The following is a 72089-nucleotide window of genomic DNA, read 5'->3' as shown; positions in this document are numbered from 1 at the left end:
GTTGTTGATTTCTATATTGCTGATTCCTACTGGGTTTTCTTGGGCTACATCTTATAGTTGTTTATTTACGTTGAGTTGTGTGGTTCTTGGCTGCAAATAAATATGATGATCAAGGGGCCGAATACAAGGCCTCTTCGAATCCCTTTTCCTAGGGGTCGACAGTTAAGCTTGATGGCTCTAATTATGAAATATGGTGTCGTACTTTCATGATGTTTGTGGTGGGGCATGGGAAAGATCATATTATTGAAGAAGATGAACCTGCACATAAAACTGGGAAGTATACCACATGGAAGGAAGATAACAATATAGTCATGACTTGGATTATGAATAGTGTCTAGCCCCATATTGGTAGTGGACTTTGTTATTACAGGACTGCTAAGCACATTCTAGTCTCTATTAAAAACATACTCCCAAGATAAGAATGTGAGCCGAATCTTATTGGTGGAACAAAAAATCTTCAAACTTGAACAGGATGATCAGGACTTAGTATTTTTCTACAGTTGAGTAATCATATGAGAAGTTGAACGCTCTGCAACCCTCATGTTAGACCTGCAAGTCCAATCAAGAGCATACCATGGTTGCACGATTTCTTTTAGGGATATCTCTAGATTACTCTGTGGCGAAGGCATAGATGGTGACTGGCTCAGAGATACCTGATTTGGATAAAAGCTTATAACCAGTTGAGTCGCCTCGCGGTGTCCTTGTCTTAGAGCCTTATTGATTCCTCCACTTTTGCTTTGGCAGTCTCAGGAGGTTGTGGACGTGGATCATTCTTCTCTGCCCATGGAAGAGGAAGTAGTAGAGGTTTGGAGGTCAAGGCCGACCCCAGTGCACTTATTGTGGCAAATCAGAGCACCTGAAAGACAGGTGTTGGAACAAGCACGGTCGACCTCCTACTTCGACTCCATCCCCTTCCTCTGCTACACAATCAAATAAGCCTATGGCCAAGGTTGTTCAGTCCATTCGTGAGAGCTTAGTTGAAACAATTACGATGAGCCATGTTGAGTATGAGCAACTCCTTGCACAAAAGACTGCTTCCACGTCAAGTTCTGCATCTACTGTGGTCTCCAACTCTGCCTTCTCAACAGGTAGTATGATGGATAAAGTTTGGATTGTTGATTCTAGTGCATTTAGACATTTTGTGGTGATCCTTCTCGACATCTATCATTTCTCAGAAGGAAAATATGGGGTGTGTAACACCCTCTCAAGGATGGGAGGTTGTCTCTGATTGAGGGACAAGGATAGATGCCCGAGCCATTACATATATCATCATCGATACAGAAATGCATCGACTCATCTGTTCCTCCTAACCTACACATTCAGAGGGTGTTACACGCCCCATATTTTCCTAAGAACCTTTTGTCCGTGAGCCAACTTATCCTGGCTCTTGTGTCTTTCAGGACTTGCTAACTGGGAAGAAGATTGGTGGAGGCCATGAAAAGGGAGGCATTTACTATCTTGATACTCTAGATGGAGTAGCTTCCTCATCTGTTGAGTCTGATTCACGTTGGTTTCAATTACACCTTAGGTTGGGTCCCCCATCCTTCAATAAACTTTGTCAATTGTGTCCACAAATTCCTTCTTGGACTACCTTCCAGTGCGAAGCTTGTCAATTGGGAAAGCATCGTCATAGTTCTTTTCCTTCGAGTCAGAGTCTATCAAGTCAAAGGGCTTTTGAGCTCATTCATGTAGATGTTTGGAGGCCTAATCGGGTCTCAAGTTGGTCTTTATTCAAACACTGTCTCGTCACTGGTGATGGTTTATCTAGAGTGTCTTGGGTATTTGTCTTAAAAGAGAGGTCAGCAGTGTCATGTATTCTCAAATCTTTCATTATTGAATTTGAAATAAAGAATTTGAGTTTTTAATCAAAATTGTTCGCATTGATAATGCTCTTGAGTTCAAATCTGCACAATTACTTAAATTCTACAAGGGTCATGGCATTTGTCCTCAGTATACATGCCCGCCTACCTCACATCAAAAGAGAGTCACCAAACGAAAGCATCGGCATCTTCTAGATGTTGCCCGTACCACTATGCTCCAAATGAACTTGCCTTCTATGTTTTGGGGGGATGCTATACTGATAGCTTGTTAACTCATTAACTGAATGCCCTCGTCGTCTATTGAGAATTAAATTCCCTATACAAGTCCCATATCCACAAAAACCTCTTTGCTTTACCCTTTAAACTTTAAAGTATTTGGGTGCTCCTGCTTTGTCCATATTCTTGGTTCAGGAAGAGACAAACTTTTAGCCCAGCCTATCAAATGTGTCTTTCTAGGATACCCAATAAATAAAAAAGGGTGCTGGTGCTATGATCCCCTCACCAAGAAAGAGTATTAGTGCAGACGTTACCTTTTTTGAGTCTCAACCATACTTCCCTAGTCGTGCTCCTTCTCAAAATATTGAGGTTTCGTCTCCTCTTTTGCCCGTTCCTCCAGTTCCTTTAGAATCTATTCCCATTCTGTCCTTTCATATTTACAATGATATCTCTCGATTCCATGATCCACCTCTTGTATATTCTCGTCGTGACACCACCTCTCATGATTCTGCGTCGTCTCCTTCTCAAGAGGTAAGTATACCTATTAACCTTGAGACTCTTGAGGATGTTCCTTCTACAGTTGGTGATCGTTCCTTCTACAGTTGGTGATCCTATGATTAATGATGATTTACCCATTGCTTTGAGGAAAGGGAAACGACAGTGCACCATTTACCTGATTTCTAAGTTTGTTACTACTGATAGACTCGACAAACATGTGCAACAGTTTATTACAGCCTTGTCAATTTCTTCCATTCTTGTTAGCCACCAGCAAGCTCTTCTTGATCCTAAGTGGCAGAAGGCTATGGAAGAAGAAATGGAGGTGTTGGTATCCTGAGGAACTTGGGATCTTGTTCATCCTCCTTTAGATGCAGATATAGTCGGGTCCAAGTGAGTATTCACCATTAAATATCACTCAGATGAATCAACGGAGCGGTACAAGGCATGACTAGTTGCCAAAGGGTACACTCAGACATATGGTATTGACTTTGAGACCTCCTATGTTGCTTGATTGAGAACTATTCGTTTGGTTATCTCTGCAGTTGTTTATTCTGAATGGAACTTATATTAGCTTGATGTTAAAAATGCTTTCTCTGTGGGGATCTTTTTGAGATAGTATATATGCAACAGCCTCCTAGCTTTGAGCGACAAAGGGGAGTGTTCCAAAGTATGCTTACTGAAGAAGGCGATCTATGGTCTCAAGCAAAGTCCGCGAGCCTAGTTTCACAAGCTCTCGGAGGTGATGACTAGTTTTGGTTTTCAGCGATCTCCCTCTTATCACTCTTTGTTCATTAAGAAGAGTGAAAGAGGTATTATAGCGATGGTTGTGTATGTGGATGATATCATTTTGATAGGTGATAATGAACAAAAGAATACAGAAACCAAGAAGTATCTACTAAAACACTTTGTTACCAAAGGCCTTGGTCCTCTTAGATACTTCTTGAGAATTGAACTGTCGAGGAACAAAAAAAGAGTTGTTCTCTCTTAGAGAAAGTATGTACTTGATTTATTGCATGAGACAAGCATGCTTGGAGCAAAACCCGCAAGCATCCCAAATTCCCAATGAATTCCAAAATTCACCTTCATGATGATGAATCGGAGCCTATAGACAATACATCTTAGAAGTCATCGATTAGAAACTTCTATATGTGACTGTAACTAGACCGGATATATCCTTGGCCGTTGGGAAGCTTAGCCAGTTTATGGACAAGCCTAGGAGAGTTCACAGAGAAGCAACCTTGATGGTGTTGAGGTTTCTAAAGTCAACTCCACAGAAGGGCGTCTTATTCCAAAAGGGATCTTTCTTTAGATGTAAAGGCATACTTTGATGCTGACTATGCAGGTTCAGTTGATGATAGGAAATCCACTACTAGATTCTGTGTATTTGTTGGGAGCAATCTTCTATCATGGAGGAGTAAGAAGCAAACAGTAGTGGCCAGGTCTAGTGTAGAGTTAGAATATCAAGCTATGGTTCAAACTGCTGCATAAATGACGTGGATAAGATCTGTGTTCGTCTTGTTGTTCAAGTAAAATTACCAATGGAGATGGTGTGTGATAATAGGGCAGCTACACATGTTGCTAACAATCCAGTTTTCTATGTTGCTAACAATCCAGTTTTCTATGAAAGGACAAAGCATATTGAAGTAAATTGTCATTATATTTGTGATCTTGTGCAGGCAGGAGCTATATCCACCATTCATGTTGCTTTAGAAGGGCAAATTGCAGATATGTTTACGAAACCTCTCCCAATTGGAGATTTTACTAGATGTTGTACCAAGTTAAGCATGATAGATATTTATGCTCCAGCTTGAGGGGGAGTTTTGTAAGATAACTTTAGGTGGTTATTAGCAATTTCTAAAAGTTAATAATGTCCTTATTCTTTTATCATAGTTAGTCCAGGCCTTCTTTAATAATTTTTTATTTTGTGTTGGACTGTTTTGTTTTCTCTACCATAACCTCTTTTAACATGGGCTTAGGGTTATCGTGAATAGAATTTTTACTCTCTTCCTCATGTTCTCTATTATGAAGAATTAGAATTGGCTTCAACTGGGGTCATTTTTATGTGCGAATATTTCTGACCTTTTTTTTTTTCTTTAAAGGCGAAAAGATTTCTTGAATCCCTCTTGCTGTGCTAGGTTTTGCTGTTTGAGAATTCTCTCCTGGAATTTCTGTATTTTTTCTCTGTGTGAAATTTTATATTCTACATAGATGATATTCTCTGTCACATAATAAAGCTCTGATGACAGGATAATGGTTATAGTTCTTTGAAATTGCTGACCTGGCTGCTGCAAAAGTAGGCATAGGCAAGTCAAAATAGATTACCACTGTGACCTGGTGGCTATATGTGCTCGTTCAACTCCTAATGCATGCAAAGCCAAATTGAGTTGTGCAATCCCTTAGCACAGATTAAATGGATAAAATACACAAAAGCGAATTTATTTGAACACTTTTGTAAATTATTTTTTATGAGGAAAGGGATTCTGTTTTTTACTTAATTCTTTAATAAGATTATAATATTAATGACATTTAGCATGACCTTTTGACGCCTGACAGATTGGCTTCTAAATGGAGGCTTCTGCAGAAATGTCTTGTCAGCGGCAACTGTTGGATATTTCTTTCTGATTAATTGAATAGCATTTGGTAGGGAACACAATGAATGAAACAAATTGTTTATTTTTTACTAGGTACATGGGTATACCTCCTGAAGGACTAGGTTAAGGGAAAAGTTATGGTGCTTTTCACTGTGTAAATGTGAATGTATTTTAATATGACCAGTGCAAGTTACTGTTTGATGATTCTTTGTGCCATTGCAGACTTTGGTTAATTATATGATTATAAGCTTTATCTGCTTGTCTACCAGTTTTCTGTTTCTCTTCATTTGGACTACATTCTTGATCATAGTTCTTATTAATTGTTTCAGGTGCCAGTTCATGAACTTTGCCAGGAACGCAAGATGCCGGCAATGTGCTGAGAGTCGGCCAAGGAGACAGCTAACTGGAAGAGAGTGGGAATGCCCTCAGTATGCTATTTTCACCTGCTTGAATCAAATACTTTGCTGCAGTAGCCACCCTGTCAACTATTTTTGTTGGCTATTAATACATGTTAAGACACTTTTCTTTTCAGGTGCGATTTTTACAACTATGGAAGAAATTCTGTCTGCCTGAGGTGTGACTGCAAGCGGCCAGTAGACCCTTTATTGAGTACCACACCCAAGTGTGATCTGGATTCTGAACATTCTGAGAAGTCTGAGTTGGAATCTAGGATTTCTGAGAATGATGTGAAAGCACAGAGGTGGTTTAGTAAGGTTTCACAACTGAATGATGCTTCAGATTTTAGTAGTGCAGTTGCTGATGATGATTTCCCTGAGATCATGCCTTTGAGGAAAGGGGTGAACAGGTTTGTGGTTAGCACTAGAAAAACACCACTTGAAAGAAGGCTGGCAGATGCTCAATACAGGAGGAACCTGGGTAATGGTGGCTTTGCTGAAGAAAACAGACATCAGAATGATGGGTCTGTGGGGAAAATCCTGGACAAAATTCTTGGACCATCCTCTCCATCGCCATCACCATTTGAATCCAGGAGTAGGTTGGCTGAGGTGGGAAATGATTCTGGGCATATTCCCTTTACACCTCTTCCTAACGAACCAATGAATGCTTCTCCTAAGTCTAACTTGGAAGTAGCTGATCAAAACAGAGCTGACATTCCAGTTGGTGGGATAGATGATGTTTCTGCCCGTGGAAATGTGGGAGCTAGAGGTCACTCTGATGCATCATCTGGATCAGGGGAACTGTCTGGAAAGGTTGAGTCTGAGTCATCTGATCCATCGGAGAGGTGGTTCAAGAAAGTTGCCGAGCTGCATGATGTTACCGACTTGGCCAGTGCAATTCCAGATGATGAATTTCCAGAGATAATGCCACTTAGGAAAGGGGAGAACCGTTTTGTTATTAGTAAGAAAAAGGATCGTTCATTGACATCCCCACAGTACAAACGGCGGATTGCAATGGAGCAAGCCAACAACTCTAACTTTGTTCCATTTGTTCCATTTCCACCAGACTATTTTGCTAAGAAGGACAAGGCTGTAAGTGAAGCATCAAATAGCAGCAGCACAGATGTGGGTGGAAATTCTTCCAGTTCTAGTATGTCTGTCAATATCGAGAAAGTTATGCCAAAAGACCAACGAGGCCTAACAACGCAGGGCAATGTCTCTGAGACTAATGGATCCACAGAGACAATTTTGGACGGTTCATCTATGAATCAAGTACAACGTGGGCAAAATGGAAGTTCACAGATCAAGCAAACTCAGAATTCAATTGGCAATGCTCATGAAAATGGGAAGAAAGGTTTGTTCGCAGGAAAGAGTTTGGAAGGTTCTGCAGTGAAGGAACCTGATCCGTTGGACATGTCTGAGGAAGCCAAGGCTGAGAGGTGGTTCAGAAGAGTTGCTCAGATTAAAGATATTTCTGAACTGAGTAAGATACCTGATGAAGACTTTCCTGAAATCATGCCAATGAGGAAAGGTGTGAACAGATTTGTCGTGAGCAAGAGGAAGACTCCACTGGAAAGACGGCTGACATCACCTCAGTACCGGCGGAATTTACCTGTGGTTAGCTCCGACCCTGAGAAAGGCACAAGCTGAGAACAGTTGATATCGTTGTGGTTGTTATTATTTGTTGATGATAGATTTTGTACTGAAGCTGCTAAGGAACTAATTAAAGTGAGACCTCTATTATTCTGGTTGAGCTCCCTCATTATAAAAAGGAATATAAATAAAACTGTCTGTGCAGTTGAAAGGATTGTTAGATATTTCCAAGGAAGTGCATTACATGTTGCCAAAAAATACTCGTGTTGGTTCCTTTAGATGTTGTTTGGTTGCAAGGCAACTGTTCTTAGGATACTTGTCCTTAGAACAAGTGTCTTGAGGATTAGGAGTCCTTGTTCATGTGGCCAAGTTGTAATTTTGTCTAGTATTTGTTTATAAAGACAAAATTTTCAACTTGTCTTGTTTGACGTTTGTTTAAATAACTATTGTTTGACGTTTGTTTAAATAACTAGACGGGCAAGTTGAACACATGTTTTGCATTATGTATATATATATATATATATATATAACACATGATAAAAGAGATGAAAAATATATGAACTAATAAAAATACTTTTTTCTCTCAAAGAAAAAAAAGTCACATATGACAAAATAATTCAAAGAACATATTAAAGATACAAACAAATAAAAAAAATCACTTTATCTTTCTTTTTCTCTTTCTACACATGAGAGGCTTAAAAATCAACATATAATAAAAAAACTAATAAATATGGAAAAAAAAATCTAAGCTAACAAAAATTACTCCCTCTCGCTCTTTCTATGTTTTCAAATGCAAGCAACTTACAATATACTAACCAACAAAATACTTTTTTTGTCTTCTTTCATTCTTTCTCTTTCTCTACAAATATAAATGACATAAAAGTCATATATTATAAAGGAAACCATCCTCCAATTATAAACAACACAAAAACATAACTGAAGAATAAACTTGTTAGATACAAATCGTATGAAACTGTTTAGATACAAGTTTCAATAAACAATTAAATGTATATTATGATAGTTATGTAACTAAAAAGAAACTTTCATATTTTTCATTGAAGTTCATGACTTGAAGATGATGACGATCACATGTAATCAAGCAGCCACCAGCAACCATAAAATGATGCTCATCCATTGCATCTTCACCTTTGTCCTTGCATTTCAACAAAAATTTGTGTGAATATTGGTGATAGTATAGTATACACTAATAAAGAAAGAACATATAAAAATAAGCTTCACTATGACAATAAACAAACATCAGAATCAATTGTTATTTCACTATAATATATTAATAAAAATGTCAATAACAATTTATTAACAAAACCACCATCATTATACAGTGATGATTTATGATTTCTCCTTTTGGTGATTTATTATGGAAAACCAAAAGACGGCGCATTGTCAAATTTATATTAACATTGTTGATAAAAAGTTCCAGTTCACAGTCAAAGCAAACAACAGAAGAAGGTAGTAACATTTGAATGTGCTGATAGAATACCATCAGCGACTTCCATTTCCAGGCAGCTGGGATTTGAAAAAGAAGTTTCTGAACTTTTTTTGGAAGTTTGCTCCTTCAAAAATTTGCGAATTTTCTTAGTTTCTCCTCGGCATTTTTTTTCCCGTTCAGTAGCACTTTAATTCATATAGTTGAAAAAAAAACGTGCTTAAAACATACAAAAGGGAAAAGTGGGAAAAACTGAACCACCAAACATTATTCACAATAAATTTGCATATCATCCAAATCGATAAAATGGATAAAAACAGATGGGATATAACAGGAGAAATTTGTAACCCTCATGAAGCAAAGCTAAATAGAAACCAATGTTTATGAGAGCTCACGTCACTTCCCAACACTCTACAAAATCCTAGATCTCACAAAGAAGGAAGATCTTGGATGAATAAACTCTTGAACCACAAGAAAAAAAAAAGGATAAACATAAAAGGGAAAAAAAAGCTCAAAGAAAAATCCAGCAATAAAATTCATTAAATTCAAGAAAAAGAACATGAAACAATTTCATGTCAATTGAATCAAACTGAACAAAAGGCACTTGAATTCGAAATCGAGAAATTCATCGATACCATGTTACAAGTCAAACCTCAGCCATAAGTTGCGAAAAACACACACACACAAAACTACACGAGACCTCAATGAAGTTCACTTGAGAGTGATTGCTAGAAACTCTGAATCAACCCATAACCTGATAAGAAAGAAGCAAGCAATAACACAATGAGAGACAAAAGAAAGAAAAAATAAGCAAACCGTTGTAGAAAAACCGGAACTTGGAGAAAAAAACACAGAAAGAGAGAGAGAGAGAGAGAGAAAGAGAGAGAGAGAGAAAGAGAGAGAGAGAGAAAGAGAGAGAGAGAGGTACTTGAATTTCCTTTTACTTGAAGAAGCATAACAGAGGTGCAATGTGCAACAATTTTAGAAATACAAAGAAAAGGAAAAATAAGAAACGAGACAGAGAGAATGATCGGTCAACAACACATGAACGGGACAGATGAAGACTGCACATGCTCATAATTCTAGCCCTCCTCCTCAATTGATTATTGAAATGGCGTACACTTTCTACCATTGATTTTGAGATACTCTTTCTCTGAAATTCATTATTAGTCTCAACAAAGGGTTCCACAGAAAGATTCAAAGGCCAAATTAAATGGAATAAAAATGTGATGTGATCAACAAACCGTTTGCTTGCGGCCCTGCCTCATCCCACAAAGTCGTCTTTCTCCTTCCTTTGAACTCACCAGTAGCAGCATCTCAATCCCTCAATTGACCAACGGGTTTTCATAAGTTGAGGGGCAAACAGCCAAACACCAAGTTTTGTTCCCTCACCTTTGTGAAACCTCCTCTCAACCAATTTCCTTCTTGTCAGCCCTTTTGATGGATTCCATTGTTTCCAAAGTCTTCAACGGCCTCGACACTCTTGCCCAAGAGGAGCTCAGATTGCTGTGTGGAGCCAAAGAGCATGTGAAGAAGCTGTCCAACATGCTAGCTCTGATCTAAAAGAGAAGGCACAAGGAAACCCAAATAATGTGGTTCAACTTAGGTTTGAGTCTACATCCACGACCAACCAATTTCTCTCTCACACATCAATTGTTTGTGTGAGAGGTTCTATTGATTTTTAAAGGATTACACACTTTGGAAGGTTCAGCCATTTCCTTATTTTTAGGCCATTGCTGTCAATATCTTGATGATTTTCTTGGTTACACATTTGATCTCCCTTCCTAATTTTTTGATCAACCATATTGGCAACTGTTTTGGCCACCACAGTTACCTTGTGTTGATTCTTATCCACTGCAGCTACCTTGTCTTGATCGTTATCTTCAATCGCCCCCCCTCAAGCTGAATGGCCTGGGAAGAACGTTAAGCTTGACACGAATAGTTTCAAATGGTGCACATGCAAGGGGCTTGGTCATTGTATCAGCAAGCTGGTCAGTAGGTGGAACATGATGAACTGCAAGGCGATGATGCTGCACATGGTCCCGAATGAAATGAATAACGACTTTAATATGCTTTGTTGGTTGGTGAAAAAATGGATTCACAATTTGTTGAACAATGCTCATATTGTATATTGTCACATAAGATCCTGGGAAGAATAGGAATAGGTTGATGAAGTTCTTGTAAGAAATAAGAAATGGAGAGAACTTCCACTGTAATGGAGGCCAAAGCCCTACATTCTGCCTCAGTACTTGATCTTGCAATAGTATTTTGCTTCTTTGCAGTCCACGATTCGATCATCGAGATTACCGGCCCAATCAGCATCAGAATATGCTGTGAGAGACAAGCGCAAAGATGGCCTAATGAGAAACCCAAGATGGATAGTATGCTTAATGTAACGAAGGATTCGTTTGACTACGACCCAATGAGCGGTGGTAGGAGATTGCATAAATTGGCAGACCTTGTTGGTAGCATAAGCAAGATTGGGTCTAGTAAGGGTGGCATACTGGAGAGCTCCGACAATTTGGCAAAAGGGAGTAGGATCAAGTAGCGGCTGGCCATCATACTTAGACAACTTTTCTCCAATGGCTAAAGGTGAAGAAAGGGACTTGGCATCAACCATGTTGCTTTGCTTGAGGAGGTCTTGCATGTACTGATGTTGAGAAAGAAAGAGCACAATGAAACCCAAATAACATGGTTCAACTCAAGTTTGAGTCTACATCCACAACCAACCAATTTCTCTCTCACACCTCAATCGTTTGTGCGAGAGGTTCTATTGATTTTTAAAGGAATACACACTTTGGAAGGTTCAGCCGTTTCCTTATTTTTAGGATCACAATTGCTGTCAATATCTTGACGATTTTCTTGGTTACACATTTGATCTTTCCTAATTTTCTGATCAACCATATCGGCAACTGTATTGGCCACCATAACTAGCTTGTGTTGATCCTTATCCACTGCTGCTAGCTTGTGTTGATTGTTATCTTCAGTATGATCAAGCCAATACTTAGACACTGCTGAACAGCAGTAAGACAGAGAGAAGAGCATAAGGATTGAGCAAAAGAATCAATCTTTTCCTTTTCTTCTCTTCATTTTCTTAGGTTGAATCTCCACCAAACCACCAAAAACTCTATCAAGCATATAAATTTCACTAATTTGAAAGGAAAATGATCAAAACTTATTTGTCTAGTCACAGCAATCCCTTGAGACAGAAAACAGGGAACAGCCCCAAAATTTCACTTCCTCTAGAACCAAATCCCAACTCACTCTGGTACAGAAAGGAGAGGAAAATGATGGAATCAAGAAATGGGAAAGGCCAACAAGCTGATTACAGAGTACAAGCACAAAATGAAGTAATTGGAATTTAGTGGTTACCTAAAACTGACAATGACGAGCGAAGAGGACTGCCCCTCCATCTCTTATAGGCCTGAACAAAAAGCTTTCACTACTCCAACGTCACTCCTTGCTTTCACATATCTGCACAAAAAATGGCTGCTCTTCAGAGCTGCTCTTCACGATAAATGAACAACGACGAGAGAGAGAGATAGAAAGAGATGACTACCTGTGGTGGAGCGGTGGAGATACACATATTTGAGGAGGAGAGGAACTATGGTGCGAGCAAAATGCTGGGGTTGAAAGAGAGTGTCGTAGGGTGTCACGAGCTGACTCCTTCAGACCGTGTGGCACGGCAAGAACCTAGTTGCTGTCAGCCTTCAAACCACTGAAAGGGGCGCAAAGATCGTTTTAGGAAAACAAGTGCATAAAGAAAGCTTTGTGAATAAAGAAATCTCGCAATGTATTCAATTTTGAAAACTTGTACATCACGAGAGAGGTAAGAAAGAAGATTGATCTCAACTTGCTTACATAGGACGGCCAAAGCAGCTTACGGGATTCCCATGCCAACCACCCAAAACAAAGAATACCATGACATGACACTTAGACCAGTGGGAGGGTACTCCATTACAAGTAAACAAGCATAAGAAAAGGCTCAACATAAGCAAAGGAAGTATAGACTCTTAGACACAGGGGTAAAGACTCCCCCCTTCAAATCAAGCGTCGTCCTCGGCGCCAGCGGCTTCATTATAAGATTTGACTTCCATCAGGTAGCGTTGTTTTATACGGAATGCATACTCCCAAGTTGGATTTTGTTCACCTATCCACTTCACTTGATACTTCTTCAGCTCGCCTAGATAGTTTGTTTTGTGCCAAAGAATTTCTTTCATCTGTCAGTCCGCCGCTCGCTTGATTGGCAGGGCTCGCTGCATGATCAGGTCTCATTCTGGGATGCTTATGTCAGGGTCTTCCTCATCAAAGTAGAAGGGCTTCAGGTTACAGACATGAAACACTGAATGCACCTTAAAGTCTGGCGGCAAGTCTAGTTTGTAAGCTGGCTTCCTTATTCTCCTTAGCATTGTAAAGGGGCCTTCATACTTGCGGATTAATGACATGTGTTGTCCACGGAAGATGCCCGTGCGATCAAAATAAAGCTTCACGAGGACTTGATCACCCACTCGAAATTCCATTGGCCTTTGATTCTGATCTGCAAACTTCTTCATATTTTTGGTGGCCTTATGTAAGAATGCCTTAGCCATCTCTGTCTGTTCCTACCAGCCGCAGACAAACTGGTAGGCAAAAGTGGGTCATCCCTTTTCTTGGGCTGCAAGGGTATGAGGCATCAGCGGCTGCTGCCCAGTGGCTATCTCGAACGGACTATGCCCAAAAGACTTGCTCTTATGTAAATTGTAGCAAAATTGAGCTACATCCAACAATTTCACCCAATTCTTCTGATTCGTGTTGACATAGTGCCGAAGGTATTGTTCCAGCAATCTGTTGATCCGTTCAGTTAGGCCATCAATTTGCGGGTGGAAACTGGTTGAGAATAACAAATCCGAACCTAGCAAATGAAATACTTCACGCCAAAACTTTCCTGTGAAGCAGGCATCACGATCACTTACAATGCTTTTCGGCACGCCCCAGTGCTTGAATATATGCTTCACAAATAACTCCACTGTCTTCTCCGCAAGACATTCTTTAGAGGCTGGGATGAAGGTGACATACTTCAAGAATCTATCTACAACCACAAGGATTGAGCTGAAGCCGTCAACTTTGGGTAAGCTGATGATGAAGTCCATAGAGAGGCATTCCCATGGACGTTCTGGAATAGGAAGAAGCTCTAGGAGTCCGGTAGTCTTCTGATTCTGTCCTGCTGGCAAATCAAGCATGTTTTCTCATATGCTTCAACATCATTGCACATCTATGGCCAGTAGTAGCCACGTTCGAGGAGCGCCAATGCCCTCTCCTGGCCAGGATGGCCAGCTCACAACGAATCATGACATTCCTTCAGCAACTCTCGCCGAAGGTTGCCCCATCTAGGTACGAAAACCCGTCCGCCTTTTGCCATTAGAAGTCCATCACGCAACTAGAATCATCGTGTTTTTCCTGCTTCAGCTATCTCGACCAAGTGCTTAGCCACAGGGTCCTGCTTCATGCCTTCTCGAATCCGTTCGAGAAGAGCACTTTCGAGTTGTGCTTCGGATGATGTCGTCCGAGTAGCTACCAACTCTGCCTTCCGACTTAGTGCATCGGCTACGACATTCGTCATCCCTGCCTTGTACTCCAAAATGAAATCAAATTCCTCAAAGAATTCTTGCCATCGGGCCTGCTTCGAGCTTAATTTTTTTTAGTTTGGAAATAGCTTGTGGCTACATTATCTGTCTTTACCACAAATTGAGCTCCCAACAAATAATGCCTCCATGTACGAAGACAGTGGATAATGACTGTCATCTCCCTTTCATGCACAGAGTATCGACGCTCCACGTCCTTAAACTTTCTACTTTCGTAGGCAACCGGGTGACCTTCCTGTATCAACACTCCGCCAATAGCAAAATCTGATGCATCCGTGTGAACTTCAAACTTCTTCGTGTGATCGGGTAACCAGAGCACAAGCTCCTGCGTCACGGCCCTTTTCAATTTCTCAAAGGTATCTTCTTCAAGTCCTTCCCTAGCCCAAGCTCGGTTCTTCTTCAGCAAATCAGTGAGAGGCGCAACTATCAAAGAATACCACTTAATGAATCGCCGATAATAGTTCGCCAAACCGAGAAAGGAACGCAACTCTAGTACATTGGTTGGTGGTTTCCATTCTTGAATATCCATCACCTTTTCCATGTCCATCCGCAGTTGACCTTTGCCCATAATGTGACCGAGAAAGCTGATTTCTTGTTGACCGAATATGCATTTCTCATGCTTCACATATAGTTCATTTTCTTTCAACACCTTGAACATTATCCGTAGGTATCCCACATGGTCATCCATTAAGCTGCTTTACACGAAGATATCATCAAGGTAGACCACCACGAACATATTTAAGTACATGTAGAATATCTTGTTCATTAGAGTCGAAAAAGTTATTGGGACATTCGTCAACCCGAACGACATTACCAAGAATTCAAAGGCACCGTAGCGAATGACACAAGTTGTCTTCGGCTTGTCACAATCAACAATCCAAACTTGCCAATATCCTGATCTAAGGTCCAACTTGGAAAATACTCGAGCTCCACCAAGCTGATCAAAAAGATCTGCAATCAAAGGTAAATGGTATTTGTTCTTTATCGTTACCTTGTTCAGCGCTCGATAATCCACACAGCCTTTTGGAGCCATCATATTTTGCTTGGAATAACACTGGTGCACCAAAATGAGCTTTGGAGGGTTTGATTATACCTCCAGCTAGCATCTCGTCCAACTGTTACTGATGTTCTTTCAATTCTGCAGGAGCCATCCAATAAGGTGCCATTTTCAGGGGTTTGGCACCAGGAATGAGTTCTATGGCATGATCCACCTCACGTCGATGAGGCAGCCGTCTAGGGAGCTCCACAAGCATTGTTCCTGTGAATTTCGCTTAGACAGGCGCAAGCACTTCTAGGACCAAACTAGGGGAGTCTTTAGACACCCCAAATTTTTCCACATCAAAATTGAAGCAATATGAAAATTTCACAAAAGAATTGTGAAAATTTGCAATTTCAAAGCCAATTTCGAATCTAAAGAACAATTAGATTCAAAATCGTGAATTTAACTCGGGACAAGAATCCCCATGCAGGATTACGAGTCCAAATCCAATTACAAAATTTAAATTTTGACTTAGATCCAAGAATTGAGTCTAGAATGCTTCACGGGACCCACGTGTGGGCCCCACCTAGCCCGTGTGGTCAAGAGCCTCCCAGGGGCCACGCCCCCCTCCATTAAAAAAAATAAATAAAATAAATATTTTCTCTCAAATTAATTGAAGAAAAGTCATTTTCAACGAGAAATGAATGAAAAACCTAGGAAAAGTGAGACATTTATGTCTCTCTCTCTTCTTTAACCAGGTCCTCTTTAAAGAGGAGTCAATTTTCAAGGAGCAATAACTAAACTGGTCAAACTCACCTAACCTACTTAATCCAAGTAGGTTTGACCCGGGTGCACCCAAAAGTGGTGCCAATTCCAGCTAGGTTCGGTCAGCACGGACTCAACGCAGTCAAAACGTAAGTCTGTCTCATGATCCAATTAATGGACGAAAATAGACTTTGATCGAACCAAACCCACTTTGACAAAACTCAGTCAAAGTACAATTTAGCTCAATTAAGAGTTTTCTTGACCCAAATTTATCAAAAACAAAGTCAAACTACTCGCAAATGAGCTTTGACTTTGGTCAATTGGTCGAAATTGATCAATTTGGACAATTTTGCCTTTCTGTGGTCAAATCGAGATTAAAAAGCCTAAATTGGTTTACGAAAGACAAATAAACATTTGGATTTGTCAAATACATGAATCAAATACCAAATTTAAATTGAATATTTCAAACGAAAGTTTGATCCAGTTGAAATCCAGTTTCAATCAAGTTTTGGACAAAAATACCCTTTTCAGACCAAATTTCATAAAATTTTCGAATTTTATTAAAATTTAAATTGAATTATCATAATTCAATGACATTTGGAGCTTAGTAACTAGGTTTTAACCTTACAAGCTTGATTTCAAAAAAAAAATAAATAAATAGTACAAAATAAGGGCAAAACCCTATGCAAGGGCATTTTCATCCAAAATTTTGGTCAAGTTGGTCACCTAGGTCTGAACCCATGTTGACCAAACCTATCCTAGCCCACCTAGCTCGTGAAAATGGGCTGAGAAATGGTCAATTAGAGCCTTTAAAGCCTATTTAACTCATTTTACAAGTCCTCAAGGTCTTAAGCAAGTTCCCTAGGTGAGTTAAGAAGGTGGTTGAACCCACCTCCTCCTCTATATAAACCTCCCCTTGGCCACCAAGGAGGGGGACGAATTTTTAGAATATTCCATCAAGTGTTGCAGCCAAGGAGCTTGGAGAGAGAAGCAAAGGAGGAGCAAGAAGATTCATCCAAGCTTTCTTCTCCCCTTTCTCTCATTTTCTTCTTCATCCTCTCTATCGAGTTTGCTAAGTTAGGGTGCTTAAGTGAACCCTTACTTAGGATTTTCGTGGAGAGAAGCTCTCTCATTCTCCATTCCAAATTCCAGCAAGCAAGCTATTTCTTATTCTAGCTTTGCTAAGCTTGAATCCACGGTTGGGTTCTTGTTTATGATTGCTCGATTTAGAAAACAAGTGAAGAGGAAGGACAAACATCAAGACCGACTGCAAGGTAGGTGATTTTAACTCACTTCTCTTCTACTTTAGCTTATTGCTGATTTATTTTAATTCCAGCAATTCGTGGGAGGAATTATTTTTATTTGCTTATGGCTGGGAATGATATCCAGCTATGGGAAACCGACACTTCAATGTACATGTTAATGCATAATGCATGCATATGTCGGTTTTCTTAAATATGAACCCACATATCAAATTTTGAAATAGGCCCCAAGGCCACGTCCCTTTCAAAGGAATCAACTTAATACCATTTTGAACTCCCTACCATGAGAGAATCCCATGGTGAGAGAGTGATTTTGCTGCATCATGTATGATGAAAATGCCCATAAGGGATGGATACGTTCTTATGAATGTGATCCACCCTTGCATGACGAAATGATGGACGAATAAGCTTGAGCATTGTTTTATTTTCTTTCTTATTCACAGTCATTTTGATTCATGTCTTTCAATTTAATTAATCAAGGGTAGTAAGGGAGATGTGAAACAAGTTTTCAATCTTCCTACATGAAAGAACCCAACCATGAATCCTCATGATTCATGAATCATGCGGTCCCTTGATAAAATTTCATTTTGAAATGTAAGGTACGAATATGTATACATTGTTATATATGTACATATATGTATCTGATTTCTTGTCAAAAATTACATTCCTCTCTTAAAATCAGGTTGGAATATGTTTCCAAGCCGGTTTTTAAGGAAATGGGCCATTGTTATTGATTTTCCTAGTGCAAGGCTATGAATAATTTTCATTTCCTTTTTACTTAATTTCAGTAAATCCATACGTAAGATGTATGTATGTTGTTGAAATCAGACCATGTTTCATAGGAATTGGTTAAAGAATGTCAAAGTTTACATATTTAAAATAGCAACTATCTTAGAATCATCCAAAAGAGTTGACGATCTCATTACTATCAAATTTGGAATTTGAATCTATTTGAAAGACTTCTTATTTCTATCTAAGAAACAAACCCTTCATTGGAATCAATGTCTACAATTTTCAGCTATTTAAATCAACACAAGGTCTGATTTTTAGCTATTTTGAGACAAAAGTGGATGTCATCCACGTCTCCCATCCATTTCAAAGATTGAACTTGGCATCATTTATATATTTCATCACTTTGATAATTTTATGTCAAGTCTCAAGCTTATGGACTACATCTCTAATTTACGTGCTTAATCATATAATAAGCACATATAGAGAAAGTCCTACATTATAATCAATCTTCATACATAGATTGTATGACGTGCAATATGAACTTTGATAGATTATGAGAGAGTGAAAAATGTATGTTTCATATGAATGAATTTTGAGAGATTATGAGAGAGTGAAGAATGTATGTTTCATATAGTTTCTATTCCCGTTTCATGCATTCACCTTCACTCAAACTCAATAGCACCACATGCACATTCTCAAGACATTAAGTGATTCAAATTTGAGTTACAAAAAGTGACCAAGTCATATTGCAATGAGAATTTGTAAGCCTCACTTAACTTCAAAAGAAAACACAAACAATGCATTCATAATCTTTTGGCCAAAGTGCATTTGAAAAACAACATGTTTTCTAACAATTTGGAATTTATGTTCTTTCAAAAGAATGAATTCTACAAATCACATGATTTGACAAAAGAAGACTTCAAAATCAATTTTGGTCATAAGATGATCATCATCATCTAGAGTTCACAACAAAGGACTCAATTCCAAATCTTCAAGAATTATGTGTTTCAAATAACACCAAAACAAAGGCTTTTAAACCAACTTGAAAACTCCCCAATATTCAAATTCATTTATTCATAAAATGAATTTCGGTTCTTGAATCCAAAACCTCAATGCATAAGCATATAGGATTTGCATCAATAACTCGTATATGATCCAAATGATCCTTAGTCCTTGGTCTAATTACCCCTGTTAAAGGCGGCAGGAACGGTTGGACCTCGTACCGACGGGCGGATCCCTTTCTCTTGAAAATTTTTTCAAAACCTCAATTTTAAAAGAATTTTGCTGACTCTCATTTCGACCTCCTTGAAAAAAGGGTGGGGTGCGAACAGATGGCACGCCCGGTGGGACCCATCATTGTTTGTCTAAGGACTTGTTTGGATCATATATGAGACATCAATTGCATAAAAAAAAATCGCAAAAATGCATACCGACATCATGTAGTGTACATTGAGGAGATTTCATGAACCTCTTTCATTTCAATTTATCCTACCCCTCCTCAAATTAGGGATTGTATGCAGCCCATGTATGCTCTCAATTTTTCAAATCTATCTCTTAGGAATATATGCAATAGAGCCATCTATTTCGCATCTTCTCATGAATTTTGAAAAACAAATCCTTACCTATATCATATCCTGGTCATCATGTTGTCGGGCTATTTCTAGGACATTAGTCCAAGATATAGCCTTACAACTGGACCACCCAATTGGACTGAGAAGTCCCCCATTAGTACCGAAACGGACAATAGTCCCGGTATATCGATGGGTGAACAAGGAGAATTGGAGTGCCCAAATCTAGAAAACCCTTGGAGGAGTCTATGCCAGTACCATAAACTTGGTATATAGGCATACCATAAATGTTGGATAAATAAAGAACCATTTACCCATTTATTCTCCATAGGTTCCAAGACCAATTTTCAAAACAATGCATATAGGCAAAAGTCCTAGGGATTGCATTATCAATTTTTCATTAATTGCTTGGATGCATATGATGTTTTACTTTGCCTCTAAACCCATGTCCAAACCCAATGTCAAAGCCTTTCTTGAGTCTCTATTGGGTCAATCTATGTCAAAGTCTAATACTTTCTCTTGTCTAGATGGACTCAGAAAGCATTTTCCCATATGACCACATCATATTCGGGTCATGTCAAGGCCGATCCGGGCTTCGCATCATCACAAGTGGAGTCTACCTACCTCAGTGGTATCTTTCATGGTACCCAACTTTTCGGTGTATGTTCCCGGACCACTTAGAGGATTGCGGTCTTGAAGAAGCAGTCAGTCTTGCCATACAACCTATCAATGGCAATCTAATCCATGCAATTGCTGAAAGATGGAACCCAAAAACCAACACTTTCTGGTTTTCATGGGGTGAGATGACAATCACTTTAGATGAATTTTCAAACTTATGGGTTTGCCAGAGCCAAAAGGAGACCCAAGAGGACCAATTGAAGACCAGTTCCTTGTAAACCAAGGTCAAGTCAAAACTCTAGAAGTGATTCAAAAACTCACAGGAAAACGAAGCTGGCCTTTTCTAGAGAAAGATGGACATTAATATTTTCAACTACAAGAACTTGGTGAAACATATTCTCAATTTGTCAACCCTGCGTCACTATCTAGAAGTGTTGCAGACAAGTACAAAAACTCCATGGTGACTTGTACCGCGGGTCTTATCTTCTTCAACAATGAAGAATACATAATGGATTTCCGCATAGCTCGCCTCTTCAGAAAATGGGGGCATGTCAAAGTCCGTCACATTTCCATAGCAATGGCAGCCTTGGCATTCCTTTACAGAGGGTTGAACAAATTTTCAATTGGAGATGCAGACTCGATAGAAGGATGTGTCTTTGCGCTGCAAGCATGGTTCTACAAACATGTGGGGCCACAATCATGCCATTTTCAAAACACTGATAGCTAGTTATCCAGTATGGAGTACTACCGTAGGAAGATGGAGGAAGTGGATGATTCCGTCATCATTTGGGACTTCTTTGATCGGGAAGTCATCAAGTCAATATTCACCTACAACCCAGTCAGAGGAAGTCTTCTATTGGGGCCATTCTTCATAGTCGAATATCATCCAGAGCGTTGCCTTAGGAAATTCTCACTGCGTCAAAGGAAGGCATATCCAATTGAGTCGGAAGGAGCCATCGTGGAGTGTGAACTAGACACTGAAGAGTGGTCCGGGATATACACCTATGCCCAGCAACGTTGAGAATCATTTGTTCACTTGTATCTTGTCTTTGGTCCAGGAATGGGTCCCGAATATGTAAAATGGTGGGATGAAGTCCTCTCATCTATCCTTCTGTCCTAGATTGTCATGTCTAGTTCATTGTCATTAAGCCAAAATTTATCAAGTTTTGTCAAGTTATGTTGAACTTTGTCAAGTTTTGTCATCATATTTCTTTCAATATGCAATCAAAATTTGTCATCTCTCATCAATTAACATCCTAACATTTTCAATTTTTCTTCTTGCAAGGTGAACATCTGTTTTATGGTCGAAACCAGAAGCCAACAAAGAAGAAGGATTGAAATGGAGCTAGAGCAAACTTTTATGGGAGACAAGGGAGAAGAATCCTCCTCAGAAACACCTCCCAAGCTGGAAATAAATGACCCAGAATTTGAGGAATACAGAAGATTCTGGAAATATATGATTATGTTCAATGAAGAACAAGCCCAGGCAGAAAAAGCAAAAAAGAAGGGAAAGAAAACAAGGAAATACTCATCAAGCAGTTCAGACTCTTCTGAAGACGCTACAACAGAATCTAGTAGTGGGGAAGAACCAAAAACTCCTAAGAAAAAGAAGAAGGGAGAATCCTAGAAAACAAAAATTCAGGAAGTTGAAAAGAAGTTGAACGTAGTTCAACTCAAAGGCAAGAATAAAAGGAATTTTACGTGCGAAGATTTCTATGAAAGCTTCAAAAACGACAAGCACATAAAAAACTTGCCCAAGAAATTTATCAAATTTGATGGTCATGGAGACCCAAAGGCACATTTGGCTATGTTCTTTGCTGAATGCTACAAATTCCGCCACAATCACAGGGACCTCTTTCGATGTTTCCCCAAAAGCCTAGAAGGAATTGCAACACAATGGTATCGGGAACACATCAACCCAGTGGAATTGAAGAATTTTGACAAGTTAATCAACATTTTCATTGAAAGGTTCATTCAAAACGTCAAAACTGCACCAACGATCACCACACTATGCTATCTGAAGCAGAGGCTAAGTGAAAAGGTGAGAGATTTTATTCAAAGATGGAGGTCTTCTTGCAACAAGATGAGGGACCCAATCTCTCAATCCCATGCATTGGGACTCATCGTAAACAATTTGACACAACCATTAAGGAGCCTCATTTCCAATGCTCCAATAAAGTCTTTCATCGATCTCACCGAGAGGGCAGAATGCATTGAAGCATGAATTGAAAATGGAGCTTTTGATGCTGTCATCCCGGTAAAGGTTAGGGAAGATACAAAGAAGAATAGCAAGAGTCAAAATGCTCCAGCCAACATTGTAGCCAACGCCGCCACCTTCAAGAAAGAGAAGCCAGAATATCCCAAGAATAAAGGGCTAATGGACAGAGCTAATGGTAGTAGCAGTGGCACTAAAAATAAACATCCTGGATGGGGATACAATAGGAAATTCACCCCATTACAATAGAGTTATGAAGAGGTCATGCACATGTTGATCGAAAGAGGTACTCTGTTTCTCCCAAAAGTCTCCAACCCCCCCCGATGATGGGGAAAAACAAAGAGCAATTTTGTAAATTTCATCGTGCTCCAAGACACGACACAGAAGACTGCCTTGTACTTAAAAATATTGTACAAGATGCAGTAGATAAAGAAATCATCAAAGAGGTCAGTGAATAACCAGACATTCTCAACCCTTTTCCTAAACATGAGAAAGGAATAGTCTCGATGGTCAGATTTTCAACAGGTCGTCAAATTATGGTGACAAACAAAAGGGATACGGCGTCCCTGGATTTCTTTGGATTACATTTCAAACATGATAAAGGATCCATCAATGCACAAACCGGACTGGTTAAACAAGACCATCTGACGGAGATTGATCAGAAATCACAAGTGTGTGACCCTGAACTATTGAAATCCATTTTCAAGGAATTAGACCCCTTACCCGAAGTCAAGAAGGGAGGATTTAGCCCTAATCAAGGAAATGGATGGGCATTTGAATTATGTGAAAATGGTCTGATCATGTTCTCTGATAAAGATCTACCAATTGGAGGTGCATTGCATAATGATGTCTTGCACATAGTGGTAGAAACAAGGGGAACCAGAGTTTCTCATGTTTTAATTGATGGTGAAGCAAGCCTGAACATCTGTCCACAACAAACAGCTCGTGAGTTAGGCATAAGATAGGCTGACTATACACCATCCTCGATTTTCATCCATGGATATGATGGAACAGGACAACCATGCCTAGGATGTATATGTCTGGATTTGAATATTTCATGTGGTGGATATAGAACCCTCCTTCAACTTGTTGCTTGGCAGGCCATGGATCCATGCTACCAATGCAGTTCCCTCCACTCTACATCAGTGTGTCAAATGGACTCACAACAGGAATACTATAACCATCTATGCAGAGGATAGGGAGAGTCGGCTTGTGCACCCAATGATTCTGGTACCAACATATACAATTGAGGTACCTAGTATTCGAATATGCAAAGAGGAAGAAATATCTCAAAGTCTTAGCAGATTGACCATTCAGAAACCAAAGAAACAGGTATGGGTGAAAAAGGGTACCAAACCTGAAACAAGTTACAAAAGTCATCCGTTATTCAAGAAATTCTGCCAGAATGAGAAAGGATTGGATTTACTCATACGCCATGGCTACCAGCCATTTACTGGCATTGGCAAACATGAAAATGGAATCTTGGAACCAGTTACCTTGACAGGACAACGAGGCACTCAAGCCTTGGGGTGCCAAAGCTATGAAAAAGTGGATGTTGAGGAAGAATTCAAGCCAGTACCTTTCGTCAAGAGCAATACCATAGGCGGATGTTCACCATCAATTTGAATCAACAAATCCGCCATCATTTTGTCATCATTTTGTCATTTTGTCGTCATTGTACTCAAATAGACCAAGTGTCTTCATTTTATAATACCTTCAAAGATGCAATGGCATATGCAATTTACTTCCATGTACAATGTCTCAAATCTCATTTAACTTCTTTATAATCTTTAGGATGACATCTGAGGATCAAACATCAAGAGCTTTTAAGGAGATAAATACAGAACTCGCTGAGGCAGAATGTCCAGAGTTCATCCAAATGAGAAAGCAAGATCAACCGTCACCTTTGATTAATGATCCGATTGAGGAAATTAATATTGGCACGGAAGAGAACCCAAAGATTTTGCAAATCGGAACAAGTCTTTCAGCAGGTAAAAGAAAAGAGTTGATAGACTTCCTCAAAGAGCATCAAGAAGCCTTTGCATGGACTTATGAGGACATGTCAGGACTCGATACAAAATTAGTCGAGCATCGACTACCATTGAAACCAGAGTGCAAGCCAATCAAACAAAAGTTGAGAAAACTAGACCCTCGTCTTGAGGGGCAAGTTAAGGAAAGCCTAGAAGACCTACTAAAAGCAGGGTTCATCCGAGTAATCGACTATCCTGAATGGTTAGCAAACATTGTGGTAGTCCCAAAGAAAAATGGCAAAATTTGGCTCTGCATCGATTTCAGAGATTTGAATAAGGCTACACCAAAGGATGACTACCCACTTCCAAACATCGACTTGTTGGTCGACAGTACCGCAGGTCACGCTATGTTCTCCTTTATGGATGGATATTCTGACTATAACTAAATTAAGCTGGCTGCTCAAGATCAAGCCAAAACATCATTTACAACCCCATGGGGTACCTTCTGCTATACAGTAATGCCGTTTGGTTTGAAGAACGCTGGGGCAACATATCAAAGAGTCATGGCAGCTATTTTTCATGATAAAATGCATCAGATCATGGATGCATAAGTAGATGATCTACTAATTAAGTCAAAAACAAGGGAAAATCACATCAATATTCTTTCTCAAGTTTTTGATAGTTACAGTACAAACTTAGATTGAATCCACAAAAATGTGTATTTGGTGTGGAATCCGATAAGCTTTTGGGATTTATGGTCAGCACGAAAGGAATCGAGATGGATCCTTCCAAAGCAAAGGCAATCATCGAAATATCACCACCAACAAATCTTAACGAGCTACGCAGCTTGCAAGGCAAAATTCAATCAATTAGAAGGTTTATATCTAATCTTGCCATGAGATGTGAACCCTTCAACCATTTACTGCGGAAAGGAGTCAAGTTTGAATGGGGACATGAATGTCAAGTCTCATTTGAAAAGATCAAGCGGTATCTTCTTTGTCCACCAATTTTAAAACCACCAATTCTGGGGAAACCTCTACTTCTTTACGTCACAATCAACAATTCAGCTTGTGGCGGATTTTTGGCTCAATATGAAGAAGGATGTCGAATAGAACATGCCATTTATTACATCAGTAAGACATTTGTGCAGTATGAAAAGAACTACTCGCACATGAAAAAAACTTGCTTGGCCTTGGTATGGATGTGTCAAAAATTAAGACATTACCTATTGGCATGCGAAGTTAAAATTTTATCCAAACTTAATCCACTCAAATATATCCTTGAACAGCCATTTCTGAATGGAAGGATAGCAAAGTGGCAGGTTTTGCTAATGCAATATGATTTAGAATATGTGTCACAAAAATCAATCAAGGGGCAAGCCATTGCAGACCAGTTGGCAGATTTTCCTCTATATGAAGAAATTAGAACAAATGATGATTTTCCAGATGAGCAAATCCTAACGACTGAACTAGAGCCGATTTGGGAGATGTACTTTGATTGATCTAAGAGCACAGCTGGGGCAGGCATTGGGATACTTTTCATTACACCAGAAAGGGAAATGATTCCTTACTCTCTCAAATTGAATTTTTCCTGCACGTATAATATGGTAGAGTACGAGGCCCTAACCCAAGGACTCAAAATGTTGCTCAAATTTAAAGTGTAGAGAGTTCGCATTTTTGGAGATTCTCTCTTAGCTGTCAGTCAGGTCAATGAAGATTGGCAAGTCAAAGATCAGAAATTGATCTCATATCAAGAGTTAGCAGCTTCCCCCTTAAGACAGTTCGAGGAATATCAACTCTTACATGTCAAAAGAGAATTTAACCCAATAGCAAACGGTTTAGCCAGTTTAGGCTCTACCATTGCCTTCAAACCTGGAGAATCTATCAGATCTTTTGAAGTTGGAAGACTCGAACAACCATCTTTTGTCATACCAGAACAGGTGTTGCAAGCAGAAAGTAGAGAAACACTATGGTATCAGAACATCAAGGATTTTCTCCAAACTGGAACACTTCCACCAGAAATGTCTCGAAAAGAGCAAAGAGTTTTGAGACACATGTCTTCAAGATATTTCATTTTAGCCAACATCCTATACAGAAGAGGATTCAGCACAGAATATGCTAGATGTATCGATGCAAATGAGGCACTAGAAGTCATTCAAGAAGCCCATGAAGGAATTTGTGGGGGACATGTAGGGTATCAGACCTTCGTCAAGCAGATAGTCAGAGCAGGGTACTATTGGCCCACAATGCAAAGAGACTGTCACCAATTTGTCAAGAAATGTATCAAATGACAATTGCATGCACCCTCAATTCATGCTCCAGCAGCGTACCTTCATTCGGTCAGCTCACCATGTCCATTCTCTATGTGGGCCTTCGACGTGGTCGGACCAATCAATCCGCCTGCCTCAAATGGACATAGGTGTTTTTTTGCAGCTACAGATTATTTCACCAAATGGGTCGAAGCAATCACCTTAAAAACAGTCGAATGACGACATGTAGTGTCCTTCATCCACAAAAATCTTTTGTGTAGATTTGGCATCCCACAGGATATTGTTTCTGACAACGGTACTCATTTTAAAAATGAGAAAGTGCGCAATCTTTGTCACAAACACAAAATACAACATCACTTCTCTGCCTCATATTACCCTCAAGGTAATGGTCAGGCAGATGCAACCAACAAGATCTTGATTCATGTCTTAGAAAGGACTGTTGAAACAGGCCGAGATTGGCACGAGAAAATGCACAATGCACTTTGGGCGTATCAAACCACAATTCGAACACCTACCAATGCTACACCAGCAGAGTTAGTATATGGAACGGAAATTTTCCTTCCATTACATGTCCAAAAACCAGCAATGAAATTTTCTGCTCTCATTGAACTCCCAATTAACAAGTATAAAAAAAAGAGACTTGCTCAATTAAACCTCTTAGATAAGAAAAGACTACAAGCGGCAAAGCATGCCGAAGTCTATCGTAAGAGAGTCGCTCGACATTATGCCAAATCAGTCATTGAAAGAAAAATTTCAGGTAAATGATCTTGTTTTAAGATCCATAGTTCCACTCAGGAGTAGACCTAAGGAAAAATGGGCACCGAACTGGGAAGGACCTTATGTCGTTAAGGAGGTTCTACGTCACAATTCTTATCGGCTGATTGACGCCGATGGAATCGAAATCCCTGATCCGATTAATGCTTTGCATCTCAAGAAATTTTATACTTGAATTTGCAAATCAATGATTGCGAAACAATTGTGCTTTAAACACATTTTTGCCAATTTTCAAACCAACTAAGGGGCATAGTATCCCTTAGTTTCAAAAAAAAAAGGCATCAAAATTTTCAAACTCAGCCCATGTCTTGAGGACAACGGCAAAGGCATTGGCTTGAAATATGCAAGAAATTTCAATGAAATTGAGGGATTAATGTAGAAAAATTAATGTTGGTCTCGACAATTGGCACTTGTAAGGGTCTAGCATGAGATGCCACAAGAAAAAGTCATTGTGAGCTAAAAGACCTTGGCAAGATGCAAGAAAAAGCTATCAAGCAAAATGAATTGAACGATGAGCTCGGGGTGAGTGTAGTTGTTCCTCTGGTTCAAAGCTCTGCAGGCACGGGTGGGCATACGACCTATGCTTACCCCATGAAGCTAAAAAGCAATCCATGAACATTTTGCTTATATTAAGTCTCCTAAAGCCTTTTGAATTCGAGCAAGTAAGTCCGAGGAGTGTTTACACTTGGTACCCTAAGGCCAACTGGTCTAGGAATTACCGGCCCAAAGCTTGTTACAAGGGTTCAGAAGAAAGCCCGATAGACTTGATATTACACAAAGTAAACTACACAAAACCATCAAAGCGGTGGAACTCCGTAGTAGCTTTTGGGGTGGTGAGGAATTTCTCCCAAGAGTGAAAGGTGGCTCAAAAAGAAAATCAAAATTCAAAAGCAAAAGTGAGTATGTGAAAAACTAAGTAAAAGGGGAGAAAAAACACTTGCCAATGGTCTAGAAGGCATCAAGAGCTAAGTTCTCCAAGCATCAAATGCAAAAACTTTCACAATTGCAAAATTTTTCAACCAACATTAATTCCTCTACAGAGTCTCCAATGAGATGGAGAAAAATCTTCTTATTTCAGGTCTATGCTTAGCATTTCCCCTCGAGCGAGGATGGTTCAACATCATTTGAAAAATGGATTTTCCAAACGATTTGCAAAAATTTGGTGCGTGAATCTTTGCTATTAAGCAAATTATTCAACTTGCTTAACAACAAGGAGGGGCATCTGTTAACACCCCAAATTTTTCCACATCAAAATTGAAGCAATATGAAAATTTCACAAAAGAATTGTGAAAATTTGTAATTTCAAAGCCAATTTCGAATCTAAAGAACAATTAGATTCAAAATCATGAATTTAACTCGGGACACGAATCCCCATGCAGGATTACGAGTCCAAATCCAATTACAAAATTTAAATTTTGACTTAGATCCAAGAATTGAGTCTAGAATGCTTCACGGGACCCACGTGTGGGCCCCACCTAGCCTGTGTGGTCAAGAGCCTCCCAGGGGCCACGCCCCCCTCCATTAAAAAAAATAAATAAAATAAATATTTTCTCTCAAATTAATTGAAGAAAAGTCATTTTCAATGAGAAATGAATGAAAAACCTAGGAAAAGTGAGACATTTATGTCTCTCTCTCTTCTTTAACCAGGTCCTCTTTAAAGAGGAGTCAATTTTCAAGGAGCAATAACTAAACTGGTCAAACTCACCTAACCTACTTAATCCAAGTGGGTTTGACCCGGGTGCACCCAAAAGTGGTGCCAATTCCAGCTAGGTTCGGTCAGCACTGACTCAACGCAGTCAAAACGTAAGTCTGTCTCATGATCCAATTAATGGACGAAAATAGACTTTGACCGAACCAAACTCACTTTGACTAAACTCAGTCAAAGTACAATTTAGCTCAATTAAGAGTTTTCTTGACCCAAATTTATCAAAAAACAAAGTCAAACTACTCGCAAATGAGCTTTGACTTTGGTCAATTGGTCGAAATTGATCAATTTGGACAATTTTACCCTTCTGCGGTCAAATCGAGATTAAAAAGCCTAAATTGGTTTATGAAAGGCAAATAAACATTTGGATTTGTCAAATACATGAATCAAATACCAAATTTAAATTGAATATTTCAAACGAAAGTTTGATCCAGTTGAAATCCAGTTTCAATAAAGTTTTGGATGAAAATACCCTTTTCGAACCAAATTTGATAAAATTTTCGAATTTTATTAAAATTTCAATTGAATTATCATAATTCAATGACATTTGGAGCTTAGTAACTAGGTTTTAACCTTACAAGCTCGATTTCAAACAAAAAATAAATAAATAGTACAAAATAAGGGCGAAACCCTGTGCAATGGCATTTTCGTCCAAAATTTTGGTCAAGTTGGTCACCTAGGTCTGAACCCATGTTGACCAAACCTAGCCTAGCCCACCTAGCTCATGGAAATGGGCTGAAAAATGGTCAATTAGAGCCTTTAAAGCCTATTTAACTCATTTTACAAGTCCTCAAGGTCTTAAGCAAGTTCTCAAGGTGAGTTAAGAAGGTGGTTGAACCCACCTCCTCCTCTATATAAACCTTCCCTTGGCCACCAAGGAGGGGGACGAATTTTTAGAGTATTCCATCAAGTGTTGCAGCCAAGGAGCTTGGAGAGAGAAGCCAAGGAGGAGCAAGAAGATTCATCCAAGCTTTCTTCTCCCCTTTCTTTCATTTTCTTCTTCATCCTCTCTATCGAGTTTGCTGCTTAAGTGAACCCTTACTTAGGATTTTTGTGGAGAGAAGCTCTCTCATTCTCCATTCCAAATTCCAGCAAGCAAGCTATTTCTTATTCTAGCTTTGCTAAGCTTGAATCCACGGTTGGGTTCTTGTTTAGGATTGCTCAATTTAGAAAACAAGTGAAGACGAAGGACAAGCATCAAGACTGACCGCAAGGTATGTGATTTTAACTCACTTCTCTTCTACTTTAGCTTATTGTTGATTTATTTTAATTCCAGCAATTCGTGGGAGGGTTTATTTTCATTTCCTTATGGCTGGAAATGATGTCCAGCTAAGAAAAACCTATGCTTCAATGTACATGTTAATGCATAATGCATGCATATGTCGGTTTTTCTTAAATATGAACCCACATATCAAATTTTGAAATGGGCCCCAAGGCCACGTCCCTTTCAAAGGAATCAACTTAATACCATTTTGAACTCCCTACCATGAGAGAATCCCATGGTGAGAGAGTGATTTTGCTGCATCATGTATGATGAAAATGCCTATAAGGGATGGATACGTTCTTATGAATGTGATCCACCCTTGCATGGCGAAATGATGGACGAATAAGCTTGAGCATTGTTTTATTTTCTTTCTTATTCTTATTCACAGTCATTTTGATTCATGTCTTTCAATTTAATTAATCAAGGGTAGTAGGGGAGATGTGAAACAAGTTTTCAATCTTCCTACATGAAAGAATCCAACCATGAATCCTCATGATTCATGAATCATGCGATCCCTTGATAAAATTTCATTTTGAAAAGTAAGGTACGTATATGTATACATTGTTATATATGTACATATATGTATCTGATTTCTTGTCAAAAATTACATTCCTCTTTTAAAATCAGGTTGGAACATGTTTCCAAACCGGTTTTTAAGGAAATGAGCCATTTTTATTGATTTTCCTAGTGCAAGGCTATGAATCATTTTCATTTCATTTTTACTTAATTTCAGCAAATCCATACGTAAGATGTATGTATGTTGTTGAAATCAGACCATGTTTCATAAGAATTGGTTTAAGAATGTCAAAGTTTACGTATTTGAAATACCAACTATCCTAGAATCATCCAAAAGAGTTAACGATCTCATTACTATCAAATCTAGAATTTGAATCTATTTGAAAGACTCCTTATTTCTATCTAAGAAACAAGCCCTTCATTGGAATCAAGGTCTACAATTTTCAGCTATTTAAATCAACACAAGGTCTGATTTTTAGCTATTTTGAGAGAAAAGTGGATGTCATCCACGTCTCCCATCCATTTCAAAGATTAAACTTGACATCATTTATATATTTCATCATTTTGATAATTTTATGTCAAGTCTCAAGCTTATGGACTACATCTCTAATTTATGTGCTTAATCATATAATAAGCACATATAGAGAAAGTCCTACATTATAATCAATCTTCATACATAGATTGTATGACGTGCAATATGAACTTTGAGAGTTTATGAGAGAGTGAAGAATGTATGTTTCATATGAATGAATCTTGAGAGATTATGAGAGAGTGAAGAATGTATGTTTCATATAGTTTTCCTTCCCGTTTCATGCATTCACCTTCACTCAAACTCAATAGCACCACATGCACATTCTCAAGACATTAAGTGATTCAAATTTGAGTTACAAAAAGTGACCAAGTCATATTGCAATGAGAATTTGTAAACCTCACTTAACTTCAAAAGAAAACACAAGCAATGCATTCATAATCTTTTGGCCAAAGTACATTTGAAAAACAACATGTTTTCTAACAATTTGGAACCTATGTTCTTTCAAAAGAATGAATCCTACAAATCACATGATTTGACAAAAGAAGGCTTCAAAATCAATTTTGATCATAAGATGATCATCATCATCTAGAGTTCACAACAAAGAACTCAATTCCAAATCTTCAAAATCTTCAAGAATTATGTGTTTCAAATAACACCAAAACAAAGGTTTTTAAACCAACATGAAAAACCCCCAATATTCAAATTCATTTATTTAAAAATGAATTTCGGTTCTTGAATTCAAAACCTCAATGCATAAGCATATAGGATTTGCATCAATAACTCGTATATGATCCAAATGATCCTTAGTCCTTAAAGTATGTGTCTTCACCGTGCTTTAGGTCTTTCTTCAACTGAATGGTGGATATCATCGTTACCTTGCCCTTATCCTTTTTCATCGCTACTACATGGACCATGCAAGGGGACTTCTCATCCATAATACTGATACTGCGCAAGTGCGGCATCAGGACCATCTTTGTTGTACTAAGGAGCTCCATGCCTAGAATCATCCGGAAATCATCCATCGGGACCACCGAGAAGTTGGCTCTTCTCGATCAACTCTCAATCTTCACAACCGCATCTCGGACTACTCCATGGATGAGTTTTGCCTCTGAGTTCACCGCCTTCATGCGTAACTCTCCCTTCTCAAGGGTGAAGCCCAGTCTCCTCACCTCCTCATCTGAGACGAAGTTGTGTGTGGCACCCGTGTATACCATAACCATTGTAGACTTTCCATTTACCAGAATCTCTAGGTACATGAGGTCATTGGAAGGTGTCACTGTCACCTTCGCTTTCTCCTCCCTTTTTAAAGTGTTCAGAAGTTGAAGTGCACCCATCTTTGGTCCTTCCCCTTCTTCACCTTGTGTCGCATTAGCAGATTGCCTTGAAGAGCTTGCTTAGTTGTCTTTGTTTAGACGTTTCGGACATTGCTTGGTAAGTGGTTACCTTCACAAAACCAACATTTCAGCATTCTATTTTGAGAGTTGTCATTTTTACGAAAGAAAGTTCTCTTCTCAACTTGACGCTGAGTCGATGATTCATCTTTACGTTCCTGTCAACCTTCTTTCTTTCCCCCATGGTCAGGCTTCTTCAAAGGCTTGAAGGTGTTAGTGTAGCTCTTGCGCTGGGTATCGGCCAGACGTTCTACTACCACATAAGCATCCTCCAAGGTCTCTGAATTATACCTTTCCACTTCGGATTGTGCCTACAGCTGAAGTCCCAAAATAAACCAGTTTAATTTATCTTGTTGTTGCATATCTGGTACATCTAACATGAGCTTATGATAGGTCCTCACATAGTCCCGCAAGGATCCTGTATGTTTTAATTCACCAACCATTCGATAGGCATGGTGTGTCGCATTCGAGGGCAAGAAGTAAGTCTTCAACTCTGGCTGAAAATCACCGAAAGTGTCTATTGTGTAGATCTTCTTTTGAATGTCGAGTTGCTTGTGTCTCCATCACGCCATAGCATTGCCCTCAAGCAACATAGCTGCTGTTTTGACCTGAAGGTCGTCCCCCACTAGACCTTGAAGGTCGAGATATATTCCAATTGGAATAAAAAGTTGTCGATCACTCGACTATCTCGATTTCTGTTGTATTTTGCTGGCCTCTGAACGTCGATCCTTGTTGGTCGATCGTCACCTCCACCTATAAAGACTTGTCGCTATAGTGTGCGGTTATTCACCCGAAGTTCCTTAACTTCAGCTTCTAATGCGGTCACTGTGTCAGTAAGTGACCGATTCATGACCATAAGATCAGTCATTTGTTCCTGCATGGTCTTGATCTCATCCTTCATTTCACCGAAGGACTTGGCTGCATTGTCCAACGCCTCTTTATGAGTAGCTATGTTGGCAACCAGCTTGTTCACCACCTCGGCCAGGTCTTCCTAACCATAGGATGTGCCCATCTCGTCAAATAGGGAAACTCCCTTGCCATTGGTGCTTCGCAAATTATCTTCGATCAACGATCACCGGCGTGTTGTTCTACACCGACTATCCAACCGCTTCCCCAGATTGAGTTGAACCTGGGGCTCTGATTCCAGTTGTCACGGGCTAACGCCTTCAGCCCGTGCGGCACGGTAAGAACCAAGTTGTCGTCAGCCTTCAAACCACCGAAAGGGGCGCAAAGTTCATTTTAGGAAAACAAGTGCATAAAGAAAGCTTTGTAAATAAAGAAATCTTGTAATGTGTTCAACTTGAAAAACTTATACATAACGAAAGAGGTGAGAAAGGAGAATGATCTCAACTTGCTTACATAGGATGGCTGAAGCCGCTTACAGGATTCCCATGCCGACCACCCAAAACAAAGAATCCCAAGACATGACACTTAGACTGGAGGGAGGGTACTCCCTTACAAGTAAACAAGCATAAGCAAAAGACTCAACATAAGCAATGGAAGTATAGACTCTTAGACACAGGGGATCACAGGGAGTGCTTTATTTTTTTTTCGGGCAAGGTATCAAGGGCTTGCATTCCAGGCATTGGGGCGGTATTAAAATATGGCACTTTTTTTGTTCTTTGGGACAATCGAACCCTTTGTTCTAAGCAATCATTTGTCCAGTTTTTGGTAAGTAGCACATGTTTTCAAGGACAAAATGTCTTTGGAACAATGTGCTTTGTAAGTAGCACATGTTTTCAAGGACAGAATGTCTTTGGAACAATGTGTAACCAAACACCCTCTTAGGGGAAGTTTGATTGAACATTGCATTCCCTCAATTAGCGGGTCCAGCATGCCGATGCAGACAAGGGAATGCGGCAAACGTGTCCCTTTTGCATGTAGAATGCATTCTATGCAAATTGTGAACCTGGATAAGAGAAGTGTACTGAATTTTAGCACATATTTGATCCTCATCATTTCAGATTTTCTTTTTTGAGGTTTTAGAAAACCGGGAAGTTTAATTTTCTTGGTGTTTGCATAGAAATTTTAACAAAAAACTAGATTTTGTCTAAGAACATGAGTAAAAAGTAACGTTGGCAGGTCCTTTAAAAGTCAAAGTCTTGAAAACCTTATAATATACTACATGAGTTGAGGGCTGCATGCTTTGGCTTGGAGGAAGTGTAGTCCTATGAAATCCTTTATTGGGGGGTGGATTGTATTGTAACAGCAAAAATGTAGAGATTTCGGTCTCGTGTGTGCATGTTATGGTGGTTAGTACAATTGGTGTAAACTTTGAATTTTTAGCATTCCTTTGATGGATTAAGGATTCACTCTCTATCAACATTCTACAAACAATTTTGTGGTCTATAACGCTGTTATAGAGGACATGATCTTCTTTGATGTCGGTATGGATAAGATAACCCAACTAAAGGCCATCAATCTGCTGAAAAAGTACATAGGAATTTGATGATGATGACATGATAGTATCTTTTAATGACATCAGTTTTTGGAAGAGGAGAATCGTGGTAGTACGTGGCCCAAGGAACTGTTGAAGAGCTAGTATTGGAGGAGTGGATCGGAAGGAGAAAAGGTTCTCTATGGGGGAGCAATGGCAGCGGAATCAGTTGTCTTAAGAGGTTTGTTGGAGGTGTAAGTACTCCTGAAAGTGAGGGTGGAGGAAGAGGAGTTCTTGGCCGGGCCTCTTTGGCAGACGAAGAAGATATCGTCGTGGCAGTCGAAGCAGAAGTGGCTGCCAAGTAAGGCTGAAAGTGAGCTGAGTCTAACTCAAGCTCCGGCTCAACTCCTGCTTCGTCCGGCTCGAGTTCGAGTCGAGATTGGCAACTTCTGCTCAAGGTTGACTCAATAAACCAAGTCAAAGCTTGAGCTCGTTTGGTTTAAGCTTGAGAGACTGAGAGACTCACGCTGGCAGATGGCTGTGGGGCAAAACTTTGAAAAATTGTCCTAATTTTCCTAAACTTCTTAACTCAGTAAATCTGTTATATGGTCAAGCTGAGTCAAGTTCCTGCAACTCGAATTTGACTTCTTTAACAGATCCAGTTTAAGTTGAGCCCAATTTTGAGTCGAGCTTATATGGGCGAGTTCAACTCGAGCCAATTTGACTTGGCTCATGCTGAACTTTACTGCCAAGGGGAGAGCATTATTCATGGTAGTGTTCACGTTGTATTTGCACGTCTCAAACTTCGCAATTGCATGGTGCCTGTGAGCTTAATGTTTGCTATGTCGTGAGCTTCTAACGGCTCCTCTTAACTACCTACAATATGCTCGTTTTGTGATACCATTCCCCTACAATTTTACTTCTTAATTGTCCTACTAACCACTCTAGGGAATTTATTATTTTCGATGCCTATTTACTAAATTTCAGGCTTGGACATCAATTCCATTGGCACTCTCTTGGCTTGTCTATGCAGTCCTCTTTGTTCACTGCAGTTTCTGGTGGAAGTAGAAGACCACATTTGAAATTATATAAATAAGGAACAATGTGTTATTGAAACTAATATTCGTAGTCTCATGCGAACAATCAAGAGGTTGTTAACACCCCAAATTTTTCCACCCTAGTTGATTGAAGCAATATCAAAATTTTACAAAAAGAATTGTGAAAAATTACAATTTGAAAGCCAATTTCGAATCTAAAGAACAATGTAGATTCAAATCATAAATTTGACTTGTGACACGAATTCTAAAGTAGGATTACAAGTCCAAACTGGATCCAAATTAGGATTTGAAATCCAAATCCAATTACAAATGTCATTTGAAATCTATATCTGATTGCAAAATTCAAATTTTGATTTAAATCCGAGAATTGGATCTAATTCGGTCTAGAATGCTATGTGGGACCCACATGTGGGACCCACCTAGCTCTGTTAAAAGTATATTTTCAATTAATTTTTACTCGTTGTGATCCCGTCCAGACTCCGAATTCAATTCCACACAAAGCCATGCGTGCATGGAGAAGTGTTGATTGATTCTTGATAAGGATTTAGATTGACATTGAGTGTAGAGGACGAACATCATGAAAATATGAAGAGAAAAACACACACTTTTTAATCATTATTCTAATGTTAGAAAAATGTTTGTTTCAGCCACATACAAATGCCGATTTTGATTTCGTTTGCACCAGAGTGCTCAACAAATAATTTCATGCATTTCAATTGCTTAGTGTGAATTGACATTAAGCATGGAGTGAGAAAATCATGATGCATTTTTGAGATATAGTGCATTAAGCTTACATGTGGATCCTAAATCTGGGTTTGATGTTGAGACCCAAATCCAAGTGTAGATCTGAGGAAAATTCTTGAAGATGGACCTACATATGATATTAAAATTTGGATTAGGATTTGATATCTATGATATGAAATGAGAGTTACCGATCTGGATCAATAAAGATAAATCATATTTAAAACTTGGATATGAAATCCAGACATAATAATAAGACTTGGATATATGATCTAGATCAAAAATATGAAATGGAGTTCTGAAAATAGCATATACCTGGTCGTAGCTCAAGCTGGGCTAGATGGGTTCAAGTTGCATGACATGGACTGGACCTAGGTTAGCATCAATTTTTGAAAACTAGGTTCAGACCTAGGCCGAGTGTAGGCTCAGCCTAGTGCTATCTTTGAAAAATTCAGTTTTAATGGAAAATTGAAGTAAGCTGAGCTAACTTAGGTTCATGTTGTTCGTAAGTTAGGTTTTACAAAAAATATGTGGATGGTAAAACATGACCAAAATACGCTTATGTGATTTTAAGCTGAAATGAGTTGAAATAAGGGGATTGGCTTGATCTGAGGTTCTAGGAATTAATGAAAATTATAGACCAAGGTATATGTGACATATATCCTATATGATTAAAAAAAAAATAGTTATTTTCTCAATCTGACTCGAGGGTAGAATCATAAACCTAATTTTATACTCCCTTACTAGAAAAATAGCCTATCCCAAGAATCGTCATCATTTTCAGAAACCAAGCTAGCCAACATGACCAATTTTAGCTCTGATACCACTTACCATGGATTTAGTTTTGCAACTCATAACGTATGAAGAGTTGTACCAAGCCCTCGGCCTGCCTTCGAAGGTAGAGGAAGTTTATATTTGGTTTAGACAAGGAGTGCATTCCTTGCACTTCCCTAGCCATCATTTGGACCCTTCGTTCTTCAATCGTGGTAGGCAAATGGCTATCGAACTCTATTATATAGGAATTGCTTTGAACATCCCTGCAAGTAGTCAAAAGAATTGTGAATAATAGTCTTTTATGGGGAAGTCTTCATTAATCAAAGCCAGTTGTTACATATCTTATATGCAACATAGTCAACTATCACTTTACTGGACGCTGAGCATTTACTTTGTTTGGTACTATATCATCATGCACAGTTTTGAAACAAAACTATACATTGATTGACATTATTAGCCGAGCAATCAACATTATTGTCTCTATGCCATGTCAATGCTCATGTTAAGTGCAAACCTTTTTGCATTAAGTTAACTCTGATTGTTCTCATTTGCTTTCCCAGCAATGCCTAGCTTTGTCGAATGAATGTCCCATACTCTTTGCTTAACGAAACCAAACAAGGATAGTCGGCAACAATCTTAGCAAGTAAGAAAAGTGAGACTGTGAAAAGCTTAGAGCTGACAATCCTGAAGCCCTTTAACTTAGCGACTCTCGGTTTTGTTAAAGCCTTTTCTGAAGCAAGATGGCCTACGGGCATATCTAAACCTTTTCATCTCTTTAGAAAGTAGACACGAGTTGATTGCTCGGCTTTTTCTTTGACTCCAGGGTGCAGGGATTTGATAGACTTAGCGGCTTGAAGCTTGTTAGTCGCTGGCTTGACTAGCCACTCGAAAACCTTGGGGCAATCGGTAATGGGAGGGTAATTCCTTGTGACAGATACTAAATTGAATAGAAAAAACATGGAAGAAAAGCATGCCAGATTTATCTTGGCAGTACAGCAGGGGTCTGGTGCAAGCAAGCCGAACTGGGGAGACTGCAGAAATGGCCCCTCTGATGCTAAAGAGGGGGCTCTGGTCCAGCTTCATTGGTCATAGTCTAGTCTTTAGACAGCTTTTACCAACACGAGCAGCGCTTGTTGTGAGGGGTTGATTTTGTGACTCGCACGCAGGAGAGGACGACTAGTTTCACCGCTCTCCAATTTAGGCAAAGAGCCGTGAGGAGGGCGTGACTTCGGGGGGATATTAGGGGTGAGGGGGAGAATACTACAGAGAAGGGGAGAGAGAGAAACCCAGGTGTGGAGATCCCCAAATATCCCCCCTTTCAACCCCATCGATCGCTACCAACAACCTCTCTCTCTCTCTCTAAACCAATAGTGCTAACCAACCTTGGCCGCGAGGGACGTGGTGCGTCTCTCTTCTCTTTTATTTTCTCTGCTGGGCTTCTGCTGCCGTGGCTGCTGTACCTCATCCGTCTGTACCTGGTTCGAAGTTTTTTCTTTGAATTCGTCTTTTCCTGGTCTTGGGTAGAGGATGATCTTGTAGGTGGTTTGGTAAGGGTGGGGGAGTTGAGATTCGATGGAGAGTTCGGGTGGGAACGATGTGGAGCTTTTGTCAAAGACGCTGCAGGTGGAGCACAAGCTTTTCTACTTCGATCTCAAGGAGAACCCTCGCGGTCGTTACCTTAAAATCTCGGAGAAGACTTCCGCTACCAGGTCCACCATCATCGTCCCCGTCAACGGCATTGTCTACTTCCTAGATCTCTTCAATTACTACGTCAATTCCGACGAGCAGGAGGTCTTTAGCAAGGAGTTGCACCTGGACACCAAAGTCCTCCTCCTATCCTTCTTATTTGTGTCTCTCAATCTTTAGGGGTTGAAAATAATTCTAGATTTGATTTGCTGAACAAAAAGAACGATGCGTGCTGATGAAATTTTTCATTGATTACCTGTAGGTTTTCTACTTTGACATCGGAGAGAACAAAAGAGGTCGATTTTTGAAGGTAAGGTCACGATCTTTTATTTGCATTTGTGCTCCCTCTGTTCGGTAGATTCCGTTTTCCTGAACACGTTTGTGGCAGTCCTCCTTGGTTGTTGGTTGCTCTTGAATATTTCTGCAGATCCTCTGTGCATGTTTGTTGGTGTTGATCTTTAAATCTCTTCCGTTTCTTTTGGATCGCTCTTATTGACATGCGTCTTCAATACCTATTTTAACTTTGTCGAAAACAATAGGTAGAGCATGATATTTGTAGCTTTGGATGTCTTCTTTTACTTGTTTATATTTAAAGACAAATCTAAAATGTCTGCATATTTGCAGTAGTTTCATCACGACAAGCTACAAGAACGAAAAACTTTTTCTTCTCATTTCAATAATATTTTGAGCTATAGAGATGCCTCTTAGCCTGAAGCTTGCGGATGAGCATTTTCAATTGTTGTCCTAGCGATGCTTATATGCGCCTACTTATCCAAATGAGAGGGATGAGCAGTGGTATTGATTCCCGTACTTGGTTCATCCTAAGGTTATCTCAAGTTCCAAGATAGTCATTGTATCCAGAAAAGATGCCAACCTAAGTACTGCTAGAGCTACGAAACGGTACTTTTTTTCGTAATGCAGCCAAAACTTGAAGAGATGTTATGTTAGTGAGCATCTAAAAGTATGCTAACATGTTAAAGTGATGGATTTAGTTGATATAACAGCGAGAGAAACAACTATAGGTTATTAAACATGAATTGTGATAGTTGTGACCTACTATTTTCAGAAACTCCTTGTATGTATATCTTCTCATTTCCTTGCCCCCTTCCACTTTCCTATTTAATTTATCATGTCAGTCAGTGGGACTTCTACAACTTATGGTATCCTTGATTTTCCAAAATGGGAAGCCACACAAGTGAGTCAAGGACCTAAAACCTAAGAAAAGCGTTAGTTGAGAATAATTGGTCTAAGTTGGTCCAAGCCAGTTGATTAAAATAAAATTAAGGAGACATGGAAGCGGACTGTTTCAAGTGTTAAAAGTGATAAAAGACATAAAACATTATTATGTGGCAATGATGGTGGATCCTTCTCTTCTTCAATGTTGGAGATTTATTATGTCTTTCCAATTTTCCATAACCCGACCATTTTGTTCCTTAGAATTGGGTCTTATTTTGTTGCTGTTGTCTAAACTTACAATAAGTTATTGTCATACATTTGATGGTACATAAGGACAGACACAGAAGACATTATGGAAAATTAATCAAATAGATCTTCAGTCCATCAAGAACTGTGCCTAGTCAAATAGGTGTGAGCATGAAACATACAACACGATAATTTCAAAAGCCAAGGGTACAAGGGGCACCTAGGTACACACACACACACACACACACACACACACATATATATATATATTTATATGTTGCAATTAGAGATTGGAAAGCTATTCATATGCATAATAAAAGTATCATGGTGATCCTAGCTCCTCCATGTACTCATTCTCGTCATTCAGAGAGATAAACATGACTGCCAGGAAACAGTAAAACCAGCAGAGCAGCAAACTGTTGTCGTGCAATTTGAAATTATTTAACAAAGCATTTAGCAGTTAACCTTTAAAAGAGCGCCAAACAGAAGAAAAGGTCCAAACAGAATCGAGCACTCTGCAATCAAATAAAAATAATATGACAGAGTTAAGAGCAGGAAAAGAAAAAAAAAAAGAAGGCTGAACAAAAAACTTAAGTTCACACCTGAATGGAAAACATGGTAGATTTTTTTTTTTTATAAAAATCAAATTGTGCTAAAGGCAAATATCATGAATGATATATTATTATATAAAATAATGAATAACCCATTATGCAAAAGAGTAAGGAGGGAAAAATGGCAAAACTGAATGACAATGAAGAAAAGAGGGTGTTGAAACAACAAAGGAGGAAAGCCAAACTATTTCTTGTAACTTCTAGAAAATAACAAAATATCTATGTTGTTAAGGCCTTGCCTAAGCACGGACTAAGCGTGAGTCCACACCCGTTGCCTAAGTCCACTACTTAGGCAATGGGATAGGTGTTGGCACCTAGGCTGGCATCTAAGCTCGCCTAGGCTGGCTTAAGCTTCAACATGCCTAGTCCATGGTAAAGTGAAAAGCTACTTTTCTTTCAATTAAAGTTTCTTAATTGAGTATATATTGTTATGTATTTTATGTTGTATTGATTACATATTTTGATGTATTGTTATGTTGAATATGCTGTTACATATATACTGTAATATGTATATACTGTTAGTCACTTAGTCTATTATACAGTATTGGGATACCTCACATTAGTATGGTTATGTGATGTACTTATATTAAATAGTTTTATGTATTGTTAATTTGTTATGCCTGTTATAAACTTATATGTATATATTATTATGTTAAATTGTATTGTAATACAATTTGTTAATTCCTGTTATACGTATTGTAATACGTGTTATATGTATATACTGTTATTTACAGTCTGTTATACCTGATATATAGTCTTCTTCAACCTATTATATGTATATACTTTTAGCCTGTTATATAATATGTTGTATTGTGATACCTATTATATATTTATATGTATACGTTAGTATGGTTATATACTTATATATATTGTTACTGTTGTGTACTCATATGTATACTATTATTTATTGTTAGTCTTTTTTATTATATTCCTTCTTCTAGGGATTAGATTTAGTTTTCTTATATTAGATTACATTTAATGAGTGATGTTAAACTTCTTCTATTGATTTTAAATATTCAATGAAGTAAACAATTAATTTTTTATTGTTTAAGTTGATTATGCTTGTTATATTATTAGTCTCTACATTACAAATATTAGTAATAGTTAATCAAAATAACTTGACATATATTAACATAACTAAAAAAATTAAAAACAAAAAGATTGGTCACCTTTCTTGCCTAGGCCTCACCTAGGCCTGCCTAGGTGGTAGGCGTTCCCTGGCTGCCTGGGCACCTTGAAAACGTAGCAAAATACTTAATTATTGTTGAAGAAAAAACTGAAATCAAGCATTGAAGTGAAACAATAAAGAAAAATAAAAGAACGACAACCATTAGGTACCTTGCTAAAAGACAATTTTCTGACAGGGGAGTTAGTTGTTGATTGTTTGACACTTGTGCAGTTTGTTGTATTCTGCTGCAGGTGAAGGAAGAAGAGGGGAAGAACAAGATTTTGGGCTTTTATGATTTACCATAGCAGAACCTTTAAAGTTTTGCATAAATAAGATGAGTTGGATGTGGATTTACTGCATCCAGATCTAGGTGTACCTAGGCTGTGAAAGATACCGGTGTTTGAGTTTTGCTGTGCAGGCATGGGTATGTGAGCAAAAGTAATGTACTTAGGAGCTATGAGACTACGACAACATGTCAGTGCTTATGATCCTTATGTAATACTGTAATGTGAGGTCATTTGAACTATCCATTCTAATACATGAGTTGAAAGAAAGTATATTGGCGCAAATTGGGACGATAAGTAAAACCATTATGACATTTGAAAAAGAAAATTAAATGAGACTCAATGTTTAACATGTTAAAAAGTAAGGCACATATCTACAAGTTATCACATAAAAAAGCAAAACTAATCCCTAGATAGTGATGCAAGTTCTTGTCATTAAGGTCATTTCCTTATTCAATACATGACCTTCTGTTTCTTTTGAGCCAATCTGCTTTCTCTTCATCCTCATCAAGTTTCAACAGTTGTCATGAATATCATTCTCAAGTTTTTATAGCTGAGGTATTTTCAGGTACTTTTTGATAGAGTTGGTTTTCTTTAAAAAGCTCTGGATTTTTCAAAAACATAAAAGATTCTAAGGTTAGATAAAAATAAAATAGCAAAAAGCTAAAATTGGTCAGCAAAAGATAATGTGTGGATAAGTTAAAGACATGCTAAATGGCTTGTAAAACATATACAACGAAAATATATACTATAGAATTACCAAAAATGTGCACATATTGTATTGCATAATTTCATAGACTGTAGTTTGTGAGGTTGTATGCACTATGAATTTTGAATTTGTAAAATGTTTCTAAGTTAGACTACACACTGATTACCGAACATATTCTCAACAAGATATTTCTTCTAAGGCAAATACTGAGAGAATAAATTGGACTAGAATCTAATACATGAAAAATAAAAAACTGCCAATGGTGGACGATGAAGGAACATATATGTTGGCCAAATACATTTGTTTTGAGGGGAAGAACATCAACCAGTTAGCGAAATAACAAACCAACTAATGGAATAGAAGAACCTTTGATGGCAATACAAGGACAGAGAATTATTGAACTGAAAAAATGTCAGTTGCCTGCTTCCTTCCTCATCGTTCTTGTTTTTTCCTTTGATGTTACACCTTGTTCACTTTCATAAAACAAGTGCTAGGGCCTCATCCTTTGGAGGTTCAATTGCCTAGGTCACTTATCTATCCCACTTCTCTTATAACTAACAGGCTGATGGCACCATGACTCTTTCTTTCTTCATATCATTGTCTCGACTTTTGATTGTATTGAATAAACACTAAATTATTTTATTTTTGTGATATAATCAATTTCTCTTCTTTATATAAGTTTATAATTATTCCTCACATGGACACACTTACAAGGGCGCTGCACCCATGTCGACACAGCTAGAACTAGTTTGCCTGTATGGGACACAGTTTGGGCACTCATACTTTGTATTTTTTATATAATTTACTATTTTTTGTTTAGAAATTTATATTTGATGATTATAAATAATGAACATATGTGCATGTTTGTTTGCTTATATATATATAAAGGAAAAGTCAATGATGCCTGATGCCAGGTAGCTGCTAGATGGCTAAAATTTAAAACTTAGTCATAAAAAGGACCATAAATCATGCTAAAGCCACCATAAACCATCATTATACCATAAGCCATTGCTAATGTCAATGTAGTGATTGTTTTTTAGTGACAAATATTTAAATCCTAGCCATCCAGCAGGACTGAATCGTCCATATATATGTTTTTTGGTGACAAATATTTAAATCCTAGCCATCCAGCAGGATTGAATCGTCCACACACACACACACACACACACACACACACACACACACACATATATATATATATATATATATATATATATATATAATCCTGAATGCTAACATTGAGTATACATTCAAGGACATCAAATCCATGCCATCCATCTTAGATGGGTGGCCCAGATTTTTCCATTTTCTCTCTCCTTCCCTCTCCCTCTCTCTCCCTGATTCCTCTATTGCTCCTTCTCTCTGTCTCTTTGTACTGTACACATTTAGTCTGCAAACCCCAATACAATCAAGCATAAATGCCATCTCAAGCGCAAGCTCTTGGATGGGTCAATTATCATACTTGAACACCTCATGATACTAATGTGATTAGACATAATCATTAAAGAATAAGGAGACACATGATTAAAACATGTGTAAATATTAAAGAAGATCATAAGGTATCAGAGCAGACGATTTCTCGGACTGAACTTGAAAGATGAGAACACTGCAAAGATAATCAACAAGTGGTTTTGAAAAACGTTGGCTTGTTTGGTGCCCCATGGTTTAGGCATGTTCGTTGGACACTAGTTCAAGTGACCGCGTTGGTGTTGGCCAGATGGAGATCACACGTTTCGAAGATGGTATCTGGGTGTTAGGAGCAGAAAAGCCGGGAGAGCTGCTCGCTGAGGCAGATAGGGTGAGAGACCCGACGTGAAAAAAGATTGTCCAGGAGGGCAAGGGCCCTTGGTGTTGACATGACTTGAGGAAAGGAGTATGTTAAGCACAGGTTGACAACACATCTTGAAAATTTGATACTTAGTGGTCGTCGGATATGTTCCAGACTTTACTAAGGAAAAGTGCAAACAGTGATAAAAAAGAGGAAAGAATAGACAATACCTCTAAAGCAGTGTAGAAAACATCAAATTCTAACCCCAATCCACTCAAAGCCTGTTGTACCTTGTCCTTGTCGCTGACTGGATGCCCTATGATGGCAAGCTGATCGTTGACATTTTTGATCTCATGTATATATTCCAAGACTGAACGTGTGTCTCGCTTGATATCTTGAAATTGCCTCTTGAGTTGTAGAAATCTCGCTTCTGATACTTGAGAATACGTGGTTGCAAGTACATTCCACAACTCAAATGCTGAAAGATCATCATCAACACCCACCAAATCTTCCTCTGATAGTGTGGAGGTGATATAAGCAACGAGAGGTTGATCATGAGTCATCCACATCTCATATTCAGGATTGATTTCTGCAATGGTCTCTTGAACTTGCCCTGCAGCATTCTTCACCTCTCACATAATCCATTCAGGTGGCGCAGGTGTGGTGCCATTGAGATGTCCATAGAGACGGTGACTTTTGATGAACAAGACTATTTGACGTTTCCATGTCAAATAATTGGTATGATTTGGCTTTTGTGAGATAAGTTGGGAGAAGAAATTGGACGATAAGATGCGGGAATTGCGGTGGGGATCCATAGATGCAATAATAAAAAAATAGGGGGAAAATAGAAATTTTGAGATTAGGGTTAGGTGGCCGACGGTAGGGTTAGGGCAGAAAATTTGGGGATTAGGGTTAGGGCAAAAATTTGGGGATTAGGGCAGAAAAGAAACAAAGATTAGGGCAGAAATTAGAGATTCTTGCCGGACATTCTCAGTAACAAAACCCTGCTCTGATACCATGTAAGATTTTGATATCTAATACCAAATCACCGAATGAAGTTAGATGCAAGAGGAGGAAGAGAGAAGTGGGTTGCACGTCCAAGCAAGAGAGAGATGAAAGAGAGCAGCAACAAATGACGTCTGCCTCTTGTTATCATTATATACTAATCACGATTTAGGGTACATCATAAAATACACAAAATAACATTAAGATTTACAAGTATGCCACCACCCATGATGTGTTGGGTGTGTGGATCAAATGGGTCGGGTCTGGGTGACCCGATCCATATTGTACAAACTTAACAATTTCAGCCTTACTAAAGAAGTCATCTCTTAAAAAAATCACAAAATCACATTTTTTAGGAAGATATCTCAACAATTTTACATGTCTTGCACACTCTTTTTGTCCACATGTTGTCTTCACAGTCACACGACTCACACCTAAAAGAAAGGTCTAATTGTAAAGAGACTGACCAGCAAAAATGTGGATTTGGGAAAGCTCTCTATTTAAAGTTATTTCTTTATTAAAAGTAAATGGTATTAAAATTTTCAATATTTTCCATTGTTTGTAAATTATTTTATAACTTTAGGTGCTTATTTGGATAACAAAGTAATAATAGAAACATATTAGTATTGAACATAAGCCTGAACATGTAAAAAATATTTACATGACCAAAATTCAAGTGCAAGCGGTTAATTAGTCATGACAACCTATACATTTTTACCCCAAAATGGCATAAGTATATCGATGGTATACAAGAGGTCCATCAGATCGACAGACCAACCTAAGTTAGAAATTTCTAGTGCCACTGCCAAGCTATGTCACATAGGTACGGGTACAGACCATTTTTAAAAAACTTGGGTATGGGGGTACGGCCGTACACACACATGTATATATGTCAAAAAATTTCAAACAGAATAACATATTTGGACATATATATATCAAAAATTACAAACATAATAACTTATTCATAAATCATAATCCAAAATTTATCAACCTTGATTCTCATTCTCCTCAGTCGCATAATTAACATTCAAAATACATCAGCTTTGTTAATTTTCATTCTCCTCAGTCGCATCATCAAGATTAGAAGGAACAACAGGTTCTGTAAGATCCATATTAAGAGCATGCAAATCATGTTCTCCTTCAAGATCCATGTCAATGTCCTTTGGATTAACATCCCAATACTTGGATGATCCTGAATTACAAGTTGCAACAAAATCAAAATATGATTTAAGTTAATATTAACTTTAAACAACCAACATAATAATAATATACATATGTATTATGTATACATATCAAAGATACGAAAAGAAAGAAATACCTATAATTATCTGAAGTACGTGAAAGTAAATGTAGGTTGGAGTGGACATAAACTAAATCTTCTGCTCGCTTACTAGTTAGCTTATTTCTCTTGATGTTGTGAATTTGAGAATAAGTGCTCCAATTTCTTTCACAACATTAAGTGCTAGATTTATACTGTGTGCCACACAAGGAGTCCAAAATATGTGACTATATTTGGGATCACTTGCCAAATTCATCCCTACTCGTTGGCAAACTGGAGCATTATCAATAACAATTTGCACAACTTAATGACCGTGTCCAAAAAAGGTAAAAAATGACCTCTGGTGCATTAATCGTACCCGGTCCGGTCAATGCGCACCATACGCGTACCCAACCCCGTACTCGTACCTGTACCGGTGTCGTACCGGTACCATACGGGTACTCTTCCTTTGGAGGAGTACCCGTGTGACATAGCTGCCAAGCTTGTTTGGCTTCACTTTGGACCTGAGAGGTCAGCCTTAGTTGATTATTGCTGCTTTTGTTTTCTTTCTATAAGTTGATAACCATAGGATTTTTCACTGACAAATGCTTTCAGTTTTATTGTTAATTTTAAAAATTAATATTGCATTTTATTTCTTTACCACTTATTTATCAAGACGGCTTAATGTGCCTAATCCTACCTCGTCTTGCCTAGTCTCTAAGCTCCACTCACTATCTAGATTCTAGACTGTGCCTAGTGGTTTGAACAGCATAGCTGAAAGATCCTTAATTGGATTCTTAAAGCTGGTCTCTAGGTGCTAGTAAATCCTGGAGGTTATACAAAGCTTGATGGAGTGCTTACAAGAAGATTAACATGGGGAGAGAAGCATTGGTGGTTATGTGCAGCATACATTCATGGGAAGTTGAATTTGACAGTGGTTTGGTTACACTGGTGTTTTTGCTCTTTGATGTATTAGTATATTGACTATTAGGTGCCCATACTCTAGCAAATTTTTAGTTTGATAGCCATTTGAGGGGCATGGTTATAATGATGCTAATAATCCTATCTGGTTGGCTACTTTTAGGTGCCCATACTTTTGATGGTTAAACAGTTTGTTAGCCTCTGATCCTAGTAATAATAGTATTGGGCACATGAATAAGGTGTGGGTTGGGTCTTAGGAGTAGGCGACCCATTTTCCCTCCTATAAAAAGAAATTGATACTATATTAGGATATTATGGCTTTAATGACATGGAGCCTCTTTTGTGCTGATATAGTTTTTGGGCCCTAATTCAGAGGTGAATTAGGTTAAGTGTGTTGTGTGTGAGTTTTATCGCAACTCTATTAGCCAGTAGCTAACATCTGGTATCAGAGCCAGATGACCACCAAAGAAGCGCTGGCTGCAGTGGAAGCTCTGCGCAAGCAGGCAGGGTCACGTGATCGCTGGGAGATTGGAAGGCGTTGAAAAGAGCGGCAGGGAACTGGGACAATGACTTAGCGACATAGGGAGGGAGATGCGATCAGGACAACAGGAGATGATGATGTTCTTGTGGGAATTCATTAAAAGGACTCCCGGTGAGATAGGAGGATCACACTGTTGACAACTAGAATCTTCCACGCCTCAGCATGAACCACCAAAAACAGGTACATAGCCTCTCAACAGTGCGTCTGTAGGCTCGCCGACAGGCAATGGAGAGACGATGGGGTATACGAAGGTTCCTAGGATGGAATTCCCCAAGTTTAATGGAGAGGATCCCATCAGTTGGGTATTTAGAGTGGAACAGTATTTTGATTGCCAGAAAATTGCGCCAGACCAGTGGGTCTCGCATGCTGCTGTTCACTTGGAGGGACCAGCGATACGCTGGTACAGGTGGATCATCACACAGCAAGGGAAGCCATCTTGGAGGGCATTCATGGAGGCGCTCAAGGTGAGATTTAGACCCTCGGCTTACTTAGATTATAACATTGAATTGTCTAAAATCAAACCAAAAGGGAAGCTGATGGAATATAAAGCAGAATTTGAGGAGGTAAGCAATATGGTGAGTGGGTGGCCTGTCTAGGCCTTGATTGGCACCTTCGTAGGGGGGTTGAAGGAGGAGTATCACATTGAGGTGCAAGCGGCCAGACCCCAAAGCATCTTAGAAGCTTTCGAGCTGGCAAGAATCACAGAGGAAAAATCGAGCAGACTCCTCAACAGTTGGAGGGAGAGTAGGACCAGCAAAAATTTGCCAAACAGAAACCTTACAGTCATAACGAACTTGCGTGAGGTCCAGCCAGCATCTCGCGAGGGTCAGCTAGCACTCAGAGAAGGCACAGGGAACAAACAAGTGTTGGCCAAGCGACTAAGTCTAGAATGGATCACGGAACGATGCAGGAAGGGACTGTGCTTTCAATGCAACGAGAAATGGGGCCTAGGACATGCTTGTAAAAAGCTACGTATGTACTTAGTAGGTGAGACTGAGGATACTTTTTAGGAGGAAGAAGACAAGGGCATAGAACAGGGGACTGATGACAATATAGAAGAATTAATTCCAGAAATATCTCTTCATGCCCTAACGAGAGACAACATTCCCCAAATGATGAGAGTTGAAGGTCGAGTAAAGGGGAGGACTGTCAGCATATTGGTCAACACGAGGTCGACACATAACTTCATTGGGGAGAAGACTGGCAAGGTATGTGGCTGTAAAATAATTGAGCAATCAGAATTTAAAGTGGTGGTTGGCAAAGGCAGCTCGCTGTGGTGTAAAGGACGCTGCCCGAAAGAAGAAATCGAGATCCAAGGGCAGCGATTTGTGGTGGAATATTTCCTAGCTATGGGAGGAGACAATTTGGTTTTAGGAATTCAGTGGTTGAAGTATAGTCACAAATAACGTCTCGGAGTTTTCAATGGTGAGGTTTTTCTTGGGTATAATATGGTGAGCTTGAAAAAATGAAAAAAGTACGGTAAATTTTTAAAAATTTTAAAAATGACCTTTAAGGCGATAGATGGAGAAAAATGCATATAGGCCCAACCGACAGCAATTTTTATGGACAGGAGGACACACACATGAAGAAGATTAGAAATGGAGAGGAAGGGCTGCATCTTCTCTTGATGTCTGTTGAATCGAGCAGTCCACGCTCCACAGCAACAGACCACATCCAAATTAGAAGCCTCCGCCTTCTTACGTGCTGTTTTGGCTGAACATGCTGGTGTCTTTGAGACTCCAAAGGGTTACCCCAAGTCGTGAATTTGACCATCATATCAAATTAGAAATTGTGTCTAGACCAGTCAATTTGAAACCTTATAGATACAACTACATTCAGAAAGGGGAGAGGAAAACACATAAAAAGCATGTTGTCGGACTGAGTGGTCCAGCCCAGCCAAAGCCCTTACTCTTCTCCAGCATTGTTGGTTGGAAAAAAAGATGGAACATAGAGGTTTTGTGTGGATTACAGGGCACTTAATGCTGTCACCATCAAGAACCGGTATCTTATACCAGTTATAGAGGAATTGTTGGACGAGTTGCAAGGGGCAAAAGTATATTCCAAGCTAGATCTTTGGACTGGGTATCATCAAATCAGGATGGCCAAGGAGGACATTCTCAAGACAGCTTTCCAAACCCATGAAGGCCATTACGAATTTAAGGTATTGCTTTTGGGTTGACAAATGCGCCAGCTACCTTTCAAGCCCTAATGAACCACATTTTCCATCCTTTCCTAAGGAGATTCGTTTTGGTATTTGTTTGGTGGTATACTGATTTCTAGCAATAGTAAGGAAGAACATCAAGAGCATTTGAGGTTGGTGCTGAAAATATTGAAGGAGCACTGACTACATGCTAAAGCTTCAAAATGCGTGTTTGGTTGTGACCAGGTCACCTATTTGGGTCACACCATTTCCAAACGAGGAGTAGAGATGGAAGAAGAAAATGCAGCAGCTGTTTGTACATGGGCATTACCTGCAGGTATTAAATTCTTAGGCTTGATAGGGTATTATCGCAGGTTTGTTAAAAATTTTGGACTGCACGCTGCGCCCCTAACCAGCATGTTGAAGAAGGATCAGTTCAGGTGGAGCACTCAAAGTCAAGCTGCCTTTGAGAAGTTAAAGCAAGCTGTCATCAGCTCGCCTACTTTAGCAATGCCCGACTTCACCAAGACTTCAAGGTGGAGACAGACGCATCTGAGAATGGGGTAGGGGCGGTGGTTAGCCAGGTCCAACATTCCATAGCTTTTTTCAGCAAGGCTATGGGAGTTCGATTCAAAATCAAATCCGCTTATGAACGGGAGCTTATAGTCATGGTTATGCTATCCAAAGGTGGCATCACTACCTAGTAGGACGAAAATTTCATGTTTTCACGGACCATAGTAGTTTGAGGCTCTGCATGCAGCAGAAATCAGTTAATGCTACCCAAATAAAATGGGTCATGAAGCTTGCTGAATACAAATTTGATATTATATACAAGAAGGACATTGAAAACATAGTGACTGATAGCTTGTCACGGAAATATGAAGAAGAAAACCGAGCTGAATTATATAACTTCTGTCTACCTTGGCTATGCAGGTCTGTTGCAGACATATGGGACAAAGTGAGAGAAGAACACCACAATTCAATTGAAGTGCAAACGAAGAGGGAACAACTAGAGCAAGATTCAGTCCATGTATATGGGTACACATGGAAAGAACCTTACCTATACTATCAAAGCAAAATATATGTGCCCCTAAACCCCAATCTAATCAAGGAATTAATTTCATTCTTCCATGATGGCATTGAAGGGGGAAATCAAGGGGAAGAAGGCACTTACAAGAGGGCCCGACAGACCTTCTTTTGGCCAGGCATGAAGAGAGTCATCAAAGAATACATCAAGGCATGTGACACTTGTAGACGGCACAAATACGAGACTCTACGCCCTGCTGGCCTTCTACAACCTCTGCCCATTCCTGACAAAATATGGGAGGATTTGTCAATGGATTTTATCGAGGGACTGCCTTGATCAAAAGAGAAATCAGTTATCTTAGTGGTGGTGGACAAGTTATCGAAACGCCCATTTTATAGCACACTGTCACACCCTTTCACAGCCAAGGATGTGGCTTAGGCTTTTCAGGATCATGTAGGAAAGTTGCATGGTATGCCACGGTTGGTGGTAAGTGATGTGACCCCTTGTTGCTAAGTAATTTTTGGAAAAATTACTTTGAATTGCAGGGAATCAGGCTGCAAATGAGTACTGCATATCATCCACAGTCGGATGGTCAAATGGAGATTCTAAATCGGGTATTGGAAACATATTGGAGGTGCTACCAGAGTACCAGCCTCACAACTGGACGGAGTAGCTCTCTTGGGTTGAGTATTCCTATAACATAGCCATACATTCTGCCCCAGGAAAATTCCCTTTTGAAGTGGTGTATGGGCGGCTACCACCTGACCTACGTTGCTTCCATCCTCAAGGGGCACAGCTGGACGAAGTAGATATTCAGCTTATAGCAAGGGACCAAGTGTTGGGTATTATTAAAAGCAGGCTGGCAGCTGCTCAAAATAGAATGACAAGGCAGTACAATAGAAAGCATCGTTCCCAAGAATATGATATAGGCCAGTGGGTCTACTTGAAGAATTTTCTCACTGGAAAGGTCCAGTGTTGATCAGCAGGAACCCATAAATTGTTTACAAGGTATTCAGGTCCCTTTAAGATGATAGACAATTGGAAATTGGCCTACAGGCTTTCATCAATTCATCTTGTGTTTCATGTCTCCCGCTTGAAGGCTATTCTAGAGCTGAGTCAGATGTTGCAGTCAGCCCACTGCCAAGTATTCCTTTAGGAGAACTGTTTCCATTTCGAGTGCTTCAGCAGAAATTTCACAGAAGCTTCAGCCCATCATGGGCAATGTCACCAGGGTGCGGCTGGATTGGACCCGCACCCGCGTTGAGATTCGCACCCAAACCGCACTTGATGAGGAGCACGATTTTGGGGAAAGGGAGAGCAAGGAGGAAAAGAGGCGAGGAAGAGAGGTGAGGACGGGAGGAAAGGGGGAAACGGATGGTAGAGGAAGGAAGAGAGGTGAGGATGGGAGGAAAGGGGGAAACGGATGGGAGAGGGAGGAAGAGAGGTGAGGACGGGAGGAAAGGGGGAAACGGATGGGAGAGGGAGGAAGAGGGAGGAAGAGAGGTGAGGACGGGAGGAAAGGGGGAAACAGATGGGAGAGGGAGGAAGAGAGGTGAGGACGGGAGGAAAGGGGGAAACGGATGGGAGAGGGAGGAAGAGAAGCAAATCGCCGCCGCGCTGCACCACCGCCGCCGCCACTGCTCCTTCCTCCACCTTCTTCTTCTCTGTGTCGATGTCACCTGTGGAATGAGAGATTGAGAGGGCAACGAAGCGGGAGATAGAGGAAGACGAGCAAGGGGGAACCCGTCGGGCGATTGATAGAGTTTGGGTCTGGATTTGGATCTTGATCCAATTTGACTTATCCAAAACCAAAATTGCTATAAGAATAACCTCGTTATTGAACAACGGAGCGCTTCGCCCCGTTCCTCCGACCCCGAACCTAATCTTGTTGTTAAGAAAGAAAGGAATGGGGAAAATTGTAATTTTGATTTTCATATTTAATAATTTTATGGTTTAGAGATAATTTTGTCATATATATTATTATTATAAATTAATAATATTAATAAATAGTCTTCCCGCACCACCGCACCTAAATTTTTTAAGATGTGCCGCGCCGGCACCCGCACCCTCACCTGCACCAGCACCGGCACCCGCACCCCGCACTCTGGTGACAGAGATTATGGGAGGACGCCACAGCGATACAGCAACAATTTCCTGAGTTCACACCTTGAGGACAAGGTGTTGGTTAAGGGAAGGGCAATGTTAGCCTCTGACCTTGAACAGTCTTATTAGTAATAGTATAGGCCATAGGGCACAAAATAAGGTGTGGGTTGGGTCTTAGCCCTTAGGAGAGGGCGACCCATTTTCCCTCTTATAAAAAGGGACTGATACTGTATTAGGATATTATGACTTTAATGACATGGAGCCTCTGTTGTGCTGAGAGAGTTTTCGGGCCATTCGGAGGTGAATTAGGTTAAGTGTGTTGTGTGTGAGTTTTAACGCAGCTCTATTAGCCAGCGGCTAGCACAGTCTCATGGTTTTTTTAGTTGTTTTTTACCCAATGCAGACTTTAAATGATTGTGGCAGATAACTAGTACAGAAACTGACTGTTTTTACTAATGTTGTCTGTATCAAATATTACATTTAGTTGTTTTTTTTTTTTTTCAGTGTTCAGACTTTAAATTGTTGGGTAGCTAACCAGCATGGAAACTGACTTTTTTTATGTCTGTGCGTTTTACATGGCTAGATGAAGTTCTTCTGATGAAAACCTGGATTCATATAGGTTTTGTATTAAAGGATGCAGTTGAGGATCACTGTGTTCTTAGGTGGTAAAATGGCAGAAGTGATAGTGATCTCTAGCACAGCTGGTGACACTAAATTGTGATCTCGGTTAGGCGACAATACCTTGGTACTGGAACTGGTACATAATGATGATACATACTCCCCCAAAAAAAGCTCAAAGTCGTGCTAGTGCTGTCAAACCTGAGGCAAACAAGATGATACATTCAATTAATTGATATGGCTGCTATTATTTCTTTTTAAATATTAAGTTTTTTGAGGAATTTTTTAGAAACACAACAAAATAATTAAAAACAGTCTTAATCAAGCTTTGTCAATAACCCTAGGTTATCACTAAAACTGGCTTAAAGTGAAATGACTAAAACCATCATCAAAAGATTTTCGAGATTGTTATCAATTATTAAGACATGATTAACTATATGTAACTTATTTATTTTTGTTTTATTAGTATCTGAATTAGTTGGTTGAATTTTTGTCATTATTAATACCGGCGTTTTAAAACTCACTGAGTCAAATCATTGGGTCGGCTTGACTTGGCCCCTTACGATGTCAACCTAATAGAGGACTTGTTTATGCTTTTAACTTGGTGTGACTTAGCAAAGACTTGGTTTGACTTGGCCAAAGCTTTGTTTGATATGGCAAAAATGCATTTGGCTTAGTTTGATTCAGCCATTTCTGTCAGCAGTCAGCACAATCTAATCTATTGGATGCATGGCCTTTAATGTTTGATTGGTGATTAAGTACTTAATTACTAAATTTCTGACTTGAGCACTCTAATGAAATAATCTATTGGATACAAAATTTACAATTACTGTTTATTTATTAAATTCACAGACAAATGAAAAGGTAAAGCTGATTAGGCTGAACTTTAGGTATGGTTGTCAATTTATTTCAATTTTTGGAGCACTGGTCTTCATTTTTGGACTTTTAGTTTTAGATAATATCTACATACATGTTGACTTAACTAGTACTTATAAATGTTGAATACATGGCCTTTAGGGGCCGTTTGATGGCAGGAAATATGGAAATGGAAAAAAAATTTCAGAAAAAAATTTCTGGAATTGATGAATACGAAATAAAATTCCAATTGTCCAAAACCACGTTATGTTTGTTACATAGGAATTATTTTTCTGGAATTTTTTTTTTGTTTGATGAAAAAAAATTGGAAAAGAAGAGGACGACGGTTCTGTGCCCTGAGGAGAGGAAGACGACGACCACCGCCATCACCGAGGAAACCCCGAGTCGTCTCTTCCTCCGCCCTCTGGTCTACACCACCACCATCCCGGACCTGCAGAAGTGGCGTTCGTGGGCCAGAAATCTCGCCCTCTCTGTGGGTTCGAAGTTTGCCCAGCTCGACAACGGCCCCGTCTCTCACACCCTCTGCAGAGAGGTGGAATGGCCCTTGGAGGATGCCGTCGAGATCTATGACCACCGATATACTCTGGAAGATTTTCTCAACTGGAAGCAAAAGGGGGACGGAACTCCACCCGCGAGAAAAGAGGGAGGAACTGCAGGAATCTCATCCTTTCCCTCTCCCTCTCTCTCTATGTCTCTCCCTGGATTAGGGCAGCCATATCCACTTGCGCCTTCAACTTTTTGCGTTCCATCTCTGTTCAAAGGGTTTTTGCCACATCCAATTCCACCTGACGGCTGACGGCCGATTCGTTTGATCAGAGGGGTTAAGAAGAGGAAGCAAAAGGAAAGAGGAGGAGAAGATGATGATGCAAAACCCTACCCAGATGATGGCACTGTTGCCTGCCAGGCTTGGCCTCTCCAATCCCCATTCCCCATCTATCCTCTCTCCCCCATCATCCACTAGCACCAATCCAACGCCACAACCGCCAGTACCACCACCATCAGCGGCAGCAACAAGGTCAGCCTCAACCGCCCAACAGAAGCAGACATTCTTCCTCCCAACGGATTCCCCGGCGAAACCTCAGGTGGGAAAACGGGCGAGAGGATGACGCTGTGAGAGGGCGAACGGGCGAGAGGAAGACGCTGTGAGAGGAGAAAGCGAGGTTGGTGCGGCTGCGGGCGAGAGAGAGGATGATGCGGCTGCGGGAGGAGAAAGCAAGGAGAAGCGAGGTGTGCCCTAACGGGCAAAAATATTTCTCCGGAAAAAAATTTCCGAAATCGACCGTAACGGTCTAAAATTTTTTTCCGCGTTTGATAAACTGGAAATTTTTTAAAAATTTGAATTTTTTTTCTGCTGCTACAGGATTTTTCCTGTCAGTCAAACGCCCCCTTAACGTTTGATATTTGTCAAGGTTTTTTTTTTGTTGATATACAGATACTTGCTATTCAGTTACATTGAAGTATGCAACAAGTTATATCTTGTTTTCCTTTCAAACACAATAGTTTGCAAAACACACCCTGAGTCACCAAATTGACCCACTGAGCCGTGGATTGAGAATGCACGAGCTGAGTCCCGAATCACTGGGTTTTAAACAATGAATTACATTGGAAATTATTTCTTACACAAGGATAAGTATACTAATATAATTTCAGAGGGTGAAATGGCGAGTTTCATTGGTTTAACAGTTAACTGGACAGAATTAGTCTTATCAACATTTTTAATTAACCATGGTAAAAACTTTGGTGTGTTATATATAAAAAATAATATATATATATATATATATATATATTGCCAGATTATGTGTATTTTTGAAATATCCATAATTATTATCTACTCTTTTGAGCAATAATTTAATCTTAAAACTCAGTTATTTACATTCTACACATATAATTGTATAATATTTTGACTATATAAAATGCTGCAATAAATTCAATCTACCATTCTGTGTTGTGGCACGTGCACAGAACATTATGTAACTGTAGGAAATATAGAAATGCAAAAGAGAAGTTGAGAAGAACAAAGAAAAAGGTAAGAAAAGGAAGTGAAAAAGAAAGGAAGAGGAAGAACAACAAGTGAAGGAGGGAAGAAACAGGGAATAAGGAGGCAGACGTAGGGAAGGAGTAGACACATGAAAAAAATAAGGATGGCCGGAGGAGTGTAAGAAAAAGTGATCCAAGAAAAAAAAAAAAAGAGGAACTGAGGGGGAAGAAAAATAGAAAAAAGAAAAAGGACAGGAGGAAGATATGCCAAGTTGAGAGGGAGGGAGTTTGGTCTAGCAGTTTCCAGCTTGTGCTTGCATTGGATTGAAGAAATGGTTCTGCAAAAATCAAAATTTATTCAGTCCAGCAGGGCACTCTGTTGTTAGGCAAGCAACTAGTATATAATTAATTTTGTCACTTAATGAAAATTGGCAGTCTAAAATTAGCAACTAGTATGGCAATTAGCAGGTTTTCCTTTGATAATAGGCTTAATGAAAATTTTAGTTGAAGCATATTGATTGTAATTTGCACTAGGCAGATTATTTGAACATATTTTCTAGTTTTTCTGAGCAAATTGGCAGTCTAAAAGATGCTTGTGCTTATCTTCTTGTCAAACAGGTAATTAGGTGATATTGGGTAAGCTAGGGGAATTTATACATGCACACACACACATATATATGCATACATACATAGTGCAGGAGGAATAGGTTGGTGGAATTCATAAGGAACATTGGTAATTGCCATATCCAAGTTGCTAAAATTAATGTCAACTTGTGCTGGTAATTGATGTCTGTACATCTGCGGATAATTAAATCTGATGTACTGATGCCAAGATACTAGTTATCCAGCTTCAGAAAAGTGTGACGATTATTCATTGGTTCTGCTGTTTATTGCCTACTGTTTTGTAATTGTAATATTATTACCACTGGTAATATTAAATTAATTGAAATAGACCTGAATGTTGCAGGTTTCAGAGGCGTCTGTAAGCAGAAATCGCAGCACAATAATAATTCCTGCTGGAAGTGCTAGGGATGAAGGATGGGCAGCATTCAGGAACATATTGGCAGAAATATATGATGCTTCTAGATTGTTTATTCTACCAAATCAGGTGGCCTTCTGATGTTCCTTTCTACGTGGTTTCTTGTTTCCCTTTTATCCAGGTGTTTTCTTTTCTGCTATACATTTTAATGTTTTAACAATGGTTATCCAATTTTTCAAACCAGCAAACCTCTGAATCATCAGAACGACTCACTGGGCTTTCAGATGATGTGGGAGCCGGGTTCATTTCAGGCCACAGTACTCAGGCAACACCAGCAGCTGAACTGAATGTTGAGAGGTCAGTTGAGCTGCCACCATCAGACGAAATGGGCAGTATGGGTCTATCCAAGGTGATCAGAGCTGACCAGAAACGCTTCTTCTTTGATCTTGGTAGCAACAACCGTGGTCATTTCCTGAGGATATCTGAGGTACTTGATCTTTTAGGGTCGTATTTTCTGAAGTATTATTTCCGGTGCAGAAAAGGCCAAAGGTGCCTAGCTCTTCGATTGCTCTATGTAAATATGTAATTGTAGTTCCATGTGAGGTGAAGACAGTTCTTTTTTTCTTTTTTTGAAACACAATGCTGTGCCCGGGTTGAGAGACTTTCTTGGTGTAATGCTCCTTGCGAGTACCTCTGCTCATAAATCACTTTATCAAAGTGTCATCAAAATCAATGCCTTTGTCCCAGTGTTGTACGATATGGGGCCGTATCGTACGATACGTATCGTCTCTTTTACAAATACGATACGATACACCCCCTGTATCGTAAATAGCGGTGTATCGTGCCTATATCTTACGATACGTACGATACAGGCCCCCGTATCATATGATACGGTGCGATATGCCCTATATCATACGACACAGGCTGATTTCAAAAAAGGGGGGCTGGAACCCCCTTGTTTCGAGTTTTTTCTATTAAAACCCGGCCCTTCTTCATTTTTAACCTAGAGATTGTGCTGCCGTGGAGGGAAATCATCGATTTCCATTGTTAAATCATCGGATTTCAAAATAAAATCATCAATTAAACCATGGATTTGTGCGTGGGTGGCTGATTCCCATTGGAAGGAAAGAAGTTTTATTAAATCGTGAAGATGAAAATGAAGAAGATAGAGATGAGGATGATAATGAATATGATGAAGATTATGAATGAGAGTCAGGGTGCTTTCATTTTATATGTATTGACATTGAACATTTTCACAATTTCATTATCTTGTGATGAAATACATAACATCTATTTTTTTTTTTATGTGGTATCTCATAGACTTATTGACCTTGACTTATGAATCTGTGTGTTTTTTGTGTTTTCTATGAAGAATATATTATTCTTGATTTTTACTGATTTTTTATGAATTTTTCGAATTTTTTTCCTATTTTTTTTATTTATTAAAAAAAAAAAGTATACGATTACGATACGTTACAATATTTTATGATATGGCGTATATTAAATCTAGACCGATACGGCTTACGATATGCTTTTTACAACATTGCTTTGTCCTCCTATTGTTATTGTGCATTAGTAGATTTTTCTGGGGCTTCCCCTAAGTTGATGCAGGTAATCTTTCGTGTGGCAGGTGGCGGGAGCTGATCGATCTTCAATCATTCTGCCCATATCAGGGCTGAAACAGTTCCATGACATGATTGGTCATTTTGTTGAGATTACCAAGGATCGAATTGAGTCGATGACCGGACCTAACATTAGGACAGTGGAACCTGCCCAGAGATGAATCCAGCGTCTTGGAGGTAAAGAGGTCACCTTTTTTCTCCCAGTTTGAATATTTATGTGTGAGGAGGTGGGGGATGGGGTTGGGGGAGGTCTTCGTGCTATTGTGTAGGTATGCTGTCCCTTTTTTCTTTTTCTTGATATCATTGGGTAGGAAATAATGTGTTTCTCTGTTGAGGTCCGGAGAGAGTTTGTTTGCCAGGTGCAGCTACTGCTTTTCAGACGAATAAATGGGACGGGGACTTACAAATGTCTTTGTAATGTGTGTCTTTTGATTGTGGAGATATTGTTTCCTTCATGTTGTTTCATGGTGGTCTTGAAAAGTTTGATTTTTGTTTTTGGCTCATCATTATTATTTGGATTGAGAACGTGGTGCAAGCTCGCAGCTATGTCGGGAGCTCTCTCTCTCTCGTGCATTTTTTTTTTCTTTAAACACCTTGTTCTCCTACGGAGATATCCAAGGCTCTTTGCTTTGAAAATGAATATCTGGTGGCCTGCAATATTTTTCGTGTATGAACACTGCTGGAAACCTGTCAGTGAGTGCGTATTTTGCATGTCCGTGATGCATCGTCGACAGATTTAGAGGCCTCCAATACCTCTCGTGTCTAATAACCAAGTATCTGTCTAGTTCAGAAAATGTGGCTGATACAATAGAGAAACGATGAGGTCTGCCCATGCCAATGCTAGTCGATAGCCCATGCCAATGCTAGTCGAGAGTGCTTTGGTAGTGGGAGGTGTAGACACGGATGTGCCACGGTGCTGGATCACGGAAGGCTGAGCCATCCACGCTTCTCCCCTTTGAATGGTTGCCGCAATAGAAGAGGAGGACACAATTGGGTTGCTTGGGAGTGCAATTTTGTGTTTCAATGCCTACGGCCATATTGAGAGAGGAGGCAATGAACCACAAATTTTTGGCCTATCGTCAGGGTGACGAGTGCAGAGAAGCTGAACATTGTTCCTCGAGAATGGGCGTGGAAGATGGGTACTAAAACTTTATTGCCAAGTGGCAGCCTAAGGTATGACAATGGATGAGAATATGATTACCTCACTTTGAGTACAACTCCCAAGGTTAGCAGTGATGCTGTAACACGTTGTTTGCTGGTGTAGCTTGGGCCCCAGGAGAGCTTGGTGATTGTTAACCCATTCATCTTGGTGATTGTTAACCCATTTATGTCGACGATGATGGGCGGGAGATACCGTAAAAAAGCTGAAGCCTTTTTTCTTTTCCGGATACGAGGGTGGTGGCCCTCCCTGTTTTCCTCTGGGCTCGGAATACAAGGTTGATGGTGAGAACGTGTGATGTGCGAAGGGCATCCTAGTTTTCTGACTCAGTGACAGTAGGAGGAAGGAAAAAAGATAGGCAAAGAAAAAAGGAAGACCAAGGTTTGATTGTCCTGAAAAGAGCAAACCAAAGCCTTCAACCCAAATCGAGATGAAATGCATGGCAACCCAAAAAATTACGGATCGAAGCAGGCAATTGAGGAGGTAGAATGAGAGGGAAAGCAGTATAGGCAACTTGCTTGCAGGCTTAACATGCATTTCAAATTTAAGGGCAATGGAGGAAAACTAAGAGACTTCATTCCTCCTTTTCGAGAATGTATACTATGGTTCAAATCTGAAGCACCATTTGCCCCCCGCACCACATGTCAAGAACATATGGTTACTAGGCAACTGCTTCTTTTCCCGTCTGTTGCTCGTTCCCCATTGACTTTGCTCATGCAAGCAACCCGGTCCACTTCATCGTTATGACCCTCGTTGGCATTTCACGCCCTTCCACTTTCTCACATTTGAACGAGTTGTTTGTTACTCTAATGATGAAATAAAGACCGACTTGATTAGAAGGATGTTGGGTTGGATCCAGAGATACTAGCCAGAAGCTTCTTTCCTTCTATGCCTCCAGCTAGTTGTCAGATCTAGGAAGAAATGCGTACTTCGGCAGGTGCTTATAGCAATTTTGGTGAGACCACGTAGCTCGTGAATTTATCTCTGATCAAGCAGAGAAGTTATAATCAAATAGAGAAGTCACACTCCACTCTCTACACGGTAACTTATGCCTTCAAAGCATTTTTCCAGCTACTATAGAGAAGTCACTGGGTTCTTGCAGAGAAGATCAAGCTTCTGGTGCATAGCCAAGCAGAGATGGTCATGGATGAGAAGTAGTAATTTAGGCGGACTTGGTTGTTTTGAATCAAACCTAGAGCAGCTTTCATTATAATCCAGCCTGAGCAGCTTTTATGCTGGATCATGCTGTCAAGAAACATTACAAGGAGTTTATGAAAGAGTTCTCTTTTCTCTTATCCAACAATCACTAAGCAAATGCTAATGCTCAAGTATTCTTGGGGTGGCATCCTTTCACCTTAAGAAATCCTGGGAAGGAATAATGAAGAAGCTGAACACTTCCAGGCTTGTGTTGATCATTGATGTGTATTTACACCCTAACTTAGCTTTCAAATTGGTATCAATATAGGAGTCAAAGAGAGTTAGCTCAATCTCTTGGTCTCCCTATTGCTATCTTTAGGTGACTGATCCTGGAGATAAGGACAAGATTGGAAGGACTCGCATCTTTTACTTTGTGCTGGATTGAGCAATTTTATGAACATGGGTTTCGCGCTATTGAAAATCCTACATGGCACTATGCCTGGAGGAACCACTAGGTTGAGCAGGGGAATGTCCTGTGTAAGTTAGGTTAGGCAGTGTTGGATAAGTGGTTGATGGAGATGAGGTACACAAACTTCATGCATATTCTTCTCCACAATGCACTTGGTGTTTCATTCTCTTAACCAATCGTTGGATATCCTTGTATCAGTATTCGAAAAGCTGGAACTAACAAGAAGAAACCTTTTGCACAAAACCCTGAGATGCCTTGGGGACTCATTTGAGACGGGTGAGCAGCCTAAAGAAAGGACTAGATAATGGCTTCAAAGTATGAATTGGATATATAGCTTAATGAGATTGGACTAGCTCATACTTCTGAAGAAAATGGGCTCATAGAACCTGGGCCGAAATAGATGAAGTTAGAATATATAACACTGGCTTCTCCAGATCCGTGATGAAGGGCAAAGCAACAAAAAATAAAATTCATGGCATTCCTCATTCAAGACTGAACCATTTTTGTCATCAACAAGCAATCAAAGAGACGTGTTATGTTCTTCATGAAGCTGCTTTGGGGAAGAAAGCAAACATAGTATTTCAAGTTTTGTCTTTCAAGTGTCGTAGGTGAATTAAAATTACTATCAGTTACATGAAAACTTTCTCTACTGGTAATTTCCGTGTGAGAGTTTAGAGAGAGTACTTCAATAGACCATGTGGTTCCATGTCAATCCTGCCCCTCATAGTTCAGGAAGTAATCTTGTAAATTACAGAGCAGAAACAGGACTAAACAGAACTGAACGGAGAGATGATATGGAAGAATATAGGATACCGGACATGCGAACTTCACTTCATTCTGCAACTTAAATTCTTTCATATAGGTTAGACATATGAACTCTCTAGACAAATTCATGCACAAGTGTAATAAGATTCATACTAACTTACATGATTGACCCATGTATAACAAATCAACAACTGTATAAAGCGGGTTAGAAATAAATTGTAGGAAATTCTTTAACAACATGCGATCTTCTTGATAATAAACTTCTCTAATTGGAGAACTTGAATTGTGAGCCCCACAACTGCAAATTACAATAAATGGGACTTTCACATTACTTATCTCTCCCCCTCAAACTGGTGTGTAAGGATTCTTCACCACAAGTATGGCCTTCAAGTATTGAAATTGAACTTTTCCCAAAGCCTTAGTGAAGATACCAACTACTAGGTTTCTTAAAGACATGAACAAAGCTTGAATTACCTTCTCTTTAATTAAATATAATATGAGACGACGACAACTTCTATATGCTTCGTATGCTCAAGAAAAACAGGGTCTGTAGAGATGTGCAAGGTTGTGTGAATCATCTGATATATCAAGTAAAATTTTGGTTAGGACATTCTTTTTCAAGCCAATAATCAATTGAATTTGAAAGTATTTTACGATGCTGATTGGGCAGCATGGAGAAACATGCAAACTGGTTTTTGGGTATCGAATTTGTTTTTTGGAAATAGCATAATTTATTGGAAAACAAAGAAACAACAAATAGTTTCTTGCTTGTCAGCGGGAGTGAATATCGACAATGGCTGACAGCCTATGAAGTGGTTTGTTTGAAATCTTTGCTAAGTGACTTGAGTAAACAATTCGTTTCCAGCAAAGATATTTTATTATGACCCCAAAGGTTCAGTTCAAATCTCAAAACTAGATCAAGCAGACATCCAAGTGTCATGATAAAGTTCAGACTGTGTTCCAACATTGTGATCCAAGATCCAAATGGAATTCACATGATTCACAAATATAATGTTTCAAACTGAGTTCGAGTTAACGTCAAATATCACAACTTAAGAGTTTGCTTGATCCAGATTAAGTTCCAAAGATCCCATTGGAACAAAATCAAATCCAGATCTAGAACCAGCACCACAGTTCCAGGGTCATTTAGGGTTTTATAAGATCTAATTATTCACAAAATCTAGACAGATCATGATCCAAGTGCTTTAAGATCCAATATCTAAGTGCAAGATCTGATCATTATAAAAATCCAATCGCAACCCTAATTCTTGAGATCCAATTCCATTGATAAAAAAGCTTTTAACAAGAGATCACCTAGGGTTTGGCTTGGACATGAACTAGGGTTGTAGGTAAAAAACTTCAATAACTAGTTTTGATAGACATTGAAGTTAGGGTTTAGGGGTTGACATAGGGTCTTAATTCTAGAGTTTAGGGACGTAGTTGAGGATTCCAAGGCTGGTCTAGGCTTGCCCTTAGGAAGACAATCAGGGACTGGCCTAAGCCTACTTTTTGATCGTGCACAACAATCAGGGCTTTGAAAAGGTTTGATTAGCGAAAATCATTTTGAAAGGTACATTTTCTAAAGTGTACTCCATTAGAAATTAATTTAATTAGGGTTTTAATGTGCTTTGACTACCGTCATAGACACAGTGCTAGTCTCATCTAACTTAATTCCTAGCCAACACTACAAGAAAGAAGACTTTTACCAATGCACTTGATGCGTTAGTAAAGATGTCCTCTAACACAAACGGTATATTACAAATTGTATTACTAAAGGCATCATTATAGAAGCTTTTCTTGCGAAAATGATATATGTTAGTATTAATGGTTGGTAATGAAGGTTTACCATCATTAGTACCACACTGGTTGAGTTGCTTCTGATCTAACACTAACGCAACCAACCGGCTGCACAACTAATTATTTTTACTTGCTTTTTTTTTTTTTTTGGTTGAGCTGCAGATACCGAAGTGGGTGCGAAATAGACGTACAACCTTCTGGGCAAGAGCCCCCTTTTATTGTAGGAAAATTAACGAATTCAACCAAAAACTAAATGAATTAAACAAAGAAGATTCCCCACCACATTTACTGCAGGGAATGATACGCCATCCAATCTAAAACCATAAAAATTATACACAATAAATTCAAGATATTATGTATATTTATGAAGATGCAGCCACACAGATCTAATCCCCTGAGATTTGGTTGCCCTCTAGCTAAGCCCATCACTCCAACTGTCCAACATCACCAATTTCTTCATTTGGTTGGTTGAAGGAGAACCCTACTCCCAGATCCTTTCTATTAGTCAGCATAAGCCCCATTAACTTTAATTATCTGCCCAAACTTGGATTAAATGCAAACAGAAAAATCAAGGTCATATTTGTGTATTATCATTTACGATTAGACAATAAAAAACATGGACACTTACGGATATCTGCCATTAAGAGATGCCAAGTGCAGTAGGTCTGCAATCCAAATGGTGTACAAAGCCATAGTTAAATCCATCATGTTCTCATATCTATTGGATACATTATCACATCTCGAGCATACAACCTGCAACAGAAGAAGTTAGTAGAAGGCTTTAGAAGCATAAGCAACAGTAAATAACAATATGAAAGTTCAAAATAAAAGCTGGCCAAATAGTGGCACCTAGGATCTTATCTCATCTAGTGAGATGAATACTTCCATGTGTTTCAATATTGAGTAAGATAAGGTATCAGTCTATGTTAAAAAGCCAAACTTCAAGGGTCTCTCTCGTCTGTTCAAACCATAAGCCATACAAGCACCTGCTGCAGTTTTGATCTGAAAATTGACCAACGAAGGTACTATCTAAGACATTCCATAATTCAAAATTTCAAGCAGTTTCGAAGTGGATGGACAACAAAAACTTCATTAAGGCTAGTTAGTTGTAACAACAAATGGAACCATATACCATGGAATGCCGCTGTACCAGGTTTCCCGCACAATGTATCCAGATCCAACCTACTAATCACAGTGAGAAACTGTCAAGATTATACAATCTTGGGAAATAAGTTTCTTGAATTAAACTAGTTGCATGTATGCATGCATATACTCATCAATGTCACATACTTCCCAAGTTTCAAGATTTTGCAAATACTGTTCTTAAAGGGCCCAACGAGACAAAAATATCTAATTTTATATTATAATATTATTCAAAAATTACTTTTACTTAAGCTGTTTATTTAACTAGTCATAATCATTGTACATTACATATGCCTTATCCATCATGAACACAAAAAATTTTGATTGTTGTGAAAGGACTTGTTAAATACTACTCTAGAGTTCTATAGGTATGAAGTTGTTTGAACCATCGGCCATGTTAATAAACAATTTTTCTTACTTTTCAAGGAAAAAATACATTAAAATCGTGAAATCTGGCATATAAATAATTGGAAACCTATATTTTTAGCCTTATGAAGCGTATTTCCACTTTGGTTAAGAAGATTTTACTAGACATAATAGTTAATAAACATTTTAGCAATATGAAGATAAAGATAAAGGACTGGAAGAAAAAACATTACAAGTTTATGTGCCACTAGACTGCACCAACAAAAGTGAAGCATGGAACAAGATGTAGGACACTTGAACAGAAAATTAATGACTTAAACCTCTGAAATAAGGTACAATGCATTATGATTACTGAATATTACAAGTTAAAAGTTTTATAAATATCTGATGCACTAAAATACACAAGCATCCAAATTTTATTGCCAGTTCTTACCTAGAGAAGCTAAAAATTGGGAGAATCTTTTGAAACTGCTGTTTAGCTACAACAAAATACAAAAAATAGAATTTGATTTGGTTTAAAAGTTGCTCCCTTGAATAGCTTGTTTAATGGATTTCTATGGATGTGGACACTTTGCAACTCAAACGGTCAAGATTTTAACTCTAAAGTGTGCAAGAATTGCAAACATAAGTAGGTCAAATAAAAGCTTCATAAAGATCAAGAAATGTGTTTCAAGAATACGATAATAACCAATCAAGTCAATTGTTGTCAGATCTACAACAGTCACCTTACAGACAAAGGCACCCATATCCAAATGCAACTGAACACGCTCATTTAATGGGGCCATATGAAGTCCAGCGATTCCACCATTTGGTGGTTTATTAATAATTCTAGATAGTTCATTCATAAGAGTAAAAAGAAAAAGGAAAACTCTATTTACCTTTATGCCCACCATGAGATATTGAAAAAAAAAAAACAATAAGGATATAAAAAGTTCAACCAATGTACCTCTCTTTGAATGCCACATTCGATGCATATTTTGATGAAGTTGTTGGAAAAACTTTCTAAATTCCCGCCACATAGGAATATAGTCAGCAAAGAGGAGACTCATACAATAGGGATGCCCATAAACGAAGGGCAGTGCCACCATTGAGAGATAATCTGCTTTATGAATTTACAAAAAGAAGCCAAAGAATGTTCAAAAGAATTATTCTTTTAAGCGAATCATATATAATACATAATAGAGTTACAAGTACAAATTCACATAAAAACAAGAATCTTACATTGGATTTGCAAAGAATGAGGTTAGAATGGCTTCCTAGTAACCATAGCAAGGTGCCTACATTAGTGCTGACTGTTCAAAGAAACCAAGCTGATCATGGCCAACCTCCATTGCTATGATAATTATCCATAAATTTTGACCACTTAATCAATTAATTTCTAAACATAGTGTTAATTATCTAATGATCATAAATTATGATAATTATTATGAGTCTCTTGACTACTCAAATCGCCTAAATACAAAAAACTCACTGAGACTGGAGATTGCCACTAAATATGTGATGGATCAGAGTTGTCTATTGACTGCTTGGTTAAACAACATTTTCTCACCCAAACTCATTAAGGCACAGTGATTGCATGCTATCAATTGTAAATATGGAAAGTACAACTTAATTAAAGCATTGAATAGTTTAAAGTCAACAACATTTCTTGCCTTTGGAGATGAAGGGAGCCTGATAAGATATAAAGTCATACTCCCATGGGATGAGGAACTGAATATCACATTCTCCCTCAGTACCAATAATGATAAATATAGCTTTTACATCTGAAAGATGACATGTATGTCTGAAAAGCATTCTGACAATCAACATGTAAACTTAAATTAGTTAATACCAAACATTTTCTTCCACAATTTTTTTTTTAGCCGAGATGCACATGACATTTGAAGCTATCTTTAAATTTATAAAATTAACAACAAGAGAAGAGTTATGTCAAACCTAACAAATCATATATACTGATCATAGACTTAAAAAACTTAACATATTTCATTGAATATTTATCAATTAGTTTTTTTTTCAACATTGTCATCAACATCTTGACTTGGGCTTTTAACTTGTTTATTTTTTTGGTATTAGCTTCTAGTTCATATATCTTTTTCGCATGTATGACTTCTAACTTGTATATATTTTCTGCTTGTCTAGCTTTTAATTTATGCATCTGAACAGCATGATTTGTTTCTACTTCATGCACCATAATATTTTTTTGACTGAGATGCACATGACATTTGAAGCTATTTTTAAATATATTTAAGAAAGTACAACAAGAAAAGAGTTATGCCAAACCTAACAAATCATATACTTTTCTACTGATCATAGACCTAAAAAAAATTAACGTATTTCATTGAATATTTACCATAGTTTTTTTCTTCCAACATTGTCATCTACTTTTGGGCTTTTAACTTGTTTACCTTTTTTGTATTAGCTTCCAGTTCATATCTCTTTGCAGCATGTATGGCTTCCAACTCACATATCTTTTCAGCTTGTCTAGATTCTAATTTGTACATCTGATCAGGCATGGTTTCTGTAAGGATCCCAGACCCAGGAGCTAGTGAAATCGCTGCCCTAAGCCGATCCCTATCCCAAGACCACTCGGGGTAGCTACAGACCGAGAAGTAAACTAAAAGAAACCTAAAATGCAATGACCTTGCCGGACAGGAACCCCGACTTGACACTTCCCTAGGACGAGGATACAGGTAAGGTGATCCCAATCACGGTTTAATCCTACTACAAGAAAACTAAGAGGGTAGGCTGATACAACTGTGAGGGATATTGTATCCACTCACGACTCACTAGACTCAACGATAAACAAACTACAAAGACAAAAGACTACTGACCTAGACTTGTCGGCCACGACGACGGTTGGTGAAGAGGTGCGGAAGTGACTGGAGATGAGGGGCCTGCTGCGCGGATGGTGTGGATGAAGTTCGGCCCGCCTGGCCGAAGGAGACGATGGCACCGCTGGGGCTCGGCCCACCTGGCCGAGGGTGATGGTGTTGCCGCAAGAGGCTCGGCCCGCCTGGCCGAAGGGTGTTGCTGCTGCCGTGAAGGCTTGGCCCGCCTGGCCGAGGGGAACGCCTGAACACGGCTGAATGGCTCAACCCGCCTGGTCGAGACGACGCTGATGCCTCAAGGGACTCGGCCTGCCTGGCCGAGGGTGATGGTTGGATGGATGTAACGCTGCTGGATGAGCGCCTATGGCCACGGGCTGCCTTGGGGAAGACCTAGCTAAGGGATTCCAAGGCGAAGGGAACCAAGCGTGGGATGAGAGTTGAGCTTGGGAATGGAAGATAAGTGCTAAGGGTGTTTCCTGGCCTTCTTGTTCTGGGTTAGCTCACGGGTGAGCAAGTCCGAGGAGGCTAGGAGGGTTAATGGCACTCACGGCTAAGGATTAGCTAGAGAGGGTGAGGTAGGCCAGGTAGGCTAACTTAGGTGACTCGGGCTAGGTCTAGGTCAAGGATTATGGTTAGGGTCTCAAACGAGCCTAGGTTTAATGCCTAGTTAATGCTAATGTGGGGTTACGAGGGTATTGAAGAGGGGAGGTTAAGGTCTCGGCTTGGGAAGTGGTAAGGGTTAATGACTAAGGCAAGTCACGAGAGATGAGAGGGTTCACGAGGAAGAGTTAAGGCTAATGGCGAGTTACTAGGGAAAGGATAGGTTTACGAGGGATAGTTAAGATCGGATTAAAGGCTGACAAGGGATTACGAAGATGAAGGGAGATGACTTCGAGGGAAGGGGAAGGCTAGCAAGGGAAGTAAACGCACTTACCTTAAATGCGGGTGGAGGACGAGATGAGGGGGTTGACTCCTCTTGAATGCGCCTAGGAGTCACAAAGGGCTTGGGCCCTAGGATGCTGGCACGTGGAGGAAGGGACGGCGAGGATTAAAGGCTTGATCCTTAAATGCCTCGGGACTCCAAGGGTCACGTGAGAGTTATTGCTCTCCGATCCATGCGAGTTGGCTTAAACGCCCACTCCAAATGACTCTTTTGCCTCTTCTCAACCTTGGTTCCCTCTTGATGATGGAGTTAATGTTGAGGGCAGTTTCGAGAATTGGCAGAGGATCCCCAAGTGTCACCATAAAGAGTGCAGCGGCAGGAATTACCGGCCACCGATAGCGCAATTCCGGTCACGCTCACAACACAGCCGTCCTTGGTCAGACTTGGCTGCAACTTGGCCCGTCATTCAACTTGCTTTCGGGCGATCTTGGCCGAGCTTGTCTCGGCTGTCTCCTTAGCACAACACCTAGCTTTGATGGAGATTCCACCGAACTGGCACCGTCGCTGTTCCCACTTCAATCCACCGATCACTCTAGATAGTTTCTGCCGGCCATCTACCGGTAGGAACCACCCAAACCTCTTGGCTTTTCTCATCTAAGGAACGGAGCCAGGGCTTAGCTCGACCGTTCCATCAACAATCTCCTTGGATTCTACAGGGGGAAAGCCGCCTCCTCGGGCCGAACTTAACTGGCTCGCCTAGACCTTGCTCCGGCCTACCTTTCCGACCGTTTTCCTCCTGATGTGCCTGGGGAGAGAACAACCTACTAGGGGAGACTTCCACTTGGTCTACAGCCCAACTCCGGCCGACCTTTCCGACTGTCATCCTCCTAATGTGTTTGGGGAGATAAACATCCTACTATGGTAGACTTTCATTTGGCCTTTCTACGGCTGGAAGAGGAATGGAACCGCAAAGAGAATATGGTACCAGCCTTACTTTTTGCTGCCGGATTTGTCGACGCTTGGCTACTAGTTGGGCATAACCACGACCCACTTTTCTCCAAGCCTTCCCATAGTCTCCACCGGCCTCTAACCACCCTTCGTGTTCAAGGGAGGTTGCATCGAGAAGAGCTTGCTATGCA

The 72089-nt window shown here is 39.4% G+C and overlaps 3 protein-coding genes across 19 annotated transcripts in view; 2 read left to right on the top strand and 1 right to left on the bottom strand.

Annotated features, from left to right (window-relative positions):
- Positions 1 to 7333, top strand: part of LOC116262931 (zinc finger protein VAR3, chloroplastic-like) — a 14180-nt gene extending 6847 nt beyond the window's left edge. For both annotated transcript variants that reach the window (XM_031642469.2, XM_031642468.2), the window contains exons 4-5: positions 5455 to 5553; positions 5658 to 7333. In XM_031642469.2, the coding sequence (XP_031498329.1) occupies positions 5455 to 5553; positions 5658 to 7170 (1612 nt within the window). In that variant the 3' untranslated portion in view covers positions 7171 to 7333. The remainder of the gene's footprint in view (positions 1 to 5454; positions 5554 to 5657) is intronic.
- A 31557-nt stretch (positions 7334 to 38890) lies between these two features.
- LOC116262803 (transcription factor Pur-alpha 1) lies at positions 38891 to 60906 on the top strand. The gene is made up of 5 exons (XM_031642307.2): positions 38891 to 39512; positions 39637 to 39684; positions 58770 to 58910; positions 59026 to 59268; positions 60412 to 60906. The coding sequence occupies exons 1-5, from the start codon at positions 39261 to 39263 to the stop codon at positions 60562 to 60564; spliced, it is 837 nt and encodes a 278-aa protein (XP_031498167.1). The 5' UTR covers positions 38891 to 39260; the 3' UTR covers positions 60565 to 60906.
- A 5061-nt stretch (positions 60907 to 65967) lies between these two features.
- On the bottom strand, positions 65968 to 70928 carry LOC116263224 (uncharacterized). 16 transcript variants are annotated; one of them, XR_004174614.2, is made up of 5 exons: positions 68186 to 70906; positions 66863 to 66915; positions 66580 to 66732; positions 66359 to 66483; positions 65968 to 66273 (listed from the first exon to the last, which is right to left on the bottom strand). XR_004174614.2 is itself a non-coding variant. In XM_050080309.1 (5 exons), exons 1-5 carry the CDS (start codon positions 69046 to 69048, stop codon positions 66261 to 66263), a joined length of 492 nt encoding a protein of 163 aa, XP_049936266.1. In that variant the 5' UTR covers positions 69049 to 70928; the 3' UTR covers positions 65968 to 66260. The 16 variants fall into 16 exon arrangements, 3 of the variants coding, with proteins under 3 accessions (XP_049936266.1, XP_049936264.1, XP_049936265.1); XR_004174609.2 differs by having other exon boundaries at positions 66863 to 66912; positions 68186 to 70902; XM_050080309.1 differs by lacking the exon at positions 66580 to 66732 and having other exon boundaries at positions 65968 to 66264; positions 68186 to 68338; positions 68892 to 70928.
- Between the last annotated feature and the right edge of the window lie 1161 nt (positions 70929 to 72089).

Source organism: Nymphaea colorata, chromosome 10 (assembly GCF_008831285.2).
Source record: "Nymphaea colorata isolate Beijing-Zhang1983 chromosome 10, ASM883128v2, whole genome shotgun sequence".
Taxonomy (NCBI): domain Eukaryota; kingdom Viridiplantae; phylum Streptophyta; class Magnoliopsida; order Nymphaeales; family Nymphaeaceae; genus Nymphaea; species Nymphaea colorata.
Note: the sequence above shows the minus strand (reverse complement) of the source record. Positions and strands in the feature narration are given on the sequence as shown.

Coding starts and splice junctions, on each gene's coding strand:
- LOC116262803 (XM_031642307.2), top strand. CDS start 39,261: ATGGAGAGTTCGGGTGGGAACGATGTGGAGCTTTTGTCAAAGACGCTG. Junction 39,513..39,636: donor AGTTGCACCTGGACACCAAA/GTCCTCCTCCTA, acceptor GATTACCTGTAG/GTTTTCTACTTTGACATCGG. Junction 39,685..58,769: donor AAAGAGGTCGATTTTTGAAG/GTAAGGTCACGA, acceptor TGAATGTTGCAG/GTTTCAGAGGCGTCTGTAAG.
- LOC116263224 (XM_050080307.1), bottom strand. CDS start 69,048: ATGTTGATTGTCAGAATGCTTTTCAGACATACATGTCATCTTTCAGAT. Junction 68,339..68,891: donor GGCTCCCTTCATCTCCAAAG/GCAAGAAATGTT, acceptor TTCATAAAGCAG/ATTATCTCTCAATGGTGGCA. Junction 66,484..66,862: donor TGGTACAGCGGCATTCCATG/GTATATGGTTCC, acceptor CTTCTGTTGCAG/GTTGTATGCTCGAGATGTGA.